Source organism: Tauraco erythrolophus, chromosome 6 (genome assembly GCF_009769465.1).
Source record: "Tauraco erythrolophus isolate bTauEry1 chromosome 6, bTauEry1.pri, whole genome shotgun sequence".
Lineage (NCBI taxonomy): Eukaryota > Metazoa > Chordata > Aves > Musophagiformes > Musophagidae > Tauraco > Tauraco erythrolophus.
In genome coordinates this window covers 22,842,972-22,911,234 of record NC_141470.1, presented here as the reverse complement: position 1 = coordinate 22,911,234, position 68,263 = coordinate 22,842,972, and the positions used below count along the sequence as shown (strand labels likewise).

General features: G+C 39.6%; 2 protein-coding genes across 2 annotated transcripts in view; both read right to left on the bottom strand.

The window, feature by feature from the left end:
* The window catches only part of DEPDC7 (DEP domain containing 7), a 9,190-nt gene extending 607 nt beyond the window's left edge, over nt 1-8,583 (bottom strand). The window contains exons 1-7 of the mRNA XM_086613684.1: nt 8,511-8,583; nt 5,695-6,082; nt 3,584-3,714; nt 2,583-2,772; nt 1,574-1,788; nt 377-519; nt 53-178 (exon numbers count right to left, since the gene is read on the bottom strand). Coding sequence (XP_086469810.1) covers nt 53-178; nt 377-519; nt 1,574-1,788; nt 2,583-2,772; nt 3,584-3,714; nt 5,695-6,082; nt 8,511-8,583 — 1,266 coding nt within the window. The remainder of the gene's footprint in view (nt 1-52; nt 179-376; nt 520-1,573; nt 1,789-2,582; nt 2,773-3,583; nt 3,715-5,694; nt 6,083-8,510) is intronic.
* Nucleotides 8,584-23,398: 14,815 nt separating this feature from the next.
* QSER1 (glutamine and serine rich 1) lies at nt 23,399-66,007 on the bottom strand. Its single transcript, XM_086613566.1, has 13 exons — nt 65,775-66,007; nt 48,941-49,050; nt 47,497-47,661; nt 40,496-44,200; nt 37,301-37,596; nt 35,653-35,769; nt 34,924-35,057; nt 32,408-32,619; nt 30,641-30,778; nt 29,157-29,254; nt 25,444-25,596; nt 24,139-24,234; nt 23,399-23,539 (listed from the first exon to the last, which is right to left on the bottom strand). Exons 1-13 carry the CDS (start codon nt 66,005-66,007, stop codon nt 23,399-23,401), a joined length of 5,598 nt encoding a protein of 1,865 aa, XP_086469692.1.
* Nucleotides 66,008-68,263: the final 2,256 nt, after the last annotated feature.

Sequence of the window (68,263 nt, the reverse complement as noted above, 5' to 3'; positions counted from 1 at the left end):
TTCTGCATAAGCATATAAGATAACAAAACCCAGGTAGTTTTCTAGCACTTACCTTTAACACATCTCTCTGGTGATCCACAAGAAACAATATCAGGAGGTCAGTTTTTCCTCTGGATAAGTTTTTATTGTTGATAATAGCTTTAGAGAATGTTCTTTTCACAACCATCCTGTTGTCACTCTAAAGGATAATGTGAAATAATGATCAGGAGACAATAATTAGTCTCCTCCTTTAAGAAGGGAATTGCCTGTGTTCTCGAGTCCTTGCTTCTCCTGTAGTCACATATTTAAGCTACAAACCTGTTTCTGACCAGTATCTGGGACCTTTAAATTTCAGTAAGTGTAAAGTGACACTTAACAGTTGAGTATGATTATTTACCTCCTCCTGTAGTTTAAGCTCAGAATTATGTGCTGCAACAGCCATGAAGTACAGCAGTCTTCTGAACTCCTCCCTGACTTGGCTGTCTAGAAGTTTCAAATAGAGCTGAAGAGCTTCTAAAGATTGCTCCATCTTCCCATTCACTGGGGAGAGATAAAGGTATCTATTTTATGTAAATAAAAGTTACAACCAAACTCCTAAATTAGTCACTGAAGAGTTGTTCATATCTCTTCACAGAACTGGTCAAACAAAGCAATTCGTTCTCACAAAAATTTCTCACAGGCTGATGAAAGCTGTTTGCATACAATCTGAGAACAGCCCACACCCAGGCTTTTAGCCTGATATTTAAGAAAGCTTACTTTCAATTAATTTCAATTACAGTTCAGTCATCTTGAATAGAATGTGAAACACTGAAAAAGGAAAACGGTTCTGTTTAGAAAATTAATGACCTCTTTTTATGGAAATAAATATCTACCAAGAAATGAGGAATATGTCCTAGATAAATGAGCTAGCTCGATGAATTAATTGCAAACCATTCTGTAGAGTTTCACTAAGTTTTAATTGGCCTTACTATGCAGAATAGCCATTTTAGATGTGTGAATTATTTAAATGAAGTAGGTTGTACTAGTATTGTCCCTTTATCACGTAGGGAGGAGGAATAGGATATAAATGCAAAGTATTCCAACCAACATGGAACAAGAAGAATTATCAAGGCAGAGAAGGACAAAAATAAGGAGAACAGGAATGAGGACATGTTGATTGATGACTAAAACCTCAAAAGCTTTCTAAAATTCTGTCTAAACAAAATTTAAGAAATGCAGATTTCTTAATGCAAAAAAAAAATCTAACTTTAGATGTTACGATCTAAATCTTTAGATCTTATGGCCTAAGTATTTAACATTAGGCCATATCTATATTTAATTTCCCATGGATACTTCATTTCCATGGATACCAACCACTACCAAACTACAGCACTCCAGTTTCACAGCCATTTAACACAGAACTGAACACAGACTACAGAACTGCACATAGTCAGGACCAAAATTTCTCTTTATTTCAAAGCACAGTCTTCATGACTAGAAATTAAAAAAAAAAACAACTTGCAGAAGTCAACCTTTAAGCTTGGCTGCTGTAGTAAATACTCAGTTTGTCAGTACATGTCTCACAAGCTTAAGAACACAGCTTTATTTTACTTACCTAATAGTTCTGCAATTCCTGAATGAATTTCAGATGCATGGTTTAACAGCGGTTCCTTTTTTTGGCCGTAGTATCTACCAATATTTTCAAACAGCAGTAGTTTCCATGCGTCTGCTTTATCTGGTTGATCAGGCAAGTTCCTGCTAATATCTACGACCATATGGTCTGGAAGATACTCCAAGCAATCTATCGCTGCTGAGAGCCATTCATCTGTTCTAAAAGACAAGGTGGATTAACTTTGTAGCATTACTTGCTGATGCCTTTCAGTGTTGGTTACTTTGTTTTTCACAGAAAGTAAGTAGATTGGTTTCTCAGTGCATGAGAGTACTTAAATACGTTAGAAATTGACACAAGGGAGACTTTTCCGGACACACTCAGGCAGATCATAGCCATGTAGCTTTTTGTTATGTATTTAATCAAGATGAAGAATTAGTAACCCACACAGGTAAACAGTCACAAGCAGTTAAACCTAAAGTTACTGATGTCCCCTACTGTTAGACAAGGATATAATTAGTGCTAGATAAACAGAAACCTGAACCTTGATCTGATTCAGATTGGTAAGAGTTTCTCAGACTATGTATTTAACAGTTTCAGACTCAGTGTTCTTGGCTTTTTTAATAGAAAACTAAATAGAAATAGAATAGAAACTAAACTATTCCCTCACACATACATTTTTAAGAAAAAAATTTCACGATGATAGCAAAAAGCTCTATTCTTCCCTCAATGCAGAAAACGATTTCCCCTCTGAACACTATCAAATACCATCCTTGCATTCAAAAACCTCTTCCAGTGTTCAGCACAAATTATCTGAGCTACTTCTGGTTTAAAGCTTAGCAATTGGTATTTACCAATTAATCCAGTCAAGTCTAACAGGGAGAAAAGTGCCTGCTCACACCCTTTCTGCAGTACTGGAGACTACCACATTTCTACCTGAAGATCAACCATGCTTTACACTCCTATGAAAACAGAAAGTTTTTCAAAGTTACAGAGGTGAGCGAGGAATACTTACTGTGAATCACTGAAAGCCTTGAGAATCTCTCTGTCTAGGTAGTTACTTGTGATGACATATCCAGTTCCCTTCCTTGGTTGTGGAAGCTGAGGCCTGATCTCTTGGTGCTCAAGTAAAGACTCAAGGAGTGGAAGGTCTACAAGCTGCAGCAGACGAGCAATTGTTTGTTCTTGCCATACTTCATTAATAACTGGGAAGGGTGGAATAAACAAAGTACATGGAGATTCAGTATGTGCAAAAAGAGAGGCTCCCGTTTCTCACACCAATCCTAATCTAACAGATTAATTTTACCAAAATAAAGATTTACAGTAGCAGAGAATGTGGTCCTTATCAACTTTAACTCTGAAGTGCCTTACATTCTTTGTGCTCTAACTTGCAAACCTCCTTTGGTCTAGATAAGGCATTAAAAAAAAGTGTAGCAGTGACACTACGCTTATCACAGCTTCCACAATTATGATCCGGCTCGAGTTCTGAGAGTTTCTAGGATGCGTTAGCATTTTTAACCAAAGAAAAAAAATCAATTAGATCATAGTTTAGTTTGAGAGAGAAGACATGAATTGCCAGGAACAGTTTCACACAATACTGAAGGAGTCTTGAACAGTGCAGATACGCAGTTGGAAAGCTAGAGAAGAGTTTTAGCTAGCAATAGGCTAACAACTGGCCATTACTAAGTCAAGCATGGAAGTAGTGCAGGTAATTGGACATTATGAAAAACATTCCTAACTCAAGTCAAGCTCTACACAGTTGTGCATTCTTCTTCACAAAATTCAACATTGATTCATTTCAACTAGAGATAATGGGTCCTATCTGATGAAATAAAAAGGTAAAAGTAAGACTGCAACAAATATAATTTGCCTTCGTTATGACATGGTGTTCAAAACAAAATACTATGCGAGTCAGTTTGGCTCCCTCTCCAATCTGACAGGCATAAGCCTTCCCAGTCCTACAGTTGTTATCTTCCTTCTCCCGCACACAAACAACTGAGAGATTATTTGGCTTACCTCGACGGGACAAACTATCCGAGATGTTTACTTGAGGGGTATTTGCAGGCTTTAAACTCAGGTTTTCCCAGAGATCCTCCAAGCTTTCTGATTTGACAGGAGTAGAGTGAAACAACATGCTCTTCTCATGTCTGAGATAAAGAAACATTTTATAGATATATATATTTATATCTGTATATATGGATAATCAAAAATATCATGTAACATACAGATATGGATAACTGTCTGAGGTTTAGAAGTGTTTTCTCTATATACACATATTTACATAATCATCTTCTCTCTCTCCCCCATCTGACACTTTCTCTGCCCAAGTCACAGAGAAGAATATATGATACCTTAAAGAATTATTTGCTTGCAATAGTTGCATGTAAGTGCATAGTTCCTCTCTTGGAACTTGTGGCAGCCAGCATCAGCAAGCTACCTCAATTACCACAGAGAAAAATCTAAGAAGAAGAAACAATTAAGGAAGGGAAATCATTTAAAAAAAAAAAAGTACAAAAAAATTCCCCTCTCAAAAATTTAAGACATTATTTCTGATAGTGAAGAGAGGACAAAAATTAAGAGTTATTCTTGAAAAACCTAGAATGTTGTTGCTCCACAGCAACATCATTCTTCAGGTTACACGGCTTGTCCATGCCACCAGCTAATGGAATGCTCCAGAAGCCCATCACCATTTCTGTGTGTTATCTGGTTCTTCTCCTGACTGCTTTCACATGCTACTAAGCAGACGGCATAACAATTGCAACCACAAAATTACTACTCCTCCAAGCATACTCATTTAGTTTCAATTTCTGTAGCCTCCTTGTTTTAGGGCACTGCAAAATCCTTTTGATGTCCACTATCTTTGCTGTGTATGTGACAAGCTGTGTGTATCGATAGGTCCATTCCTTTCACTAAATGAAGAAATGTAATCCGATGGATCTGTGCTCTGCCCAGAAGAAAAACACCTTCTTTCTACGCTGATAGAACATGAAGAACCTTGTTTCATGACTGTTTGTCTGACATATTTTGAGTCTTGCTTTAACAGCTCTTTTGATGAATATATTTTTTAAATACCATATTTGATTAAAGTGTTTTTAATTTCTCACCATTTCTCCTCTTTCCAAGTAAAGACTTGGGACAGTCTGCTTTAGAACAAGAGCCTAGTCAGGGGGAAGGGGGCAGAGGTGGTGGGCAGGAAGAGGCAGGACCTGGTTCTAGAATTTTCTGATCAGTTCGGCTGATGCACTTAAGTTCATATTTGCTACTCATGAACACATCAACCACAGAAGATTTTTTCTTTTTAGGTCAATACTACTTGCAGTTTTCCAAAGTGTGTAATGCTAAAACTATTGTAATAACTACATGAATGTAATTTCTTGTAAGAATATGTCAGAATATGTTCAGAGGTGAACACTTGACTAAAACTGTTTAAGGGAAGTTATTTGGCAAAGCGTCATCTACACAGCAGTGTGTTCCGTTTTGTGATGGTTTAGTCAGTACCAGGGTTTTCTTTGCCCACTTCTGAAGAGACAGGGAAACAAAACCTCGCCGTCACACTTCCCTCTGGCTCTGTGATGGCATGTAATACCATAACGGCCTGCTTCCTAGCCTAGGAACAAGTCACACACACGAAGAAACAACTGAAAATATTTCAAAATGCCAGATTTGCAGTGTAGTGAAGCTAAGATAACGAAAGAGGAAAGCAATTTTTACCTTTTTTTTTTCTTCCTTAAAACCTGGAAGAATTACTGGCTCACACCAGAGCTAGGTACACAGTGACTAAAGATTGTTCCATTGCATTAGCTTGATGCACCTGAATTCCAGTTGGCTATGCTGGTTTAGAGCCCAATAGATGAGTATCTGTAAAGCACTTAATTTCTACCCTGCAACTCCCCTCCTCCAAGTCGATGTGACAACAGACACAGAGAACAAGTAACTATTCAGGCTGAACAATTTACTCATTTCAAACTGCTGTTTCCTCCCTATTTTCCACCCTCGAACTTCTGTATAGTATCTGCTTCCCCCTTGCCAGGTCCTGTGATTGTACAACAGATTTCCCTTCTCTCTCCCAGAATACATAATGTTTTCCTATCGTGAAAAAGAGTTATCTTCACATTCCATGTACTAACCTTTGTGGTGTACACTGCTGGTAATCTTTATCAAGTTCCATTTGGCTTGAGACATTTGTGAATCTGTAGAGGCTACTGCTACTGTCTTCAAACACGGACCGTTTGTCTTTTCCAAAGACCCTAGTTGAAACAGCCTCAAATACTTTGTAATCCATCAGCGCTTGACATACACGCACTATTTTAGCACGGGAAATATCAACATCCCCAAAATACTTGTTCTGTAGAAGATGGGCAAAGACAACATCCACTGCATCCGAACCAATAAAACAGTCATGATAGCACTTCAGGTTCTGGCGACGCTTTTTGACTTCCACTTGAGTTTGAAGTGCATTGATAATGCTGCTCCAGACATATGTTGCTCCAAATGGTTTCTGTGCCAAGCTAAAGCCTGAGAACAGAGAAAGCATAAAGACTGAATTCATGCTGCAATTAGAAAAGAACCGCCCCCCTTTCTGGCTGCTAGCTCTCATGAATCTTGTAAGGATTTAAAAATCTTTGAGATATCCAGTTTGGCTTCGGTTGCTCATGTATTAACATTTTGTTACTCTCTCAGCAAGTCTGCCTGCTTTGTACCAACGTATCTGTCTCTGGCAGTTGCTCTCATTTACATTACCCTGAAGCTTTGCACACTGGCGCTTCTAACTTCAGCCTGTCACTTTGACACTATCTTTTTCCATGCTCCTTCATCACCTAATGCTTACACTTGCAGAACCTAATTCTAAGCACGCATTCCCACAACCAAAAGCTAGCTGCATGTACTTAAAATTGCCCAGTTCCTCTATTAACATTGACAAAACTGTAGTGCTGGGCAGGGGAAGAGGGAAGCAGGGATGAAGAGACACATCAGAACCTTGTTTCCTACAGAATTGTGCATACACACAAGCTAACTAGTATCATTACTTAGCATATCACTAACGAGATCAAGAATTATCTTGGGACATCATTCACTCAACACTTATCCCACAGAACAGCAATCTACCACCACCACAGTTCCAACTGAGATTTAAGCTCTGTGCACTCAATGTCACTTCCTTGAGCCAACCAGTTTTCCCTCCCCCTGTGAAGCCACTGCACTATTACTCATTTACGAATCTGATTCAGAATAGCACGCTAGCAACTAACAGTTTGACCAGAGGCTAGACTCAGCCTCCACAAGGACTTGAAAATACAGAATATACTTACAAAGTTTGCAGGTGGCACCTAACAGAAAAGAGCTTCAGCCACCAGAGAGGCTAGAATTAGAACATACGTTTCTCAGTAAACCAGATGAATAATTTATTAAGAGAGAAAGCAGAGGAAGAGGAGAGAAATCAAAAGCTGAAGGACAAAATATGGAATGAGGAGTTGGCAGTAATCCTACAGCAAGCCATCTGGGGTTATGACAGACCTCAAACCAAATGAATTAACAGTGCAATGCAGTGTTTTAAAAAAAAAACCAAAACAACATGCAACTCATTCTGGAACAAACTGCCATGAACATTTTCCACAGAGATGCAGGAGGTATTTTCTTCTGTTCTGTTTAGTCTGAAATGACTCTAGCTAGAGAGCTGTATTCCAGTTTTAGGCACCAGAGCTTCCAGCTGATCTCCATCTACCAGGCAGCCCAGAAATCGGCAAGTTGGGCAGGGGTGGGAGGGGGAGTTAGAGGGGCAGTAAAGATTGCAAGGGGTGGGAAGCTGGGAACACAATAGCATTTGAACACACTGACACTGCTACAAAGGACAGCAACAGCTATCTTTAGAGCCATTATCAAATAGACACCTGCTTTCTGAAAAGATTCATGTCAGGAAAAAAAAGCTTTTTAATACAAGGCATTGAACCAGACTAGGTAGAAATCTTCCAAACCTCCAGTTTCCAAAGCTTTCAAAAGTACAAGACAGACAAAGCACACACACCTGCTGATTCTTTAACCTGAGGACACCTTCAGGTAAGCAGAACAAACAACACGGAATACAGAATTCCCTTCCTGCTCTACATTTTGATAGCTGACTAGCCTGTTTGGAAGGGAAAAAAAAAAAACACAAACCCAACGCCACCAAGCATACATCTACGCTGGTTTCTGTTGCTAAAATAAATATCAGCGTAAACTACCTGCAATAATTCTACTATTAACCACTGCTTTATCACCTCTTCCTTCCACGCACACATCCCAAAGTCTTTTTGAGGGAAGCACTACTAAGCGTGGCGTTAAGTTATAAGACTTTACAAAGGTAAGGTGCTCGAGGCGAGGAAAAAAGCAGAAATTGTTCTCAACGATTCTCAGTGCAATGTAAAGGCACCTTTCGCCCTTCACGTTGCATTAACGAGCCACCTGCTTTTTAACCCGCTTTCAGGACAGGAACAGCTGCCCGAGTTCCCCTGGTACTCGCCACCGCCCGCAGCCCCACGGGCACTCGACGGGCACCGCGTTCGCGGCCCCACCACAAGCCCCCGCGACCGGGCCCCGGGACCACCGCGGCGGCGGCGGCCGAGCTCGGCGCGGGGCGGCGGCAGGGCAGGCGCGCCGCCCGGACGGGGCCTCCCGGACGGAAACGCCTCCCTCCACCGGCGGCGGAGTGCGGCCAACTTTTGAACTTCTGCGGAGCGGGGAAAGGCGCCGGTAGGGAGCTCGCGGCGGGCGGGAGCCAGGCGCAGAGCGGGGCGACTCCGACCTCCCGGCAACACGGCGGGGCAGACCCGCCTCGCCTCACCTCACCAGCTGCCCCCACCAAGCTCGGGCTGACGGCACCCAGCCCGAGGAGGCGCCGCAGCCCGCTCCCCCCCGACCCCGCTCCGCCGCCTCCCCGCTCCGCTCCGCTCCACTCCCCACCCCGTACCCGGCGGCCTGGCGGCGGGGCTGCAGACGGCGCTGAGGCGCAAAGCCGCCGCCTTCTCCCGCACCGTGGCCATGACCAGCGACAGCTCCGCCGCACTGCCGCGCCGCCCGCCGCCCGCGGGGAGAGGTAGCCCGCCAGGGGGCGGGGCCGCCGCGCCCACGCCCACCCCCATTGGTCGCGCCGGGGCACGGGGGCGGGGCGCGCGCGGCGGCGGCGGTTGAACGGCTGCCCGCGTGCCGCCGGGCTGCTGCGGGCCCGCCACGAGGCGGGAGCACCTCAGCGCGGCCGAGCGCGGAGAGGGCGGCTCGGGGGTACCTCGGCGCGGCCGAGCGTGGAGAGGGAGGCTCGGGGGTACCTCGGCGCGGCCGAGCGCGGAGAGGGCGTCTCGGGAGTACCGCGGAGAGGGCGGCTCTGAGGCCGCTGAGGTGCAATGCGGCCGTGCCGCCCTTCCTCCATGGGCCTGCAATGGCAGAAAGCGCAAAAAAAGTCCCCGCCCGGAGCTGCGGCCGGGCCCAACCCGACCCGCGGCCGTCCGGCCGCACAAGATTTCGTTTCTGCGACTGCGAAGGCCAGCAAGATCCGTAAACATTGCCTGTCTTCGGGGAAAAAAGGCAGCGAAGAGTTTGTTTGTTTACCGGTGTTACGGTTCCGGTGCCAGAGGGCACTGCTGCCCTCAGCCGGGTCACAGCGCTGCCCGCACCGGAACGGTGACATCCCTGGTGCTTCCGACAGCAATACAAGCGTTACCCTGCGTTCCGAGCAATAGGACAGATGTATAATCCTGTGGTTGAAGCAGAGAATGCAATTTTTTTCCCCGAATTTACTGTGTAATTTTTAAAAAAATCAAACTCTTCAGCTCTATTTCTTGAAGTTAACCTGAGCACAGGCCTCATACATGACTGGATGAACAATTAACCAGCATTCTTGCTTGTTACCAGGATATAACGGCTTGAACAACCACATATGGTTGAAATTTCCCTCTGATATCTTATATGAGCTGTTTATTACAGCAGTAGGCATTTTTTATTGGAATGAAATAATAAACTCACTTCCAAGGTAATAAGTTTTTTCTACAGCTCAGAGATCCAAAATTTTCTGCTAAGTATGGAGTATTTTGATGATTCTTACTCAATGAAGTGTATTAGAACATAAAATTCAATCATATTTTTAGACTGATTTCAATAGAAGACACAAAGCCAAACTGATCTCCATGATATGCAAAATCAAAAGTATATAATACACATTAAAGACCAAATAATACAGATTTTACAAGTCATAAAAAAATTCATTTTGAGTTCTCAGATTATTGAACTGTTGATGATAGTTTTGCAAAACAAAATCCCCTGTGAAACTTCAGCCTGTTTTACAACGTGTTCTGTAGAAGCAGGTGTAAAGTGCAGATGTCTGCTGTCCACTGAAGCTCAAGTTAACCTTCTTTATCTTTATTTGTCACACTTGAAGGTAGGGCACTGTGAGTTTGTTCATCGCATACAGATGAACAAACAATGGGCTTCATTTTAAGCTTTGAAAAATTGGTACAGGGAAGGAGAAACCACAAACTTATGGCAAACAAACATTTCTTCACGTTTCACCGACAGAGCAATAAAGTATTTAATAATAGAGTTCTAAGAGTGGAAGCTCTTGTTAAGTTTTTCATATAAAGAAGTGTTAAATCTCTAGGCTTAAGCCCAGAGAAAAAGGAATCTATTCAAACCGTAGCAAAACGCTAGCCTTTGAAACAAAAGTCCACATTGTTTTCAACAATAGGAAGTGATACATAGATTTCTTTCTTAGGGGAAGAGGGGAAGATGTTGAAAAAAAAATACCTCTGGCTCACAGGTGTCTGTTTTGACAGCTGCCATTAAGAACCTAATAAAAAAAATATATAATGCATGGGTCAATGGGGATTTCCATGATACATTATTGTATTGTTCCCTACTTTTGGAATAGTCTGACGATAGACTTTTTTGATGCATTGTCAAACATATAAACTGCAAATCAGTAAATGCCTGAGTTCCTTTTCTTTTTTTTTTTTAATTATTTTTGCATAGTTGTTGAAATAAAGTGACATAGTCAATAATTCTCCAATGGTTCCCTGTAATCTTGAGATAATTTAGAACCACAAACATTTTCAAATAGGAGGTGCACCAATTGGTTAACGAGAACATTACACCTCACATTGGAGGACAATCTGTCAGAACACTGCTTGCAGCGAACAGAGTGAACCACTGCTAATGCACAGTCTGGAAGGTTGTAAGATTTTTATTCTTGTATTTTATTACTAGGAGACCAGCGGTCTACCCTGGATTTCTGCCTCTGCCTCCATGTTTCCTTCCCCACAGTGACCACAACCGTAACACACCAGTTTCTCCACGGGCAGGTGGCAGCTATCGGCTGGTCAGGCAGATGTTGTCAAACAGTGGCTGGTATCAAAGGATGCTGAAAAATCCTATGCAACTCTTGGTATTTCTTACAGTAACATTATTGTAAAATGCTTTCCTAAAGCACAGATAGACTTTAATGTAATTATTAATACATACATAATTAATTTATTTATACTTTTGTAGAGTCATTTTAAATAATGCAATCTCATGCATTCATTCTTAGCTGGTGTAATTCCTTGGACTGCAGCAGAAAGATCTCAGGATGAAAGAGCAACACGTCATATTTGGCTTCACCATCCACAGTGTTTTTGCCAAATTAACCTCCATAAAGTTGAACACAGGATGCACAAGAGAATGACAGGTACAAAGACAATTAATTAATTCGTCAAAACACTTAGGATGAACTTAGTGGCATTCCTCCACGTACAGGGAATAGTAACCTTGCTCTGAAAGCAGTTCCACTGAAAAACACCGGACTGGACGCAGAGACAGATGCTACTGCAGGTAAACATACCAAAACCTGGTCTGTAGGCTGTCTCTGCAAGGCAGCACCAGTGAAGGAAGTCTGACGATATGGAAAGCTTTGCTGTTGGCTCTCTAATGTTAGGAGAAGTTGCACGGAACAACTGCTTTGTGATCTAGTTATGGTGATGTGATAGTTTGATGGGGGGGGTGTTCTGGTGGCAGGGGAGGGGATTTGCTCCCTGTGCCACCAGATCTGAGTCCCATCCCCCCCCGGGGGAGGTTGAGCCAAATTGGCACCTCTGCGAATTGCCCTATTTAAGTTGGGACAAAGGGGCGGGAAAAGGGCTTTTTGCTCAGGAGCGAGGAGAGAGCAGGAGGGCGCTGCCCTCGCTCCCGGCTCCCGGCCGGGCGGCTGCCCAGGCCCGGGCCGGCACCATGTGCTCAAGATGGCGCCGGGGGAGCTGCATGGGAGACTCGGGAAGCGCCCCACTCCCGGGGTGCCCGCCGGGCCGAGCTCCCCCAGAGAGGATTAAGAGCTAAGAGAAGACAACCACAACGAGCGGGTCAGTCAAGATGGAGCAGGAGGAGGTGTACTGGAGCTGAGGTTTCCCTTGCAAATAGGTGTGAAGATGGCAGGCGGCCCCCCTGCAGCCAGGATGTACTCGGCGGAGCAGAGACCCACTCGTGGCCCGTGGAGAAACCCACGTCGGGGAAGAGATGCCTGAGCCCAGGAGAGGTCGTGGAGCAGGGGATGCACGACGAGGTACTGTTAATAATGGGGCATGGAATGCACGACGAGGTCGTGGAGGCATCTGGAGTCCGTGGGATGACCCACGCCGACGCGAGTGGCAGCAGCTCCCTAAGAGGCCGAGACTGGTAAAGCCCGAACTGGTACAATCCATGGGGAAGGATTGCAATGCTGCGGGCAGGACTCACGTTGGAAAAGTTTGGGACTTTTTTCTTCATGAGTAGGGGATCCACCGAAGCAAGGGAAAAAATGGTGTAAAGACTCCTCCTCCTTTAAGAAAGGAGTGGCAGTTAACAACATGGATGAACTGACCTGTACTCCCCCATTCCCTGTCTCCCTGTGCTGCCGGGGGGAAGGCAGAGCCAGGAACGAAAGGAAATAGGGGGTGGGGAGGTGTTGTTTTAAGATCGGGCCTTGTTTTCTCTTTCTCCTCTCAAGTAACCGGTTTCGTTCCTTGTGTCTCTTATTCAGTAACTGTTAATAAATTGTTTTTGTTTTATGAAGAAAGCCTGAGTCATGTTTTGCCCGGGTCCATGGTTGGTGGGTGCTCCCTCTCGGTTCTTGTCTCGACCCTCAGTCCAAAAACAAAAAAAAACCACGACAGGTGACTAAAATGCACTTCTAACAAACTACGCAACCAAGTCCTAATTTGTACAATTGTGTCAGATTCTTTAAAACTGTTACAAAGAACTTCTATATTGAGGAACGGCAAAAGAAAAATCTATTTTGATTTATTTCTAGATCATCTAGGAATTCTCCTACCAACTACAACAGGATATAGAGAGTGGCCTACGTTTTGAAGAAGGTACAAACTTGTTTTCAATAATTTCTGTGACTCTCATGTAAAAGCTGTAGGGTTTCATTAGAAGCACACAGCAGAAACAGAGTATTTAAATTCAACAGCCACAATTTCAGGCACCTCTGCTGCTCAGGATCTGATTCACTTACTTATGTCAATTGTTGAGGATAAAGATGGTGATAAAGGATAATGTGGGCTTCACCCACATTCAGTTCTTCTCCGATTATGGGAAGAGAGAAATAATGAAAAATGGAAATCACAGAATGGAAACTTGTACCATCACAAAGTGAGAAACTGATGAATACCTTTATGTGAAGTGCTGCCTAGCTCTTTCCATAACGAACTTGGAAGCTGAACAGCCAACCAGTACCTGGTAACTGCCAGGTATTCTGGGCACAAATGAAGGAGGTATAATTGCATACAAGACCTTACAAAGTAAAAAATGACTGTGTGATTAAGTCTTTCAGTATGCCTAGTGAACAGACAAAACATTGGAGGATGTGTTGCCCAAAAAAGATGAAGGCACAGTAACAGAAAATATGCGGCGCTGCTGTTTTATCTACAGCAGATTGGTGCTTGGTTAAGTGACTGGGAAGCGTTATGTATTCTTGAAAGAAACAAGGAAAAAGGCTGTTTCAATTCCAAAATTTTTAGAAAACCTAAAAGGACCCCAAACCTGGAAAATGAAATGTTCTAAACCAAAAAAAGTGTTCAATGTTCCAATTATAATTCACATTTGAAGTGCCAAAAACAGAAAACGAAAAAAAAAGGATTTGTCACTGAAAATTGACTATGAAATAGAGGGATTATTGCAGAAGAATACTATCCAATTCCTTATTTTCTAAAGAATTTAAATCCTACTTTTCTGAAAGATTAACATAGAACTCTGCATTTCAAACACTAATCTTACATCTCATAAACATGTCAGATTATAGAAGGCTCTCTCTTATACCAAACTTTTTTCTTTACATTTCGAATGTCTTCCCGTAACACTGTTAAGCTTTAAAGATTAAGTGTATGTCAACACAGCTTAAATTTATAAGTACATAAAATTTTATTGCCATAATCGCAAGGATCTTTATCGCTGTTTCTGAAAAAAAAGCATAGCAATCAATAATTTCCATAAAAATTCAGAAAAATATTCCAGTTATTTAGAACAGTTACTCTTTTGTTTTTTCCCACTTAATGATCAACAATGCCTGTATTCACTGCAGTGCTGAGGTTGATGAAAGGAGAACATTTTAAACAGTAACCCTAAAAATGTTGCTCCATTCCATTCACAAATGATGAGACAAATGACATTTTGACTTACGGTTCACTGTCACACAAAGATACTCACTTAAGGGAAAAATCAGCAGCTTCAGTTACAGAAATTACTATTTTTTAAGTCACAGTTACCATGACATTATCAAATCCCTTCCATTTCATTGCACGAAGATAAAGTCTAGTACGTGTTTTATTGATACTGAAACTGTCCTATAAAAATCAGAAAACTTTCTCTTCCACCTTTATTAATTTAGGAATTAATCAGATTTAAGAAAATGCAGAGCTATTCATACAATATTGGACTGCAAAGGGCTATTTGATATGCTAGACAGAGATGGAGGAAGCTGAAAGAACTCCCATGGTGAATGTTATTACTCAGCAACGTGTTCTGCTATTTGCACTAAAGAGCGCAAGAAGTTTGCTCGGGGCTGAACTCCACAGGCTGGAAAGGACTGATGCTCTCCCTTATGATGCAGAGCAGGTTGTGAACAAATTCATTTGGCTTAGTCCCACCTTCCCATCTACATTCAAATTAAAAAGCATCATGTTCTGTGGGACACAGCGATGACGTCCTGCAAATTTCAACCCACGATGTCAACCACATCTGCCCCATTGTGGAGAGGCTACTCGAAGGTGCACTCTTGCCTGGGCAAGGGTATGATTTACTCCCAAAGCGCAAACTTCAGTATTTTATACAGATGTGAAATCTGTAAGGATTCCACTCCTGCATTTTTGAAGAGACTGGAACAATAAACAAGCTCCCAGGACAGACGCTTCTGGATGACTGACTGAATCGACAAAGGGTGCATTGTTCACGAGTGCAATCCTTCCATTCCTGGGCTGGAATACCAATGTGACTGCAGGACCAAGTCAAGCAGGGCAATGGCAAACGAAGGGCAGGGAGGACACGTGCTGAGCCTGCGCTGGTGCACACTGACCTCCAGTGGAACACGCTGCACTCTGAGTAAGGATCCACGCACGGGGGCTGGAAAGGGAGCGAGTCGGAGCCAGAATTACTTGAGATAGTTTACTGTAAGGAAGTGTACAGGAGACAAAAACTACTAGTGATGTCACCAGAAACACAAGGACAAGCCTCTGCTTCTCAGTCTCCATAAATATTAAGGATTTTGTCTTATATGGATTTTTCAACTTTTCCTCTTGCAGTTTTCTGAAACATTCAAGAATGATATATATTATAACCAGAGATTGATTACAGCATGCCTAAACGTGTGCAGGATGGCACGGTCCTAGCAACACTGTTTGGATAAAGACCCCTCACAGAATAGTAAAGACTCACTGTCATCTACGCACCAGAAAGCTGTTCAACCAGAATGAGCAAGTACGATCAGACAGAAATAACTGAAATGTTAGCAGTTACCATCTGCCCAGCTAGGAGTTAGCATTCCTCATGAACTCCTGTATATTGTAACACAAAACCAAATACACTAACTTACGTTACTACTGAGCATGGCTTTAGGGAAGCTCACAAAGGACTGGGGCAGCAGCTCTCACCAGTCTATACGGTTGTGGAAAGCCTGTGGAGGTCCAGCTGAATGAGCAGATTTCCAAGCTGAAGCATGGTGAGGTAGAAACTTACGCATCTACCGTGGACAAGTTTCATATCCCTAATCCTAAAGTAAGCAGCCACTAGAGGCACCAGCTTAATGGGAGAGAAGGAGCTGATAGATAAAGTGGGAAAAAGTGAGAACTCTAAATAGATTTGCCAAGCATAACTGAATTCCCGATTTTGACCATTTGTTTCGACTTCTTTAATAAATGGCTACATACCAATTATATTTACACTGAATGCAAGGCTTGTGTTCTAGAGCAGAGGATCAGGCTTACTGTTTATGTATGCTACAGGCAGGAATCTATAATTCACCTTTTATATCATTGTACAAAGTACTGGGGCCATCAAACTCAATTATGTCAAGTGCTGCCAAGCCCACAGTTTAGGATAGGAAAATGGCCCTGGAAGCACCCTGCAGAGAGTCTTGCTACCCCACTAAAACACAAAGAGAACTTGCAGAGTTCACACCAAAAAGAAACTACTGATTCTCACCCAAGCACTTCTGATTACTGTTTTGGGGTTTTTTAATCAGCTGGTTCCAGAAGTGCGACACTTGGATCCTCATAAAACACATGAGCTTTCTCTTCAACTCCTCTAGTGCAAAGTCCATTGACTGTGGTCAAACTACCTCTCCGGCAGTTTAAACAAAGTTGCTGAACCTTGCACCAAAGCAAATAAAAAGCATTCACTTTCTTCTGTTACTAAAGCTGTAGGGACAGTAATTTCTATGTGCTGACCAACAACAAAAATCTGGAAGGTTTCAGAAACCACCAAAGCTGCTTTACTTAGAGAACAAATCAAAGCCCTTATTCTCCCAGAGCTTTGAATGAGTTACCAATTTGACCTAACCACACAATAAAACATTGATGCTTCAGCTTTTATTCAATTATCATACCATTTACCTTCTACAGCGACAGCAAAAATATGTGATACGTAAATAACACGCAGACAAATCACACTAGCAGCCACCACAGTTAGAAAGGACGAGGATGATGCCAAACAACGTGATTTTACTCAAAAGGTCTTGCTATCACAAGCCCTGGCAATCTTAGAAGGCTACAGCATGTACTCCCAATGATATAGTTTTAGATTTCAAGTAACACATGTAGAATAAAGGGAGACTTAATTTAATCATGATTAAACCAAAAACACCTATAAAAACACCTCACAGCATTTTAAACTGAATTTTTAAGGCTAGGCATAGTAGCTTGTGGCAAGAGTGGCCACTACCAATCTATAACCTTTATTGTACGCACAGGATCAGATACATAATCAAAATTCTCCTGTGTGTGTAAACCTCCCAGTGTGTCTAGAAAGATAGATACTCCTGACTTCAAAGCTGTTACACAAACTATATGATTAATAGTTAACAGCTCAGCATGTTCCATTAGGACTCAGTCACAGTATTTTAAAGCCAATGTATTAACTGTGTACTGGATGGAAATTTCACAGTTTAGTTGACTGCTACCATCATCACTCTCACATTTTCACATTACTCCTATTCTCACTAACGTGCACGCACTTGAACGCCTCTCTTCTAACAGCCATGTCAGCGTATGCTTACCATACACACATTCATCTCCGTCGAGGGAGAAGACCTGAGTGGATTGATTAAAACATTAGCAACCTATTTCCAAATAAATTCCCTTAGCTATGTCGAAGTCCCATTTGCGCATTGCATTTTTTGTGTTTATTTGGAATGATCATAATTCAAACACTCTACACAACAGAGAGAAATTCATTTGTGCTATGACACAGTCCAAAAGTAAGAGGTTTTTTTAACCCTTCACATGGACATGTGAAGAAAGGGAACTTTTGATTATATACCTGCATTTGCAAAAATAAAATAAAAATTCTTGTCTCAGATGACTGCAGTACAAATATGTCTTAAAAGGGCTTTTGATCTCCACATACTTGTTGGAACATTGACAACACAGGACAACCCAAGTAGGAATGACCGTTCATTAATATACACGCTCAACAATGGATTATAGTAGGAGGCAATGAAAAAACACTGATGTATGCAGAGATATACTGGCATCCATGCTTTTCAAAACTGAAGAAAACCCTTTTTTATCGCAAAAACAAAAAACAGAATTACAACTAAACTGAATGAATCTTATAAAGTCATCATGTGTGGCGAAACACTAGCAGCCCTCTGGTGGGACCCTCTGCTAGAAATGTCCATCTGCCACCAGATCACGTTGCTGGCTTGTCACTGCTTTTTGGTCAGCATATACTTTGCAGCATGCCTAATTGAAGCCATTTTCTAACTAGGACCACTCCCCAAACCTACACTCTCTGCTCCTATACCACCTCCACTCCAAAAGCTCCCCTAGCCTCACTCTTTCCAAATGCTTCCTCTTTCCGATGGCCTCCCACACGTGACTCACAGATTTCTTCCAACTTCCCACACCTCTTGCTCCTCAGATTCCTCCTATATGAACCGTCATATACACATGAGCCCTCCCATCTTATTTTGAGTCTGTTTTTCCTGAGAAGGGCCTTAACTGCTCCTTCAGTCCTGCTCATGTGCACTGCTGTTATTGCTACTTCCCTCTACCCTTTGTGCATCAGATAGCTAAAAAAAAAAAACAAAAACAAAACAAAAAAACCCAACAAAACCCAACTAAAACTAAACACACACACACAAAAGAAACCACCCAGTGGAACTTTTAAAAGCAGAAACCTAAGACATACCCAGGACAAATGAGATGAACTTTTACAGGGCTGTAACCTTTGTTTACTGTTCTCCCTGACTCACCTTTTATTTTTCTCCTTATAAATAGCTTGTTCTCTATATTTATTGCTGTGTTCTTAGAAGAGATCAAATTAAAATAATTTTAAGACAGCTTTCTGTTCTTTAGTTTCTGGAAATGAAACAGAGATTTGTAAGGTTTTCTATAGAAGAGGCAAACACCTAAAGCAGAAGAAGTTATTTTGATTGCCTAAGATACTTACCAACAGATTGCTGACAGTCAGAGCTGCTGTTCTCCTTTAAAAAGCTGCATACATTCGGCTTCTTGTTTGTTTTGTGTTTTTTTTTTCCTTTTTTAAAAAAAAAAACTTAAATAAATTATAACCTATACGTTGAACATAGTATCAAAAGCTTCAGCCTCCCCACTGCAATAGGACATTCTCTGTGCCTACTCACCTCCCAAAGTGTTTTTTGGAAAAAACAGCAATCGACTCCACGGGCAAACATCTCATTTTACACTCATCTCGGCTTGGGAAGCAGCTCTTATTCACAGGACCATTAAAAAAAAAGGCTAAAACCCTTTACAGCACCATTTCTTCCCATAGGTACATTGAGGTGCTATTCTAGTTTAACAAGAAAGAGAACAAAAGCAAACAGTACAGCTAAAACCCACCTGAATCATAGCAGTAGTCTCTCTCTCACCCCATTTGTCTGGCTACTCACTTAACGTATCAGTTTAAGACCTAGCAGATATATTGTGAAAATTAATTGAGAATATTTGGAACCCATACATGTAAAAAAAAAAACAGATAAAAAACCAGACATGCTCGATTCATGCAATATAACAAAAACAAACAATCTAGAACTGTATTTCTTCATATTGAGATCAGAAAATGTAGTCTAAATTGCCATTTTTTTCCAACAATCTAACTTCTAAAGACTTGATATTTTAATAATAAATGAGTAAGCATTATAAGGTTTTTGTTTAAAAAGTGTTTTCACTTTAATGGGTTTAGTTAATAACATCATGAATGGTACAAAACTGTCCTTTTTCACATTTCCATACATTGTATTACGGACCACCTGAAAATCTGGACTAAGAATGCATAAAGTGTCTCTTATTTAGCCCTAGTTTCATTTTTGCCATACGTAGAGGAGATATGCAGAAAAACATGCAATGACATGTTAATATTAGCTTAAACAATAAGATATGGCAGAACGTGCATTGCGTAATGCACAGATATGTAACAGGATACGGGAAACCAAATGTCAAGTGTTGGCAACGAAATGAGCAATGGTTGAAGACACACTGACATTTTGTGACCATAGTTTTAGCTTTTCTGGTTTTAAATTGTTTTAAATAGTAGTAAATATTTAAATAATATTTAAAATATATTTCCTTTTGGAAATCATTTACTTGGAAGACAGCCTGTAAGATTTGACTTTTTAAAAAGTAGTATTTCATTCTGACAATATATGAATACAATACATGTCACAGAACTTCAAAGACTCTAAAGTCCTCAGCCATTTTCAGAAACAGTTTTTCAATTCAATTTTGCCTCTGATCTTTTGCTAGCAAAACTCTGGAAGTAGCATCTCAAAGAAAACCTGCCTTTAAGAGAAATACTGTATTTCAATACAAACAAACCTAATGTAAACGAGGGTGCCATACTAAAGAAAAAAATAGTGGAAATAAACCCCAAATAATTCATCATGCAATTAGTTTAATTTCTGTTTTGCTAATTCATAGTCTAAGGAGGGTTTTTTTCCTTCCTAGTGCATCTTCTCTTGCAGTCAAATGAGTGCTCAATTTCCACTGTCAGATGTTAAAGGATGAAAACCTCACTGATACTTTAATAAAAAAAAAAAAAAATTGAGGTGTGGGTGCAGAATTAAATATCTAAAATGCAACAAAACAAAGCAAAGTATTTGTGCAAAAAAGTAATTTGTACATTGACTTTTTTCTAAGTTTGCTTCAGTATAAAAAAAAAAACCCTCTTCAATCCCACTAACAAAGCTTTATTTTGATTTATGATCCTTCAACACACTTGAGAGTTCCACGTTTTTACTTATTCTAATTTGGTAAATCAATAACTCAGCCACCATTTTTGCAGCCCAAGACAAAGATGGAAGCTTCACTATGTTAACCTTTAGTCTGGGGTAGTCACTTTTATTCAAGACAGGTTTTTCCTGTCTTCTACAGGCACAGTGATTGTTTAACTGGCCTTGGAAATAAAACAGCCAAAAATAAGCCAGGTCACCTTCCATGGCAGTGCAGAGCATCCTGGCCAGTTTTTTGTTGCTTGTTTGGTTTTTTTTTTTAAACAGTTGTTGCTAAAATTACCTTCTTTTTAAATAGGGACAAGCTACTCCAAAAGCCTCTTACTTCTTTTTTTAGCTTCTAAGGACTTAGATTAAAATAAGTAGCTTCCTAAAGCTACTCCTAGATTCAAAAATCTAAAGTGTACAGTAGCAGTATAGAAATCATTTAGAAAGCAGAGACCTCTCTCAATTAGTTGCTTCGCAGTCGTACTAGGAAGGTATGCGAAAGAAAAAGTCCGACGAGTCCTTTACCATCAAGGAGCCAACTTTATTGTTCCTTCAGTCTGCATCCTCATAAATTTTAAAACTGCCGATTAGGAATTCCCAAACCGTGCTGTGCACATGGCTGTAATGTGATAACAGAACTCTGCCTGGGCAAGGAAACACCTCTCATGAATCTACACACGCTGCCAACAACTCCCACCAAAAATGGAGTACACTAAGCAAATCTGGGAACCCGCTATCGATTAAAGAGTATACCAGGCACGTTTCTACTACATCTCCAGTGTGCATATTTACATTAAAATAATTTTAGCTGATCGCTACCAATGTTGATAACTTTGCTGTTCGGTTTCACCATCTACACTCTACCTCCTACCAGATTCAACACAGTACGACTGAAACAACAGTAACTCTTCAACCCCGTGTCTGCCCTTCTTTTCACTGTGAAAATGAATTAGCTTCAAGATTGCTCCAACAATCCGCACCTTCTTCCTAAACCAAAACCCACTCTCCTTGATTATAGTAGACATAGCAGTAGCATGACATATCTAATAGCATGATAATGACCTCCCCTTTTAAAGCAAAACCACTACCAAGAGGCTTTCAAAAAGGCAAGGGCACATATCCATTTCTGTTCGCTGCAGACTGCATACAAATTGTGAAGGAGAATTATTGCTTTTAAAAGATGAAAAGCTTTGGAAATATGGTAAACATCCTACAAGGTTCTAAAACTAATCAGCTAAAATTCTGTACATACTTTAATATTCAAACCTCTATTTGATTACTCAAGATCAAATAATTTCATTTTCACATCTATTCATCAAACTCTTTATCGTTCTAAGGTCTAATGAATATTTAGCTAAATAAGATCAAAACAGACAACAGGAAAAAAAGATCACATGGCAATGAACATTATTTCATTTGGCCAATGAATAGTGAACCCTGCTTTCTTGGCTGAAATTAAGGCACTAAGTGGCAGTGAAAGGATGAAGGAATGATTATTTTTTTCTACATTATCTGAAAAAAGAGCAACATGACTATTTTGTAGGACACCAGTAGAGTACATATCCATTCCGAATGACTCAGTAAGGCATTCCATTGGCAAATTTAAGGAAAATGTTCTCCTGATTAGAGCCCATTACATTCATTGTCTGAGTGTGACTAGTGGCACTACTAACTGTCAACAAACTGGAGGGGAAAAAAAAAAGCTACAAAGATGTCTGAAGACTTGAAAGGCACCAAAAAGATAACAGCTCTGCAACTGCCAGTTCTACAAACAGTTATGTAAGCTGTGTTTAACACTGCATATAGTCTATTCAATCATTAATCTTTGTTGACGAAGATAAAGTGTAGTAGCTCTTCATTTAAACTCTCAGTTAATCAAGTGCTAGTTTAGTAAGAAATTTATTTTCACATATCAGAAAATAATTGCAGTGTCTAACACAACTACACTTAAAGCAAAACTAGTCTAGTATGCATTATTCTGGTTAACACTGAAGCAAACCTGTATAAACAAAAGGGTTATCTCGAGATATATAGTTTACAATATGAAATCAACATATAAATGAATAGGATTTACTGAAAACAATGGAAAGTGTATTACAAAGATACATGAAACAATTTTAACCACAATATTTTCTCTGTGAAAAATACAACTATTAGTGAGATAAAATGTACAATTGAATTTTTTTTTTTCCAAAAGAAAAAAAAAACACCGTATAAAGGAAAATATTTTTTTCTTCAAAACAGGGAAAATAGTTAAGGTCATTGTCTTTCATTACAATATAATTTGACACAAAAAGCAGTCATAGGATTGCACCAACTCCATGTTCAGTCTCCTGAACATGACAATAGTAAAAGGAGTCCATAAAGCATAATGACATTTCTGGATTTTATGATGGCAATATAGGTTTGCAGAAACTGATGTCACTCCAGCTCTGTTCACAAAATGTACAAAACTCTAAATTTGGTGGCCAGACATGTAAAAATTAGTTCACCCCAACGCTGACTTTTCTGTTGCTTAGTCAGGGATGGAAAAAACTGTAGTATTTTAAGTGTTGTTATCTTTTTAGCAATAAAGGAAAAAGTATATGTAGTGCATGCTTTATCACCTGTCAAAAACATTTCTGAAAATAAAACTAAGTTATCCAATAGTTTACAAAATAGAAAATAATTCTTCAGGTTAAAAATGTGGTTAGGTTTACGTTTAGTTCCATCTCCAAAGGACTGACTTCCTTGGCAGCATCACTTTTCCTTGGCAAGAGCCAAGGCACGAAGTTCCATATAGAGAAATAAAAATGGCTACGAACAAGAACGCAGTCTGGCATTGTAGAAGAAACCAGAGCCTCTCTCTGAGCTTTCTGTTCCATCAGGTTAGTGCCGTAGAAAAATGTGAGATTTGGGATACATTTTTGTTAGGAGCATTTCTGCTGGACATGATTCAAAAGTTCACCAAACTTTTCAAAAAGATCCTCCACCCATTTTACATTTTTCATGCACAGCTGCACAATCTCTTCCTGTCCTAGATCTGCACTCTTCTTCTGAACAGAAGAAATCTATTTAAAAAAAGAGGGAAGCAGGGAGAGGAGAGAGAGATGCATACAAATGTTAGGCTGCCAGAATTTCAGAATTTTCGTTTTTATAGTATTCTGGAGTTAAATACAACTCTTCTTTGGAAGAAAACCTTTAAGTTTTAAAAAACAAGTAAAAGTTCCTCCCAAAAATGCATTTCTTAACAACTGAGTCAGAGCTAAACTCTCGTATTGCTGCTACCTGGAATATTCCTACCAGGGATTTGCAGAAAAAATAAAGTGGGCATTCTAAGACAAAAAGTAGCTCCTAGATCTGAGGAGCTACACTGATAACACGTTTAGTTTATTTTGGATAACAGTGAAGAATGCTTACCTATCCTGAGGGAAACTGATTTCACACGAACCTTGTAAGCCTCATATCTGAATGTTCTGGGCAGCAGTGCCCATTAGGGACAACACATGTGCTCAGCATACCATTTTGTTTGCCATAAGGAATTAATTAAAATATGAGGCTACAATCCATACTCGTTTACCAAGAAGAGGAGAACAGTCCCTCTAGTTGGACTCACTTCCCTCAATAAATTCAACGAAAGTAAAAGTATTTCAAAGAGAACAATACTTACCTCTTCTTTACAAGTTAGATATATGTGATATTTGTAATGATGGAGTGAGTGATACAAAGAATACAACTGTATTTTTTCTGGATCTACCGTAAACTCCTGCAAAAACAGCAATTATTTTAGGTAAATTAATGGTATTTTCCAAGACAGAGATATGATAGACATGTTCTTCTGTAAACAAATTTGTTTTCAACAATTCAGAAATGGAGTATTTCATTCACATAATTGCTTTGACATATTTTGGTACACTGTAATTTATATTACATCACAATTATCTCCTATCCCCACATCCCTTACCAAGTTATTTTATCAAAACTAGGTTAAGAACACTTTCAATACTCCTGAACGCACTGCAAGTCCAAAACAGGCCAGACATCCCCTACTCAAGAACTACCTCAAGAATTACCAAAGTTTAACTATTTTTCTACCAAATTTGTAGAAATTTGTATCATTGCAAAAAAAAGCATACAGCTTGTGCTTCAGAAGAGCCCATCTATACTTACCTAACACTTATGTTACTTTGGCAAGAAATACAAGTGTGGGCTGTATTTACAGGTCGCTTGTCCAGCCACTATTTACTGCTGGGAGGTGAGCAAGTACCTAGCAAAATCTAGTTACAGTGTTCTCTAGGAAAACTACAGAAATGAACAATGTGTACATCTCGAGCTTTACCATATTACTTTTAAAACTTTTTTTTTTTTTTTTTTTTTACATTTCAGATACACAGCTTCACTGTCATTGGAAATGAGGAAAGGATCAATAAAGAACTAAATTTTTAAAAAGTGTTATCTAGTCTCAATTTTTACAGTATTAACACTGATTTTTCATTTGTGATCTAGAAGCCATTGTATTGTTTACTTTAGAGATTTTGCAGCAAGGTTAAGAAGCTGTTACCATTACGAGCTACACAGTGGTTTTACAACAACTGCAGTGCTTCAGGAGCAGTCCAGGAGGCTGACTGCTACGCAGAAACAGGGTCATACACAGGGTAAATATACAGGATTAAAGCATTTGAGTCTAAACATAGAACTTAAATAGGGGAATAATTATGATATGATCTATTATATTTGGTCTCCCTACTGGAATATAACTGTGTTTCACAGATAAGTTAAAACAATGATTTAATATACTGCTTTAAATGCTGTTTTTTAACATTCCCTTGTTACAGAAAAAGCACCTCACTCAGCAAAGATTTTATATTTTGATAAATCTACCAAAGAACCTAATACATGAAGCAGTATGTTATGTAAATGTGGCTACCGTATTAGAAGTCAGACAGCAGCATCAATGAACTCTCTGAACACTCACCTGTGCTAATTTAGTGGTTGATTTGGAAGCCCTCAGCGTTTTCTTGTTGTAAGCTTTCCCATTCATTTTGATCTTGGACACAGATGTTCCTCCACTTTTTGTCTTAGAATCCCGAGTGATCACTGTCAGTTCAGGAAAGATTTCCAAAGCATTCTTTCAACAGACCATATAAAGAAAAAGGGTTACGAAAAATTCAAGAACGGCCAGCCACCCAGACTGCTGATAAATTTTTCTTTGAAAAGTTAGAGTGCAGCTTACTATAAAACAATTTATTCTTCCACAAAGACCTGACAAAAGATCATTATCAGATCAACCAACAACATACAGTTTGAAAAGTATGACCACGTGTTCCTGGCTACTGTAATTTTTCAAGACCAGAAATACTTTTCAAGACTGAAATACTTTTATTGTATTTCAGATTATCATCTGTGATTCTTTCATTAGAAAGAGAAAAAAAAGACTCCACTAGGTAATTTTTACCTTTTAAAATGCTTTCCATTCCATTTCTACCCAAGAATCTCTAAGGCTAAGTTACTTGGAGATGCCTAAGTATGCCTAGTCAGGCATGCAAGCTTCCCAATTGGAGCAGGGATTGGATGCCTAAATACCTTCACAGGTTTTGTCCCAGCTTTGGTAAAATACAAATTAATTGCATCTTATCATATCTGTAAGGTAGAAAAGCTTAAGCACAGAGAAGTACATGGCTGGTTCAAAAAAGCACAAGTTTTTACAATACATTAACTCACAGGAGTGAACTGCATTTCTACCAGTTTCAGTTCAACATTATTTGCACGAGTAAATTTGAGTACAACTTTGTTGTACAAATACAGCATTATGTTAGCAGCTGCTTTGAATAGTTCTGTTATACTATATGATCTGGTCCTTAAAAAAAAATGTTTCGAGTTAAATGAACACATATATCTTTGTATTATAATCCAGTATGAGGGAAAAATTAGGCATACAGAAAAACATATCAATACTGCAGTTTAAGGAGCTAATTTGGACTACTGGGTTAATATATGAAGTTGACTAAATCCTTGTACTTTCTTTTAACAAGCACTACTGAAATTGAACAACCTCCCCTGCCTGTATTTCTTAGCACTTTATATACATCAGCCATTTTTCCCTTTATAAAAAAAGCCTCTCAGTAAAAAGCTATAAAAACTACTGCACATAGAGTTGCATAGTGGTAGCAGTAACCTCGACTAGCTAACCTGTTCATATACATTATTCATTGCAATGCTTTCAAACTGGAACAACTTCAACAGGTTTAAATTATTTAGCTTTTCTATCCACTGTAATAGCCTTCCTGAAGGTTGACTGTGAGTGTCAAGGGGCTTTGGCCACTTCTGCCTTCCTCTGGAGAATTCCTATTAACCAGAACAGTTTACATGGCTGGATCACTGACCTAAAACAGACAAATTCGAATTGGAATGAAGAAGAAAACACTAGTGATTTCTGCATCTTTGAGAGCACAAGACATAAAATGGTGATAATTGTTTCCAAATTAAATCTACACAATTCAGCTGTTTTCATTTACCAAGCTTCAACTAAAGCAACAGTAATATTTTCTAATTTTCTTTATAAAAAACTGCAACCCAAAAGACACAATAAATTCCTAGAACTATAAAGAATGTTACAGGCAAAACTGCCAAACAGACTGCTAACTTCAGTGTCTGGTTTGGTTCGTAATACAGTGCTAAAATATCCCATATTAACTGTAGCCAGTGGAAAAAAAAAAAAAAAATTACGTTAAATTCATTCATGCTTATCAATGCAGAAAAGTAGAGATATTCAAAGCGAACGATACTCATCAATGATAACGGTATTTTTCACTTATCGCTTGCTTCAGTGCCTCATTCAGCTCTAATATCTGAACCAGTCATTTGATCAAAGCTCAAACAGAAGCAGACTTTTCTGTATTAATCATCAGATTAACCTGAAATCAAGAGTATCAAACACATTTTCCTGACCAACACAAACACTTACTATGACAAAGAGGCATTTAATTTTTATCCAAAACATTGACCCAATGATGGCACAAGTTGGTACCTTCACACCAGAAGGCAAACATAAAAGGCTTTTTATCTCACAGTTTACATTACAAGCAGATCCCTTCCTTACATCCATAACTCCATTAACTTCTTACAGATCACACTGTGACATACAGGCTTAAGCTAAACTTTAGGGCTACGATACATAATCTGCTTCTAAACGAACACACAGCAAAGCTATCATATTAGTTATGAACTCCAACTGAATAAGCAGTTGTAATTACATGTTAGTATTACAGAAGATTACAGCAGGGTTTTTTTTCCCTTATACCAGGAAAAAAGCAAAACAAGCTACCTCTCACTTTGTGTGTACTGTGAATGTAACCAGAATTCTACAAATTTATATCCTACCTTAACGTGGGCTATCTTCTCTGCACAGACAGGTCTAAAAGAAGCAGCTATAGAAATAACTATTAACACAAAACTCTTAGCATGAAAGAAAAACAAAAATGGAGAGTAAATACATGCCACCTCTTTGAGGCTCTGTCTATGGTTTGAAAGTACACAGCTCTCCCCATGCCTTCCTACTGCTGGGAAAACAGCATAACTAACAATAAAAAAGTTCAAGAATCGTGTGAAATAAAGCTGTTTCACTGGCTGATGATGTTCTCATCCCTGAAACAAGGTCACTTAATGTCCCACAAGACTTACCAGGAATGGGCTGTGGGAAAAAAGACCTTTTAAAGATGTCATGATGAAAAAGCAGAACTGTCAAGTCTGCTATTATCTCCCTCCTCACCTAGCTCTAAAAAATAAGCACACAGCAGTACAGAGAGACAACTAATTCTCCAAGTGTCTCTGTGCTGTGGACATAAGGGGACAAGAGAAAGGTAGGTCAAAGAGCAAGTTTGGTCTGATGGCATTCACAGGCAGGTCTACCTTACTGTTGGTCTCAGAACTGTTACAGGAAGAAATAATCAGTCCGATTAGAGACATTGACAACTAATTCTCAGACAGGAGTGAAAACTACCTTGATTCACTTTACTCCACTTTTGAAATCTGCATTGTTGCTTGGAGGTTGGGTGGAAATGGTAGGAACCACAGTGATTACTCTCCTGTTTACCTTCTCTCTACTGAGATGGTATGGCTGCTCTCTTCCCTGTCCATATCCAGACCTGTTTTTTATTACCATGTCAAAGAAGCTGTAATACGGGCTTGTTATCCACACTTTTCCCAATCTTCCATGCTGAAGATACATGAAAGAGTGCACAAATGAGTTGTTCTTGAGTCTCTCTGTCCTAGTTTTAAACTACTGTGATCACGTTCTCTTTAAGGAAGTGCAGGCATCTGCTCCACAGTATAGCTATTTCATGTAAAAGTTTTTAAAGATGTTTAGGCAATACAATCACTTAACCAAAGGGTCTAGAAGGACAACAAACATCATCTTTCGGCAAGCTTGAAAGAAAATGATGCTTGAGAACGAATCAGAAAGCATGAGGAGTAAAACTAGAACTTTACCTTTGCAGTATAACTCCTCCATCACAAAATGTTCTCCAAATGCCACATACAAGCATTGAGAATTTATAGCATCTCTTTCAAATTCATATTAACTTCTGTTACAAATTTGCCTTCTGGTTTTTAAGTTGTGTCTGCATGGTACGCATTAAATGACTTACTTATAACATTACATTAAAAATCCTAGAATTTAAAAGAGAATACCTTGAAAGTATGATCCAAGCGTAACTTGGAAAGCAGCCTTTTCCTATTGTCATTCAGCATACCATCAATTTTTCTCATGTGAGGCAAAAGTAGCTCATCTAAAAGACACATAAAAAACCCATAGCAGTTGATTATTAAGAGATACACAGTAATGAGATTCCTCTTCAATCTATATTTCTAACCATTAACATAAAATGTTAATGGTTAGAAATTAACCATTAACATTTTAGTAAATTAACATTATTAGTAAAAAATAATACAATTTACACGTAAACTATTTTCAAACGAGAGAGAAAAATCTTTTTTGGATCAGCCTGTTAAACTGATCTAGATATTACAGTTTAATTGCTAAATGCAGTCCTGCTCCTCTGACTTTTCTTTGTTGAAAGGAAAAAAATTAAGACAGAGCAATACAGAGCATAGATCTTTGAGACAATTTCAAACCATTTCCTAGATAATCCTCTTCTGTGCAATACAACTGGCAGTTTTGTGAAGACAAGTGTATGTTTTTGACATTCACAGTTCCACATTATAAGAGATGATCCTGCTGGCATTTATAACAAAAGAAATTGAGGGAAGTGCTTACTGATCAAAGTTATCTGATAAACCACTGTAAATTGCACAATGTACATTTGAACATAGGCATGTGTCCATGAATGAAAATTTGCAGCTCAGTACCGAGTCTTTTATTCATACAGTCTTTGCTTTTAGTGGGACTACTGACATAATGCGTAGGTATGAAACCTTGAGGTAAGTGTGCATTGATGCACAATCAGAGTAAGCCAGGAGAGGAGAGTATAGAAAATATTTTTTAAATACAAGCAAACAGAATATAGTACAAAACAACAGCCTGTAACTAAATAACATGTGAAATGATTGCTCTTTTGGGACCTTTATCTTTATACATGAGTGTTTTGCTAAATTTTGAGAAATAGAACCATTATGACTTGCATCCTGGAGTCCATTACGGTATATAAGTCCAGACATTTTCTCCTCAAAAAAAAAAGTGGAATACAATTGTCTTTGATCAGAATTTTAAGGTTTCAGAGTTTGAAAAGCTGAATTTTTAACAGTAGCAAGAATCAGAACTACTTATAGTTACAAGAATATTTCTTCCTAAGAAGATAAACCTACTCTTGAAACACTGTAATTTGAAATAAACGTTTGCTAAGATTTTAAAAGATAGTAACAGCAGGAACAAAGAGCTCAGTTCTGATATTCAAAGCAACAGCCTAATGTAACAAAGCACACAAAACAGTACTAAATTACTTTGATTATTCAAAGAGATAGTGCAAATATACATATACACATGCACACACACGTAAGTATTTGCGAAGTGTTCTTCAGATGTGGGTATGTAGCCAAAAGTGGTGGGGTTTTTTTTTTAAATTTAAAAAAAAAAAATTAAATTTAAAAAAAAATTGCCTTACTGATTAGTAACCTTAAAATCTAATAAAAACATACAAATGTTAACCATACGGTACCATTGCTCTTTTCCAAGGCTTGCATTGTGTCTGGATCCAAGGCAATGCTAACAAGCAACTCCATGTAGCTCTTAAAAGTCTCTTTCATGGCTCGTGTATTCAAAAAGCGAGCAACAAGGGGAGCTGGAGGTACAAGTTCTGAAAATTAATCAGAATACAGTGATTTTTTTCATTCAATATCCTGCAAATATTTGTGTTTTTCACAACTAAAGGCACCCTCTCTCTTAAAACACAAGTGACCTCTACTGGTATCCCAAGAGATTAGAACTCTGTACAATTAGAAATAATACACAAACTACTTACATGCCAAAACCAGGTACAAACACCAAATCTGGTACAAATGGTACAATTTTTTGTAGAAACACGTACAATTAGTTGTAGCTATCAGCATTTAGATTATCGTATTTTAGGGATTTTAAGCATTTTTCTATTATTGTAGATGAAAGTCTAGAGAAAAGGGATAATGAATAACTTCAGTCAACCAAAGTGTCCTAAGTGCAGGTTTCATGTCAATGCAAGTACCTCCTAAAACTACAAACCTCAAAGTCATCCAACAGAAAAACATTCAAAAGTACTAACGTCACTTAGGAGCTGGCATACCATCAAAGTTAATCCCACCATATTGTCCAACTCACAAAAAACAGGTGAAACAAATTTTACCAGCAAAGCATTGTAGGCATATTTGTACTTATTCTGAGGAAGCTTTTATTTTTTCATAGACAGCAATTTTAAACGTGCACATGGAGTAGTCATCAGTACTAGGAAGCACTCTGGAGCTTTTTATAGGCTCCAGGTATGATATCACTATTTTGCAGTAATTTAGCTAGCGAGGCTGTTAAACTTTTAAAGATATCCACGTTTCTATGGGTGACTATCATTCACCACATTACTTCAAATTTTAAATACGTACAGCTGTACAAATTAATGGTTATTTGGGTATGTTTGCTTGAAAAATGTTATTTTAAAGGTGCTGCCTTCTGCAGAGGCACTGTTCCAATCCACCACTCCTAGCTCCTCTATAGTTAAAGTCATTGAGGCCAACACGCTTTGGAAATACAGCAACACAAACCATGGGTACTATACAGTTTAACTTCAAACATTCAGGAAATAAAAAAAAAACGTAAAAAACCCTGTACCTCTGCTACCATAGGTAATCTCTATAAATATAGTACACCTCAAAAATTCCTTTCTGTTCTTTCTTCTCAATGCATCTCAACGTTCCAAGACACTGTGAATGTCTTGAGAGCAAATCTGCTCAGCAGGCTGCATTTGAACAGCTGGCATTTAGAAAAGCAGCGAAGCAGCCAAAAAGTCAACTGCTTTTTCTCCTTGGGTTTTGAAAAACCAACAACATCTGAATTCTGCCCACATCTGCATGCAGACAGGCATTGCAGGAATGCTATTTTAGATATGACATGGAGTCGCAATGGAAAATTAAAGAAGAATCCAATTCTTGAGATCTATTCAAATTTCAAATCAGCTCTTTCTCCTACAGTTGTTACCTGTCTTGGAAAGCAAGTAGTAAAAATACGTTTATCTAACTGATAAACTACCGTTGCGGTAGTTTCAGTTGCACACATCTGCTCATACACAAACAAGAAGTAAAAAGTTTTAAGAAATCAATTTTGTGTGGCACTGTCAGATTTAAATTTTTTATTCCCTGAGGCTACTAAAGAAAAATTTGTAAGATCAAGTAATATATTTTTATAATACTATTTTCAGTTAAGTTCAAACAGGCCTAGATGCTAAAAATAGTATCTTGCTCACCATCCTCATCACTCTGGGCCTCAGGTGAAGAATCAGACTGGGAAGATGAAAACTCTTCTTTCCACTTTTTCCTTTTCTTTGGTGGAGGTTCAGCCTTTACCTTTGGCTGTTTAGCTTTGGGTTTCACAGAAGAGACTTTTGTTGCTGTTGGTTTTGGTGTTGGTGGATCAGGGGTTTTGTTGTTGCTACTACTAGGTTTGCAATGAATAGTCCTGCAATATTACAAAGATGATCTTTACGAAAATAATTACCACACAAGTTTTGGCATTAATAAATATAGTCTTATTTAACCAGAATATATTCCCCACAAATTACATATACTTATTTCATTGTTGCATGTAACTAGGAATTAGGTCATATACAGTAAACTACTATACTTTTGATACATGCTTAACAATTATTCTCAACTCCTTATGATTAAATAGTATTCCAATTTTATAACTAGACTGACAGGCACAGAAAGTTTCAATTGCCCAATGTTTGTCAAATTTATGAGCTATGGAAGATTGAAGCTATTATTAAAATTGATTAGTTAATGAAATAAAAAATCAGACTTGACGAAACACTAGTAATCCATGAGATTCACTGACAGTGAATTTGGATACTGTATCCATACAAAGATGGGAGAGAATATCATCCACGTAAAAATGCAGAGGAAAAGGAGGATCTTGACTGGAATAAGAAACTAGACAATGCCTCTCCTTTCTCTTCCCACCACACAAAACAGGAAAACAAACAGGAAACTTAGTATGATAAATACAAAGTGATGTACTTTAGGACTAATAATGCACTACAGTTTTGAGAATGTGGTGCGGAACACAATTCTGGGAAGTGCCAGCCAAGATTTTTTGGTCCAAATGGGAAAGTTCAAATCGGAAAGCAGTGAAATTTATAGTAGAAATATTGTTGGTATCTTCTGGAACACTGAGAATAATTCTAGTTATCTGTCAGAGATGAAGATTTCAAACCAGAATAGATGCAGACAATAGATACTAGGATGATTAGAGGAATGGAAAGCCTGCCTTAGACGAGGAAGTTGAAAGAGCTTGATTAATCCAGCTTAGTGAAACGAAGACAGAGGTGGAATCTGACTGCTCTCCAGAAATACATCATGCAGTAAAAATACCAGGGAAAGACAGAAGTAAAAGCCAAAAATAGTATCAAGAAAAGAACATATGGATACAAGCTAATCACGATCATATTTTGGCTAAAAGACAGGATTATTTCAGGGCACTGGAAGAACAGGTTCTGGCACAGTCTTCTGTGGCCCAAGGAAAAAAAAAAAAAACATCAAAATCCTAGCTAGTATTAAGTATATCATGATTTTTTGACAAATTTGATTTTCTGATGGCATTGCTTTCTTTGAGAGCAAACCAGACTTAAAATCCTAGTCATTTCTTGAAGGAAGAGCACTGTAATTTTTTTCATTACTGTCTACTAACATCTGATAAAGAAAATTTATCTGCATTAAATTAATTTATAATTATTGAAAATCCATAAAGATAAAATCTCCAGATATCGCCTGAAGTTGTGAGAAGATAAAATAAGCTAAGGATTGAAGCATAACGGAGTTTGTATGATACAGAATCTGCAATCTTTTCCAAACGCGCAGTCAGAGGTGAACATAAAACACACCAGCAAAACCCTCAGCAAGTGACTGACAGTGAAAACCTTATCAGAAGGAAGGTGATAGAGGAAATCTCCGAGATAGCCAACGTACCTGTGTGAGAGACACTTATGGTCATGACATTCTGCAGAATCAGTAGTATATTTACCAGAATAATCAAAACCATACTAAGTTTGCCCTGCATTCTTTACATGGCTCTCCAGAGTGACAGATTTGTTTGGGTTTTATTTGTCCCTGCTGGTGGTTTAAGCAACACTACTGGAATTACTGATTTTAAGGCACGGATAGAGGCTACATGGGATGACTCAAGTTATAAGGCTTTTTGGGACAGGATAGGGGAGGTGCAATAAGAACAGTAAAATACTGTCAGTGTGCACGGATATACAAAAGAAGGAAAAATATCTTTGCGACAACCAACTTCAACAATGAACTTCTGTTTTTGAATTAACTTTCCAGGACTGAGAAAAAAGCATACTTCTAGTATACTGAGACAAGATGGTCATTAAAACAATCCAGAAAAACATACCTAACTTGCAAGGTCCTGAGGATAGGAGAAAACAACAGAAAAAAATTTAAAATCATTACACCTGTAGGCTTCTATCCTTATATTGAGTAACAGGGCAAAAGACAACAGAAAGAAATAGCATGTGGAGCCCTGACACCTCTAAAATGAAGGATTATTGCAATCCACAGATTCAACGTAGGGAAGTCTTGATATGGCAGTAATTTGTATCTCATTTCTTAAAGCAAAACACAGTGTTTGTTCTCCGTTTCCAACTTAAAGCCAAATTAACATAATCTTGAGTTATAAGTCTTGTTTATTAAAATAGGTGTGTTCTTAATATGAAAACGATTATGAAAAAATTAAAAACAAATTGAAATAAAATACCTTGCTGACTGTACAGGCCTGCTTCGTGGCTTTTTTGAACATACTCTGACGTATTCCTTTTTGTTTGCATTTTCAATGAACTTCACATACACTCGTTTGTATTTTGTTTTTGCATCCCCGAAATACCCAAGATACTAAAAAAAAAAAAAATTAATACATAAGTATTTGTTAAGTAAAATTATTCAGTTTAACAATTAAAAATGTAAACACTAAAGAAAAAAGTCAGTTTAAAAACAACCTGTTTACATACAAAGATAAATTATAAATACTGTAGGATGACTAAGAGAAATTCTCCAATTGAGTTCCACATAATATTTAAAGTAAGAAAATAAAGCAAGAGGTATGTTGGGCTTCATTTTCTCCCTTTATTTAATCCTCCCCATGTGTTATTCCAAAAGGATTATCTGCCTGGCAAACTGCTGCCTGCTGAAACTGTATCCTTTCCATTGCTGAAAGCAGTCGGTTCACAAGCCTGCTTCCACTGACTTTATCCTGGTTGTGAAAACTTGTTCCTTCACACAGCCTGAATGACACCAAAGAACTCATGCTGGAAAGCCAAGAATCTGTCCATGAATATATTTAGAGAAGAAGGCAATCAAGAAACCTCCCACCCACAGCAAGGATGCTTGCTAAGAATGTACATCAGAATCACATTTTTTGTTTGTTTCCTAGACTTTCATTAAGGAAATCAGTTCCCATGAGGCTTCACAAGGAATTTCTAAGACTCACACTGTTCGTAGCAGCAAACTCTCTCTGTCCATCTCGCACTTCAGGAACAAACTTTTGCAATAAGGCCTTCTGTACTTTCCAAATAGCTGGAGGCTCTTTTCCTGTTTGCAAAGCAGCCTGAAAGAACACAAAACTATTTGCTAAAAACGGTGCTTATTTTTCTCCCAGAAGCGTGTTTGTATGTTATATTTTTTGAGCAAGTTACCCAGGTATGAAAGTGAAGTAAGTCATTCAAAATTCCAAACCCTTAGTCATCACATGCCATTTGCATCAAAACAGTATGACATGAACTGTAATAACTATAACACTATCTACAAATTTTACTTTCACAGTGACAACCAGCTTTGCCTATGTTGTGATGTCTTAACTCACGTACCATGCAACTGAGACACAGAACTTTATTTTTTAAAACAATATAACATTGTTCCAGTTTTCTATTTTTTTGCTCTGTGAAATATATTTTAAAACAAAAATGCAAGAATCACAACAAGTAGCAAAAAGCTTGCAGGTCCCTAGGGATTCTGTTGCAGAAGCCCAGGTACATTACAGCATGATGTTTACACTAATGTGAAAAGAGACAGTTCAGTACAAATTAGTAAAATCTGTTACACTTTCAGTTCAACTTCAACATAAAAAAAAGCGCTTTAGCCCATCTTCTTCAGGTAGAGAAATAAATGATGTTAAAAATAAATTTGCAATTACTAGCTCTAATGAAAATTCTCTAGAAATCCTACATGCAAACTACTAACTCAAAAACTCTCTATTTGGAAAACATAATCAAGTATTAGTTCCTTTTTCATGACTGCTTAAGCAACTAAAGAAATAAACACCACAAAGCCTAAAATGCGAAGTATCTCATCACATATCTTAATCAGTTTTATAAGTGACAAGGGAATATTTTAAATCTGGTAACACTTGTCATAAGGCTGATCATGAGACAAGGCTCCATGACAAAATCACATGAGTTCATTTAAAACTTAAGCTCAAGAGGATGAACACATCAACAAGTAATCAAAAGTATTAGAAATTAATAGTAAGAATATTGCTGGCTATGATAGCAACAAAAGGAAAGGTAAACAAGCAGAAGAATTTAAAATGAAGAAGCAACAAAACCAAACCAAACCAAGAAATCAAAGACAACCAGGAACATATCCATGAACTCATGTGAAGAGTTGTATCTGTTGCTTAAGGAAGTAATTTATTGTTGGAATAGCAAGCAGAACCTCTTCCAAAAAAAGAAGAAAAGACAATTCCAAGATCTTTCCCAGAAGTGCAAAAGTAATTTCCTCAACACTTTACACCTGAAAGCCTACTACTATCTTAAAAAAAAAAAAGGTCATCAACAGTCTGTGAAAAATTTTATGCTTTTTAATACTAAAAAAAGGTAATTCCAAGTTTTAACAGAGGTTACCAGCACATATTTATTATTTAAGTTGCATAAAATGGGTCACGCACATACAAACCGTATTCATAGCCTGCACTAGAAAGACACCTCTAAGGCATCTTGGCAGCATCCAGAGAATATCAGAATAGAAACAGAAAACTAATCTGCAGCCTTTCCCCTTTTGGTAGTTTGTTGAGGCTAAATTCACATGCAGGACTTTTCGTGATTTTAATTTTCTGCCCCCACAGCAAGTATCTGGATTACCTTTAGTGTCTCTATGTCTTCAATCTTCACTACAAATTCATCACGTTCTCTGTACATGCCCTCTCCTCCACTGTCCGTATTCTCCTCATCAGTGCATCCTTCTATTGCAACAGTTGCCTGTATTTTTGCCAATTGGTCTGAAGTCACAGCATCCTGTTGAGCTACTTTTAAGGGGTCAGCTGGATTCATTTTCTCCTGCACATTGACTACAGGAGCAGTGGTCTGTGGAGGTTCCTGCTTTATTACAGCAGTAGTCGCAGCGGCTGCAGCAGTAACACCTGCCACTTTTTCAGCTTCTGAAGAAAAAAATCCAAATTTTAGTTAAACAAATTATCAAGGATTAGCAACGTAATGTGGGAACTAGATTTAATTTTCTTCTTTTCTGTTAAAATACATATTAAAACCAACTATTCCAGGAAAACATTTGTTCTAAATGTTAAAATACAAGCATTATCTTGTCCACAACTAAACCTTAAACAAAATCAAAATACTGTAGCTAGCACACCTCTCTTTATTAAATTGCTGCATCTATTAGAATCTAGAAATAACAAAGATGAACACTTTTGAAAACAATTTGATAGCTACAGACATGATCAACAGGAAATACTGTTGTGCTTTGTGTGAATAAGCAAATACAATAGTTAAGGTTACAACACTGAATCTTTTTTCCAATCTGCTGCTAAGTAATATCTTTTAAAACTGGATTAAGGAAAGGGAAATATGAAATGAGGAAATTAAGGAAACATGAAATATGAAAATATTTGCTGTATGACTTTTGGAAATTTATCATTTAAATCTTGTGATAATGCAACTGGAAGTTCCAGATGAAAACTTTGGCAATATCCTAATAATTCATAATATTAGCAGAGGTGAGCAATAAGAACTGATGATACAATACAAAGAAGGGAAAGAACATTATTCTTCTTCTCTATGCTCCAGAGTCAAAGGCAACTCCCACTTTTCAAAATTATTATTCTTTCCCACCTGAAAAAAATTAGAATCCCTTTCAGATACTACTTTATACATATTAGTTTTAACACTGACTTGCTGATATAAAGAAATCAAGTTATATTTAGCTATAGCATAATTACTAATATCACTTAGGAAATTGGCTTCGAATTGAGAAGATAACCATTTTACAGTTCTGTTACAATCACTGTTCATTGTTGACTTTTTCACTTGAAAAAACAGAAAAAAGATAATCTGACACATATTTTAACAGAAGTGATTCGAAACAAATTATTTAAATATCACACTAATGTGTCAATACAAAAGCTATATACCAGACACGTGAAGATTCATTAAATCAATTCAGTAAAATTGCTAAGCCATGAAATACATTACTCTGGATATATCATATCACATTACTGCACATATGTCGCATTTCTTTGTTCAGTGAAAGCTACGACAGCTTTAATTAGACACAACGTTATTAGTTCCCCAAGTATACTTACAGACTCTTTAGAACAGCAGATAAACATACATACGCTACTTAATACTACCAACAAAAGACTATGTTTTTTGTCTTTCCATACTTAGGTGCAAAAATAGACAGAAGGAATTACTAGAAAATCGGCAAAACTCCAGCAAGTAAGAAAAAAGTCATTACTAAGCATCTTGTATAATGTACAGTCAAGTACACAACAAAACAGGAAGGTGAATTCAAGAAACTGGTGGCATAAATATCACATCCTTATGAATAATAAATATAAAGAACTTACAATAATATTGTAAAAGAAATCACTACAAATAAAACACTAATAGAAATGCCCACTCAACAAAAAAGTCTGAAATATTTCCTTAGGAAGTTGTACATGGAACGCGGCTTATTAAAATTAACAAGCTTCAGCAAGAGGCTCACACCACGGCACTGTCCACATTTTGGCTTTCTGGGAAAAAAAAAGGTCACCTCTATCTTGTTTAAAATATATATTCAACTGAAAGACACATGAGGAACTTCATCTTCTGTAACAGCTTTTCCAAAATGCATGAACTTAACATAATACAGTAGAAATATCCACACAAGCAAACAGAACAGAAGTTAAGATGAAGTATTGTTTAGAATATCGTTTATTCTTCAGTTTTTTTCCGGTATTTTAGGTCTGATTATTACAATCTAAGTTCAACGGTGCTACGTATTTTTCAGTAAATCATGTCACCCCTAGAGAAATAAAATCTTCCTCCCTCTTTTTAACATAAAAAGAGAAAAAATTACTTCATTCTATTTTGTTAAGAATCAGCTTATGGATCGTGGGTCCTGAGAAGAGTTGAAGAAATGTTTTGTTATCTCCCTGTGATTATTTTGGAAGGTAATGGTATTTCTCTTGAGTTATTATAGTTATGTGATTGGCTGGATAGTTTTTAACTGCTTACCAGAGAAAACAAACTTGACTGAAAAGGTCTATCTGTATGCTGTACGTTGAAAACACTTCAGGACAAAGCAGCACCAGTTAAAATCTACAAACACCGACACACGGCATAGAAGTAATACAAGTGAAACTGTAAAGCATGTGGAAAACCAACCACTCCTGTGACCAGCGGTTGCTGCCTGCCCCTCACTGCTCAAAACAACCCTTCCCAGATTTTGTTCTTTTGCTCGCAATGTACAAACACGGAGCTACGACTCTCCTGATTAACATGGCTGAAACCAAAGTCAGATGGCTCCCGCCTTCGACAGGACTAGCCAAACCGGCGCTCAGTTTGCAAGCGCAAAAATTGTTCTCATAAACATACTCAGTGCAACTCTTATCATCACAGAAAGTGCATGTTTAACCTCTGCTGATGGCAATCATCAGTAAGTTCTCTTGCTAGAATTTTCTAAAATCAGATTTAAAACCTCTGACATGATGGTTTGTCGAGGTTTCCAGATGAAAATCATATTTAGCATTCTAAGCCAGAGAAGAAGAGAACAAACACATTATTCCAATTCTGGCCTAAAATAACTTTTCAGCATTAGAAAAGTCTTACTTAAGTAGCAAGACAAAGTTTATCTACATATTTCTAATTGTGGAAAGCACCTGTTTAGTTGATAGTCAACACACGTTTCTGAACAGAGCTCTTAAACATGGCTGTGATCAAAACCAAACCAAATCAAAACATTTACCTGAACCGAAGATATCTAAAATTATTCTTTATTTTTTCCCCATCAGGTACAGAAATCTCCTTCAACATATGCAGTTGTAGTAACTGTTTTACCTGATTTATTCTTTCTGTCAGATGTATCATCCAAGGCTGACAATGCAGTAGAGATGCTCTTCTGAAGATCGTGGTTACCCCCCACAGAATCATCTTCATCAGAAGAAAATGAAGGCAACGCTTCCAAATTTTTCTTAAGTTCTTCATCAGTTTTTTTGGTTGGACTTTCCCCACTAACCTCAGCAGCTACGGGTGCTGCTGCTGCTGGTGGAGGCTTTGCAGAGGACTGCAGGCAAGGGGTGCGAACTATTTGGGTAACGGGTCGCCTAGTCCTATTTGGCATTCGTACAGCTGGAGCTGAAAACTGTTGCCTAGGCCCAGACTTTAGAAAGTCTAAAAAAGATGCAATAAATCCTGTTTTGACTTCAGGCTGTTTTTCTTCAACTTCTTTAATTTTTTGTCTCATTCTTTCCTGATGCTGGTAAGTATCATAACTTTCAGAAACAGGAGAAGAGTACGTCAAACATGAGTCACTTCCTCTTGAATTTTGACGTTTACACTGTCCACTTCTTTTTACCTGTTTCTGAATTGCACTGTCATCTTCTGCAGCATTTTTGTTTTGGCTTTTTCCTTTGCTTTTTTCCTTCTGAAGGTTCCCTTGAGTTAAATCTTGGCATTCTTCTTCAGTTCTACTAATGGTTACATCTCCACTTTGGGTCACAGATAGTGGCTGAAATGGACCCTTTGACTGGTTACCTGCTACTGTACCGTCATCACCACCCATATTAAAATCATTCTCTGAAGTAGCGCTTTCTTCACTTAGACTCTTACCGCTTGAAACAAATTCTTTGTCTCTTGTATTCCGTGTACCATCAGCAGAAGCTTCATTATCTTCTTCAGATTCATGATTGATGCTAGATTGTTTCTTAACTGCAAGAGCCCCTTGTTCCTGCTCTTCTTGACCAGGGCCAAGGGTGGGAGAGGTCATTCTTGTTTGTACATTTTGATCAGAAGTTTCAATGTGGTGTTGATCAAGGTTCACAGTTTTTGTCTGTATTGTTGACACTGGTGTAAGATTTATAGTAATTTGGCCTCCATTCAGAGAAATGTTACTTATGCTTGCTGGCTTTCCAACTACAGTAGGTGAGGCACTGAAACCAGAAGACACATGTCTTACATCCATTGATCGGAACTGTGTTTTAGACTCCTCGCTATTTTCAACAGACTGGATTTCCTCTTCATTAGAAGTTGATTTGGCAAAGTCAGATGGTGTCACTCCACAGGCTGCTGCTGTCGCTGCTAAGATGTCATCTACGTTGGATAATATATTCCTCTCATCACTGAGAAGTATAGATTCTGGGAAACATATTGAACTGAGAGAAACAAACTGATTTTTCGAATCATGTTGATTTGTCTGAGTAAAATGATCTTTTGTTGTCAAATGTTGCTGTAGTGGTTTTGGGGGCTCAGAAATGTCCATTTTCATTACTTCTGAATTCTGAGTATGAAGCTGTTGCTGAGAATGACCCCCATTACTCTGAATAATATGCCCATCCATCTGAAGGAATGGATGTGTCACCTGTTGAGGACTGTGTATTCTTTGCACTTGTGGTGATGCCTTTGCTTGTCCTAAACCTGACTGTAGTATTGACTGCTGAAGAATCTGCAGGTCACAGGCTGACTCCAGAAGTACCTGTGCACTGGGCAAACACAGCTGATGACCATGTCTTAAAGCATGAGGTTGAAGTTGCGATGGTGTACTAATGACTTGACCTTGCTGTTCTTGAGCTTTACTTTCATGTACCTTATGCATAAGAGAATGTTGCTGGTTTAGTTCTTTAGCACTCACAGTTACTTGCGTTGTTTGCATTAAATTAGCTGTCTTTTTTATATCATGGCTTAGGCTAGTGATATGGCCAATATGTTGGGAAAGCTGTTCCACAGAATTGACCATTCTTTCATCTTTTTTCGTTCCTTGAAGACTAAGTCCAACAACTTGATCTTCAAGACGAGAGTTACTTCTGATTACGCTTTGAGAGTATCTGTCATCTGCTTTCGAGACCCTATAGGATGCATCCTGAGCATTGATTTCCTCATCAGTTAGCCTTTGAGTGGAAGATTCAAGAGAAGCTTGCTGTTGCAATGTCTGCATATCCTGCATTGATAATTCCTCCTCTCGTTTTGATGAGGCATATAAATTAGAGTCAGAATTCCTTTTAACATATGACTTCGTTTCAGAGGAAGGCCTGCTGTTCTGCAGTGTCTGTGAATGAGCTGGGGATGCAAAAGGAGGAGACTGGACAGATGGCAAAAACTTTTGAGACTGCGGAGAGGAGGATTCTTGTGACTGAGAGTTCTGAGAAGAATGTAAAGAAATATAGCTCTGATTAGGACTTGAGGCTGGAAGAGTTTGTATCCGAGGAGAGGCATTAAAGGAAAGAGAAGGTGATGTTAATGTTAAAGACTGCCCTGAAGAATAGCTTTCTGAAGGACTAACGGCTGATAAAACTTGTGATTGAGATGAAAAACTAACTTGGGATTGGCTAACTGGAGATAAACCCTGAGAGTGACTAGAAGAGTAGCTCTGAGATTGGCTGACTGAAGAAAGTTCCCTCGTTTGCCCAGAGTAGTTCTCATTTGGAACTGAAGTCAATACCTGTTCCTCTGAGGAGTAACTTAGAGTTTGACTATCAGAAGTAAGAGTTTGTGATTGCCCAGAAAAAGTCAACGTTTTATACAGTGAGGGCAGCTTCTCAACCTTGCTGGATGAGAAATCCTGTGAGTGGCTGACAGGTGGCGCATTCTGAGCCTGCGATGAAACATAGTTTTGGGACTGGCTGACAGACAAGAGGCTTGGGAGCTGTGCTGTAGAATAGATCTGTGCTTGGCCTGCAATGACAGAACTCTGGTTTTGTGCAGTTTTGGCATAGCTTTGTGTCTGCACAGTGGGAGCTACACTTTGAGGTTTGGGGGTCTTCGTTGACCTTGGAGGCTGCTTCGTGGAACAGTTTTTCACTTTTGCTGTGGAAGCAGATGGAAAACCAGGTGATGGGATTGCAGATGTGTACGACTGAGCAAGTTCCACTGTGACTTGTGAAGTTTTCTGCTGTGGTCCTCCATTGCTCACCTGAGTAACATCTCCAACTGGACTGCAGGATAATGCTGAGTGCCTAGATGTATCCTGAAAATTAACTCCACTTGTACTCGTTAAATAGCTGTGTAAGGAATGCTGTGAAACAGTCAGTTGAGCCTGAACAGACTGAGTACTTGAAGGCCGCTGATGGTGTTTAATAACACTACATTCTCGCTGAAGTGCTCTGTCAATAGAAGCAGTGGAACCAGTAAAGACAGATGTGCTATACGCCTGAGAAACCTGCTGAGCTCCTCCAAGGGTCGAAGGCAACAAACTAAACTGAGGTTGCAAAAGATGGGGTGCAGATTCTTGAGCAGAACGATATGTTGATGACTGAGGTGGTATACTGGTACTTAGAACGGAACTGCCTAGGCGCTCAAATGTCAAAGCAGTTGGCACAGTGCCTTGCGATGTTTTAATCTGTAATAAAGGATCGTGGGTAGTTAAGAGACCATTTGATGTAGCACTGAAAGTAGTATCTTGAAGAGTAAGAGAAGGGGTAGTAGCAAAGTTTCTACTGCTGAAAGTGTTGGGATGCTGATATGCTGATAAAGCAGATGTTGGTGGAAATGTTCCAGAGGCTGGCAAAGCTCCAGTAACAAATAGTTCTGTGGCTGTTGAGGAATGCATACCTGGGAAAAAAACAAAACAAGAAGGGGAAAAAGTGCATAAGGGAGCTTCACAAGTTACAACACTCTGCATTTCTATAACTCACTTAATTGTAAGATCTTACAGCACTTACAAATATGATCCTTTTCAACAAAACATATAAAGGGAGGCACTTAGTGTGGGTAATTTTCAAACTGGAAGTACAGAGCTTTTAAGAATTCCAAATTCTATATCTACAGTGAATTGCTGAGGGAAAAAACTCATATCCTTAAGACACAAATTGTGGATAAAAAAGTTGTATAAGATTAATTCTGCTTTGAAATTGAAGGCTCTTTATTAGTTTTTATTTCAGTTTAAAAAGAAGTTCATAGTAGAGGTCAACTGATCAAAAGCCCTGGACATCTCTAATATACAGTAAATAGGCAAAATTGCACCTTACCAATTGTAATACATTCACAGTTAAAGGAGCAATTCCATCTCCTGCATTTACCCTCACCAACTTTTTATAACTTACTATATGTGAAACGTTTTAAAGCATACAGCGAAATAGCTAATGGCCTATACACTTTGCAATATGTGTTTCTTAAAGGAGGGCTTTGACTTTCAATACAAAGAATAAATATGTTTCGTATGCTTTCTAAAGTGAGAGTCCAAAATATCCACAGACAGCAACTATCTGCACAGTGCAATAGCAACTATCCAACTTATTTGCATTTGGACATTGGTATGACATCCTGGCTTAAACAAGATTTCTCAACAGAATATACTACTCCAACTGAAACAGGAGTGTGAAATTCCCTTGCAAGCTTTGGGGCTTACAGCAGTGATCCATATCATTCAGTGCTTTTCACCCTGTAACTTGCAGGTACTGGTGAAGTTGGTGTACTATTTCCAAAGTCTATGAAGGAAAATGAAGTGAAGAAGGCAAGTTTGTTCTCAGAGGGGCTTAAACTTCTTGTAAAGGAATCTGTAAAGCAATAAATTTCCACTGGGAAACATAAAAGAATATGCAAATCAGAAAAAATCACTGGTACAACTTGACATTTTCCTGTTCTTCTTAGATACTTTTAGCTTTTAATCATTTAAGATCAAATAATAAAAAACACCCTCTCAGTAAATAAAGCCCGAATTGAGACAAATACTTCAGAAAAAAAAAATCATTTTGAAATATATTAAGTCCTCTTAAACTGATCGCAACTTAATCATACTATTGCTTTGGAAGTTTCTGATGAAGCTGCAAAAGAAACTCTTTGTTTCTCCCTTTCAGTTCAAGACAAACTGATACGAAGAGACGTGATACTGAAGGAATGCCAAGGTATTTTTCATTAGTTAACAATAAGGCCTTTCTGAGTAAGAAAGAATAACCAGTGTTTTAATGCTTTTTTTTCCTATTCTAAAAAACTGCAACATCATGTATAACTGGGTTCTCTTGCACTGATCCCTACCACTAACACAAAGGTAGGGGCGTTCAGAAGCATTAAAGAAGAAGAATTTATACCTATTTTAAATGCAGACGTTAATTTCTCATCTAACCTGTATTTTTCCCTTCTCCTCCATAAATTAAAGCCCTTCCTACTACGCAGGTAATGTCTTAAACCAGACCAGAGCCAGTCACAGAAGCACTATGATGGCAAAACTGCTGGGTTTTACGTTTTACTTTTTCAGAGGAGCAGATAAAAGGTGTGGCAAAGGTAGTAAGTTGTGTGCACAGACATCCACCACTACCCTAACAAATCAGAACACTGACAAGACATCTCGCATATCAAAGAAAGACTTGGTGGGACAATATGATAAACACACTGTTCCTCTTTTCCCCAAAAAATCAGCAGTTGCAGGGTTTGGAGAAAAACCCAAAGTAAAAAAGCCTTCTAAAGAAAGGTCACCTTGAAGAGCAAAGAGCACTTGTTTTCCCTCATCAAAAACGTCTGTAGAAGACAAAGCTCGCAAAAGACACTTGGGAGGACTGGGGGATATAGAAAAGCAGCAAAAGTATTAAAGGACAACAGAAAACTTAGAGAACTGGTAATATTGAAAATGGGCTTACTGATGAGTTCTTAGTAACGAGTACTGAGAAGTCTCTCAATCACTGGTATGAACATCAAACCCGACCCACAGCATGTCTCCCCATTCTTCATAATTCACTGCTAGGCAGGCTGCAATGGAGAAAATGCTAGGACGAAGAAAAAGAAGATTTCTTCCCAGCTGACAATCTGATGTGAAGATGGATCATGACAACGCTAAACACCACTGATTTGTATTAAGATTTTTTAACAAACTAACAGTGCGCATCTTCATCTGTGCTCCCAGATATCTGCTTTTGTCCATGGTGAATAAAAAGCCACATTCTCTCTTCTCAACTTTTTGAGTAGCTCTTCATAGAATGCAGCTCCACATTACACTTAACAGACCTAGTGCAAACTGTCAACAAAAGCATTGTTCAGCTCTTCCCTCTTCTTACCTTATGCCTCCTCCCTGAATCAGAACCCGTGATCATACAGCTGCACTGAGGCACAAATCAGTTTGCTGATACAGTGGAAAACCATCCCACCAAAGGGGGAAAAAAAATCACCCACACATTTTCTGTCAGATCGGTGAACAGATCTGCTTCACTGTGCAGCTGCATAATCGCTACATAAGATGAACCGTAACTCGAAGCTGCCCACTGACGCCGTACCAACACTTGTCTTGGTGTGGCTGTCTACGGCAAGCTCAAAATATGCAAAGTTTCCTTCTCTGCACAAAAGGCTCGACAGATGGAAGAGGTTTACAGAAGGCAGTCAGTCTGCCAAAAAAGACAGCATGTTTGTTTACTTGTAAATTAGATTATTTCTATACGACATGCACTTCAGACCTTCTTTTTGAGAACACCTTGCTTATTACTTCTGTGTACAAAGGGGGCTGAAGTTATCCATAGACTTTTAGTAGTAATATCACAGAAGAACAACTATGACAGAGAACAGAGTTTGAGAATGAAAGATCTGCTAGGGTGTACAGGCAGTCTACCTGAATATGCTTATGGTGTTAGTGAGACTAATTCCAAACAAAGTTGGAGAATAAATTTAACTCGTTAGACAAAATAACATCCTATACATCTAAATTCCTTCTAAACAATTAGAACTTCTGCTCATATAATTATTCTTCTAATATAATTCTTCTGCTAGAATAATTTCATTGATTTTTTTGAGATTTTTAAATACCGAGATGGAAAAGAGATAGGAGACATGTAGCCTTTTCAGTTAGTCAGTACATTTTTGTTTCAAATTCTCCCAAACATTCAATATAAACATGAAAAAATGTTATTTCAAGAGGAATTTTTCACCTGTCTGCCAGGAAGGAGCCCTGAATTGTGGTAAAAGGGTAGATCCCGAAGAGACTGCCTGAGCGGTACGAGACTCAATAGCAGAGAGAAAATTCATAACTGAAGAAGTTTCCTTAGTGTTACTTCCAGCACTGTGCATACTGGTATCAAATATTCCTGAAAGACCTAGATGAGGGTGGAGGGAAATGAAACAAAACAGTTCAGATGAACTTACAAGAAGCAGCTCAATCAAATAACAAGGATATACATTCATAATTCACTAAAAATAACCTATGAAGTATTATTAAAGTACATTGATTTTTCAGTGTTTTACAGTGTTGCAACTGTAAACTGGAACTTGAGTATACATTTTAAAATCTGTTATTAAATGTACGTTAAATATGATGCTTAAAAACAATATTTAGATACACCAATAAAACTCTCCCTTCATCTGAAGATTCACTGGTTTTGGGGTTTTTTTTCCCCTCACATGAACTGTTTAAACATTCAGAATTCCTTCTGAAATGCATTCAATTCCTCTGTATCAACATTTTCCTCCTTTGGGCAGCCTGTAGCAGCTTGGACTTCTCTGTAGGACTGGCACAAGAAAAGGGGGTTTGGTTGCATTCCCTGTTCAAGAAACACCTTGGTGTGTTCCCTGTTGCTCACACCTTTCAATGGCAAAGGGTTCGATGGGAAACACTGGAGAGATCCAGAGTTTTGAGTACCTGAGATTATGCCATGACTGCAGGGTCTGCACTCTGAAACATTCCCTGCAGTTCTGACCCTCCATCGTCCTGATTGAGGACGTGGCCAAGAGACTACAGATTCCAGCCAGCACAGGAGCTCAAATATCTTTCCTTAGAAACTGAGTTGCAAAGCAAGCTTGAAAAGGTCATGCTCTGTCTTCTCCTGACATGGAGAGAGGATATCATCAGGATCACAGACAGATCCTGATGCAGATATAACACAGCCTAACCTGCTACTATATTTAAAGAAAATTTTAACTTTACCCCGTCACTATGTCTTAGTTTGCACGTGTAAGTACCAGCAACACCATGTTTCAACTTGCATTGGTTTTGCTATTTGCTTTAGTCTAAAAGAATTGATATGATTTCTGCAGATGGCTTTGAGGTATACTTAACATTTGGCCCTTATGCATAGGCCAAATCCTGAAAAGCTGTATTTTAAAGAATAAATGCAGTTTATTTAAGAATCAAGAAGTTACTGAGCATAATCCCTCTCTTATATTTCCCTTTCTACTTATGACATTTTGATAAAAGCTAACAACTGATTGTTAACTTTCTATGACAAACCCAGCTTTTCTAACACCGCTTGCCATGACCTGCATGACAAACTCCCTCTGATTATAAAATTCATCAACTTGAATCTAAATTATGTAACAGTGTTGCTTTTTTTTTTCCTTTAGCTATTTAAGTTGTAATCTAATGACAGGGACAGTTACCAGTAGGATGGTGTGTAGTAGAGTATCCAGGAAGCTGATGAGAAGCTGTGTATGTCTGTCTGTGAAGATCTGTTTCTGAATGGGATGAATGTCCTCCTCCATAGCTTAAGCTAAGGAAGAAATTAAACATTATTAACAAAAATATACATCTAAAGAAGCAAAGTACACCTGTGAAATCCAATCCACGAGCCAAAAAGTTGCAGAAATAAAAGAGAACACAAGTCCAAAATCTGACGGATATGGTTCTGCTAGGACATCACAAAAAATGTTAAGCAAATAAAAAAAGTTCTACAGAATCTAACGAGCCAAAGGCAAGGTGGAGGGAAGCAGGGAACCTTACCAAAAAAAAAAAATCAAAGTTGATGATAGAAATGTCTACAAAGGAATAGGTCAGAAAGACAGAGGTCTTCCTAGTTCAACTGTAAAAAACACTGGATAGACACTTTTTGTAATCATTTACTGATGTAAAGTCTGCGAAGCAGATGACTACAAATATATGCCGACTTTAACATTTCAAATTCTGATTCCATTAAAACTTACAGGACCTCATTTAATACAAAGGCTGGAATGACTAGGAAGCTGTGGGAGCAACAGTTTTTTAAAGATTTTGTTAATTTCAATATGATTCTAAAAATGTTGACAGTGAGAGCACTAGCAAGTGACAAATATCACTCTTCAAACCTCTTAGCATTAAATATAAGTTAATGATCCACAGTTTTCATTTAATATTTTGAAATGAGTCATCAATATTAACATGATGTTTTAATCAGGCCTAACAGAAGCAAACTGAAAATATACAGTGTCTGGGTCCATGCAAAACCAATAACACAGAAAATAAAGAAATGCGATCTAAACATCAAGCAACATCAGGATCTGCGAAAAGTGCTAATGATTTCCAACTTAAAAGGCAGAAAAAGGAGGGGGAAGCAAAACAAAATCCCAAGCTTTCAAGCTTCCACAGATTCAGCTCTGTACAGCACCTGTCAAATGAAAAAACTGAAAGCCAGCATGACCGAGTAACCATTTATCTTCTTCTCTTCTGATCTTTTGGACGTTAAGTTTATAGGTAGCTGCTATTTACTGCAATGCACATATGAGATTGCTTGAAGTTCAAAATTCAATTGTAAACAGATGCCAAAAAAACCCAAACACCAAACCCCACAGCCCTCCCTGCTGACTGCTGTAAGGGAGAATTCCCTTATCCCATCTTCCCCTGGGATGAGGGGGCAGTCACTCTGCATAAGGGAAAAATTGAACGCTTGATGCCAGGAATCATGACATCATGGGAAACTTTTATGGAAGTCACCATACAATATAAAAATCAGCCACACTATGGGATTTGCTTAGTTTTCATCAAGACGACAAAAGGAGATAGTGGAGATCTGATGAGCCTGTAAGAACATTGTGACCTCCACATATTAGGAACTAGCAAGAGACTGTCTGTAAGTTACACATCTTAGACTTCTAGATTGACTTCTGTGCCTGAGATGCACTAACAGGACATATTTTCTGTTTCAGCCGCTCATAACACAGCAATGCTCCTATAGTCAGCGTGCCAGACTAGGGCACAAGCCTAAAGAATGAACCAAAATCCTTTGAAAAACTAACCTCAGCTACCGCTTTGCTCGGTTGCACTCACTGTCTAGCACTTTAACACCTCTCCCAGCAATAATTATCATTTAGAGAATTGCCAAACCTCAATTCAGAGTCAGCACATCGATGTGTTTATGTTGCAGAGGATAGATCTCTGTGCGGTTCAACACTATGTATCAGCAACTGATTTCTATTATATGCTGACTGAAGTCTAAGGATTTGCATCATGACTATGGGCAACTGGCAGCCATGATTGCGTGACACCGTAGGTTTTTTTTGATCTACAGCATTAAAAAAATTTACTATTTCCAGACAAAAAGAATTACAATAGTGCTCTGCACATAAAACACTATGCATGTAATGAAGCCAATTTAAATGCAAACATATTTACAAGACAAATTTTAAAGTTAAGGTGGTTTGGTTCTTTTGAACAAACTTGTGTAACTAGGAAAAACATATAACTTAGGACACACGACGTCTTCAGATTTTTGATAATAAAAATGCACCACTTGAGAAAATAAGTTTCTAAGCTGAACCATGGTAGTGCGTGCATTGTTAGCAAGAATTATCTTCACTGACACTAATGCTGATCTTGTGAAAACTTTCCCTGTGCAATAGGTTCTACTTAGTTTTACTTTCAAGTTTTCTTAAAGCATTTACCTACATAAAAGTACGTGATGCTGATTTTGTTTTCATATACATTCAAAAGACAAGCTATGAAGTCGTACTACAGGTATTGCTCATACAGCAGAACGCCTTCCTTCTGCCATTTCAGGTATCTTCAGACTGAAAAGTACATTTGGCATGGCAGTGTTGTTCTAGGAGAGGAGGCCCACACTGTGCAGCAAACATCCTTCCAGATGAGGTGAGACCCGCAAAAAACACTACAGATCACATCAAGTAATATTGCATCATTCCTCCTCTTACACAGTCATAGTAGACGATCACAGGCAAAAAGTGGATGAACTTTAAATTAAGCATCTCAAAATTTGGAAAACTGAAAAATTAGGGTTTTTTGGGGGGGTGTTGTGGTTTGGTTTTTTTTTTTTCATTTGAAATTTCTACTTATTCTGGTTGTTTGGTGAAGATTGTGATTAATTTGTCCCTCTTCGCTTCCTTGCAATAAACACCTGTTTTTATAAAGGAAACTCACAGTATGTGCAAAGTCTACAAGACAGCCTAAAAGACAAGCTCGTAGATGAGAGGCAGAACACTTTAAATGATAAAAGCATCTCGTAAAAGAAACTTAGACAAAGACTTTGTAACACGGAACTAACACTGGGATATAAAATAACGTCTGGATTTAGTATCTCAAAAACCTTAATTACCAGAATCTCAAAATTCCAGTAACTACGAACACCATAAGAATACTCGAAGTACATGATGACTTTTTTTTTCCAAATACAAGCTCCCAGGTCATACTTAATGCAACCGCAACCTCAAAAATGAATCTGTCTTTCAATAAAAACATTGTATTTATCAGAACAGTTGTTTATCGTATAATTACTAGTTGCTGGAATGTAGATTCTTATCTCAAAAATCCTGTATATATGCCTTCAGTTTACATAAACTTATCCTAAACACAAGCACAGTAATCTGAAGGAAGATTAGTGCCTTAGGGTTTCTTTTTATAAAATTTAGCTTTTAAACAGATGAACTTACACGGCATCTAATCGCATATCAAAAATAGATTAAGCGTGGCAAATAACATTACGGCTATCTAGCCTTTTGTACTCTGGTTTCCAAGTTCGTTAAAATTCCATGAGTTCTCACTTGTAATGAAATGTCAGATTCACATTACTTGGTACATTGTTATTTGTTATCATTAGTTGCTGTATAGTGTTCAAAACCACTTCCTCCTTGTCACTAATACAACACAGTGATTTCTCATTTCTACTGGCATGGTTAACTGCACAACGGAGTGATTACTGTCAGAAAGTAATACAAATTAGACATACAAATTTGGAAAACAGTTTCCCCTGAAGTATTTCTCATTGAAAAGGTCCATTCAATTTCAATATAATATTTAAGTGTCCGTTTAGATAAAGAGCCCTCATTATTTGCCATTGCTGTAATGATGCAATCAAAAAATCCTTATGAGAAAGAAAGTGAAATGACTCAAATATTAATCTGTTTTTTTCAGCTCCTCCAGTTGGACTAATAGAAGGTTATTACCTCTCCAGTAAAATTTCTGGAAGAAAACGTACAGTCTTTGCACTTAATTGTTACTAAAATATCTCAACCTTGATTTATAATTCGTTTTTGTTAGCCCATATTAAGTCGTTCCTGAATCGACTCTTCACATATTTGTTTATATTGCTATTCTTATGATAATTTATTTCCACAGTATTCTTCGATCCATACAGATTCATATGAATTTAGGTCTCCAAGCGCAAAAGGTTATTGGGTTACATTGCACTCGCCACCCTCCTCACCTGCCAACACAATTATCTGGTTTGCGCTTTGCGCAAGTGACAAATGGATTTCTCAATTCCAAACTCAGATGGAAGGATCACTTTTACATGGAAAAAAATTTTGTCGCAATAAGCACTTGACATACAAGTAAGCCTTTATTTTTAATTATCTCATTTGTTTCAAATAACCTTGCTCTCCTAGGCTTCCATACAGAACGAAATACAGAAACACACAAACAAAACCACCTTAAACAAGTATTGTAGTTTACTTAATACGAAAAGTATTGTTACATGGAAAGAGGGTGTTTTCATCTTTCTATTTTATTTTCTAGATCAATTTTTATCAGACCTTAGTAATTTTTACGTTTTGGGGTTTTTTAAGTTCAGTAACAGCAAGTATTCAAGCTCTAGGGAAACGTGTCATGCCTATGTGAAAAACAGACCTGGACTTTTAAGCAGCAAAGGATACTCCTGGGTGCAATGCCTTGTTCTTTTGTTCTTAGGCACTTGTAATCTCTGCCTCCGACATAAAAGAAAATTGCTAAAAAAACCCACATTAAATCACACAGCATTTTCAAAGTATTCAAACGGCGCAGGCTGCGTTCAAAGTGAAACCAGGCACCTGCAAGACAATTTGCGCAGGAAACTCCTGACTGCAGGAGAACTGGAAAGGCCCCACGTTCCCGTCGTTGCCTGAGCGGAGAAGCCTCAGCGTCCCAACCTCAGGCTCTTGCGCAGGCGAACCAGTCTGAGACCCAAACCAACCAAACCTAACAAAACAGAAGGCAACAACCCAGCACGCGCCATGCAAGTGATGAGATTTGAAGTAAACAAGGGAAACGATTGGATTTCATCTTTTTTGGGCAGCTCGTTCAACCTTACTGAAAACAAGAGGAGCTTCCTGACTCCTGCAGGGAGATGACCAGGCATACGGTCCCCTTCTAATTAAATCACCAAAAAGGACATTAAAAAAACCCTAATAGCCCCGTACTGACAAGGAAATACCTTAAAACTCACACTTTGCATTTTATCTGACTTGAGACAGATGCGAAATAGGGGAAATTTCCCCCTCCACCCCAAAGCTCAGATACTTGGCAAAGGAGCCTCTCTTCGACCAGCTCCTTCCTTAGCTAGGCGGCAGTGAGCTCCAGTCAGAGGCCGAAAGCAAAGTCACTTAAGATCCAAACACCACAAAAATGACAAACATTTCTGAATATTAAAAATACTATTCTAAATACAAGATATATAAACTGATATAACTGATATACCTGGCAACCTGGTGTAGTGGAGGTTTTCCCTGCCCATGTCAGGGGGGTTGGAACTAGATGATCTTTGAGGTCCCTTCCAACCCTAACCATTCTATGATTCTATGATATGCAGCTTACATCGCTTTTTGACCACTATATTTCATTTTAAATGTGTAAAATACAGTTCCAGTTTGCATTATCTGCCGGTAGGTTATTATTTAGAATTGTTTTAATATTAGATGCAATATTTAATATTTTGCTTAAATATTTAGCTTTGTTAATTTGCCTTTATTCACAGTATCTCATGGAGACAGAATGGAAGAGTACTGCTTGGAAACATTACTTCAATTTAATACAGATAAAATGGAGGGTAAATGGCCTTTTAGTCGGCACACGCTTCAGCTGCCCGTTCTAACAGCAATGGAGATCACCACCATTTGCTACAGTCTGACTAGAATTAATTTAGCATCTAGGGTTCATCCATCTGCAGCTCAGAATAAAATTAAAATTTAAAAGCAATGTTACAAGTAGATATATTTAATCAGAAAATGGGTTTGACCGTGTATTTTGAAAAAGCAATGACTCCAAGAAAGTAAAATAATAAAGAACAGAGGGATTTGCCTAGAAACAAGGTTGCTACTTAAATGAATTTAATACTGTTAATAGTATCAAGTCACTCTTGTCCAACAAAAAGGTCAATGCGCTTCTGAAAATTTAAAAGCAAACCCATACAGACAACAGAAAACGTTTCAGAAATTAATTCTAATAGAAAACAAACTCCTGCTCAGCCCAGAGGCTCATTTCAGTGCAAAATATTTATTTAGAAAGGTATACAATATGTGATTTTTCACCTCTTATTTCCCAGCTGCAGACATACTTGGCGGGGGGGAGGGGAATAAAAATAAAAAGACACTGTAAGAACAAAGTTGGTTCAAAGTTTGCAAATGTTGGCAGGTTCAGGAAAAAACAGAAACCAGCCTACGCCCTGCATCTAATTCCTCATATCCTCTCCTAAGATGATACAAGACAAGGCAATCCTTAACATTTGAAGATTCAACTGACATTTGCACAAAGAAAAAGAATATTTAACAGTCTGGAACAGTTATGGTATCCACAAAACAAAAGAAAAAATAATCTGCTAGTTGAAAAAATAAACTCCACCACTTAGAAATTAAAATGATGTTTTTCATCTCCAAAGTTAATGCATCTTAAAAGGTACATAGAGCATGCCTTTAGGAACAGCATACATCTTTGGCATTTGCCTGGCTTGTTTTTGAATTATCATGTAAAAAATAAATAGATGTCTACATTTTAAAGGATTATTAACTATGTAATAATGATATTCTTCAAGGTAGGTGGTGACTTTCAGAAACATGGAAAATACGAACGAGACTCCAGTGCTATGGTATTTCAGTAAAACACAGAAGAGTAGTATTTTGTCGACAACCTCACCTGTCTGTTGGTTACATCACATTCTTCCCTTCGAATGTAATTACAGACTACCTATTCAATGTAGAATATATCAAATCGTAACATACCAGAGGCAATCGCTCTTCACTTTTTCATTAAAGATGAAGTTACCATGTTACTTTCCAACTTAAACTCATAGCCAGAGCCACCAAAAGCATGGTGGAGACTACCACGATGTGGACCGCAGACTGCCTCTGCCTCAAGGTACTTGCAAGAGGAAATGCTCATTACTTCCATGCTTTCTAGGAGCTGAGATAGGAGCTTCTAAGAAATAGATTTTGAGGTAGAAAACCACATGCAGGAAACTGCCTGAATGAGCAAAATTTCATGCTGTTCCTGTGACTCTTTAACTGGACACATCATATCTTAAGAGAAGGAAAAGATTTCAGGACAAAAACATCCATCTCCATTTTGTTCCTGTGTTAATGCGTCTGAACTCCTTATACTTGATCCTTTTAAAAATAAAAAAACTAAAACCACTTCAGGAAAGCTAAAATAGTCCTACGGGTACTTCAATATCTGAGTGCAAGTGCTGGCTTGTCTGATTAAGTAACCTGTGGAGTTCTTAATAAAAGACAATTATAATTCCATTTTCATAAAAATCGGTTAAACCATGAATGTGAAAACTAATATTCAGATAGAAATGAGCTATTTATAAACTTTAATTCAATTACCACAAAAGGACTGGACAAACTACCTCATGTTCTTATTTTTTAAGGTATACAATGAAAATTATCTTTTTGCTGAGGTTATCTACAGTTGAAATGCAGTACATTTAACAAAAAGTGGGGGGTTTTTGTGGGTTGGTTTTTTTTTTTGCAAATATCACTACCACTTCTCTTGGTTTTGACTAAAATTCTCAGTAGCCTAATCAAAGTAACTTTCTAAAAGAAATTCTGTGGCTTACAAAACTCAAATACACCACAAAAGGCAAAAAAAGGGTGAAGGTATTTTAAATTTAGAATTAAAATTCTAAATATGAACCACTTCAAATTCTTTTAATGAGAAACTCCAAAGCTCTCAGCCTGCTAGCAGGAACCCAGAAGCTGGAGGAGCATCCAGGGCTTTCAGGCTCCCCACCATGTGCCCAGGAGCAGGGCTGCAGGACTGGGGGCGACTGCCTGGCCACAGCAGCCCCCTACCACTGCAGTCTCTCCAGTCATTACCCCGTAGGATAAGCAGGGCTGGGAGCACCAAGGCCAATTTCTGTTGGAAACCTCTCTGTGTCCTATAAGGAATTTTCGAGAAATTCATTAAAATTGATTACATAAAACATCCCACAGGAAAAAAACATCAACCACGTTTAGATCTGAATATTGCCAATAAAACTCTCTTACCTTTTCTCTATGAAAGAACTTTCTCTTTACCCAGCAAGGAAACGGTAGCTGTGATTTTTTTAGTTAGTAATACTTCTCTCCCTGCAGAGCTTTACTCACAATTTCAAAGATTTTTTGTAACAGACAGTAATGAAAATCTAGCACTTATGTGCAAATATGTGACCCTATTCTGTTGTCCATAGAATACCTGGAGATATTCAAAACCCATCTCAAGATCATCACAGCGTTAATGGTTTAGCACAGAGCATAATCCTCTATTAGAGCTGGCCAAGATACGCCCAAAAAGATTTCATTACTTTTAATAATAAAATTTTATTTCAAAATATAAAAATCAGCAGAGCGTTATCTCAAGATATGACTTAGCCACATCAGTGCGTTATTAAAAATACAATTCATTTCAGCTATTGAAATGATTCTCAACCCTTATCCTCCCACAGTTATTACAGTGCCGTATGTTGTGGCAAGCTTGAGTATTACCTTTGGGATACTATAGGACTGCTTGATATCCCATTTCTCAATAAGCCCTTTATTTTCCAATTATATGGAAAAGACGATGCTGAAGTTGAGATACTCATCACAAAAGAGGTACGAGGTGCAAATACATATGTCCTATTGACTAACAGAGCCAGCTTAGGCAACACCTCTTTTCATCATCAATCCTCCGAGAGCTTCACAGTTCCATAACCCATGAAATATCTTCTCTTTTAATAAAGGGGAACTACAGCACAAACACTAACCCACTCAGACTTACCAAACACGTCAGCCCTCATAACCAAGTTTCAAACAGTACTGAAATAAGAGTCAGTTTCTCAAGGTTTCATGGAATTAAAATTTCTAAAAGCTTAGTATGCAACACACTGAAACACTGTGAAGATCAATGGCTCCATGGCTCACAGCCACAGAACTTGCACAGAATCAAGGCATCTACTCACTGCCTACAACTGAGACCACAAACCTTACTATCTTCGGTCACCCATACAGCCTACAGTTCAAAGCCATTAAATATTCTCTAAGCCTTCCAGCATGTCTACAGGTCCGGTAGCGTGTTTTCCCTGTCTCACAACACGCTACAAGGGCTAAGCAGCTCACACGAGCTCCTTCAGATTCAATAAAGAGGCATCCCTATGACTAACATCAATTCTATCCCAATTTAGGAGGTGTGCCCAGGAAAGATGTCACATATGAACAACACACAGATCATTGTAAAATAAGCAAGAGCCCTTTACATTAAAGGAAACATCATAGGGTGTGTTACTACCTACTTTTTAAGGAAAATTAGCATAGTCCTTGAATTTAGCTCTTAAATCTCTTCATCAATGCTCTCTTCATGTTAAAACAGATTTAACTCTACATTTCTAACCTTGCAAAGAGGTTAGAAACGTGGCTACCATGTTGTCACCAGTTACTATTTAGCTGAAAATACCATACGAACCCAGTTGCTTGTGAATGCTTCAACTACAAAACGTGCACTGTCCAAACTGTAGAAAAATATTTACAGCTACACGGCATTTGAGATGGGAAAACTTCATTAATTCCTTAAACATGCCCCATATTTCCCTCCTGATGTTCAGGCAGATGTCTAAACAAAAACAAGCATTAATAGAGATCAAAACAGTACACACAGACAAACTAAAAAATTCCTTTAATTGGTGAAAAACCTGTATTGCCTTTTAAAGAGAATAACAAAAGGGAGGATTTTGGAGGGGAAAAGAAGAAAATCCCAGCTCTCTTCAATGGCACTGAGCATCAGTAACCTCCAGGTCACCAGTTCCAGCAACAATTTGTTACGTTAACAAACAGCTGATGTCGAGAGTCTCAAGCAGTATTTAGTTTTCCAGGATCACTCTTTGTATAGCAAATAAGCAAACACTCACAATCAAGAAAAACCTATTAGAAATTCTATCCTTGGCAGAATCGGTAGAGAATAATGCAAAGGAGAGGAACATAGGAATTGAAGGATTTTTCACTGTCTAGCACTGGAATTTTTGACACAAAGAAGAGAGAGAGTAAACAGGATGTGGTATGAAACACTAAGTCGCTGTATTTCTGAAAGGGATTTCCTGGTCAGAAAAAAAGTGCAACATGAAACGTGCAGCACACGCTGGTACATCCAGTATTGCCACGAAACACCAGCCCAATTGCACACACACCACGCGGGCGCAGTGGCCGTTTGTCTGGCATGTTCTGGATGCCCAAAAGCTTTCAGAACAAGTTGCCAGGCATCTGGAAACGCTAGTCAAAGTGCTAGAGCCCTCAAACTCTTCTCACACAACACTGTCAGGTGAAAAAGAGGGTTATCTTCAATGAAATCTAGACGTATGACAGCCCCAAGCACAATTCATATAGGGTTATTAAGGAATAAGTGTTCCTTAGTATCCTCCTATGTAAATACTCTAAGATAAGGATGCCTAAGGGTGCCTTCTTCCTGCTGAGTGTAATTGGTTACACTTACACAAGTCCTAAGCAAGCAACAAAGGTAGGCATGCAGAAGGAAGATGAAAAACAAGAAAAGTAATGTGGGCAAATAAAAGCTTGTCTAAACATATGTAGGTTCTTGCTGAATTGTTTTGGAATAAGAAAGTCCCAAGTATGCAGTGATTTAGGAATAAAAGCTCCTTGCTCCTACTTATTGTAACTCATGGTCAGAGAGGTTCTGAGACCGATCTAACTGTTAAAGTCCATTCATCTCCAACAGTCTGTTCAGAGTAATAAAACAGGGAAGTAACGTAAGAAGAGGTGATAGAGAATAACAGAAGTAAAACCAAAAAGGATGAAATCTGCCCAGTGAGATAAGTAAATCTAGTCCTTAAAAACTAAGAGCCCCATCCTCTCTGAGCACGTTATTTCTTCTTGCTTAAAAATTCTAAGAGTTTTCCTTTCTCTGTCACTTGCATGGTACAACAAGAAACGTCATGCTGGAAAGGCTGAACGTGCACACCGCCCTAAGTTATTTTTGTCATACTTAAGGCAGCTAAGGAAGGTTGGAAGTGAGACTATTCATGTGCTGCCTTTTAACTGGCTTTTGTTTGGTTTGGTGGGTTTTGTCTTTTAATGTATAGACTAGGCACTCATCATACAAAATAACTTTTTGATATGCAAAGTCGTGAATGCTTTGACTAAATATAAGAAATGAAAAAATTCAAGGAAAATACACCCACACTATAAGGAGCTCTAGTATTGTTTAGAACTAATATAATCCAGTCATAGGTGCTTTTTTTCCTGAGGGGAACAAAGATTTTTCCAAAAACAACCTCCTTCCTATGACAGCATCATGCCAGAATCAACAGCATCTCCAAGAAAAAAGAAAAAGGTGGGCAAAAGTACAGAAGAAGCAAAGGGAAAAGATTGTTCTCTGGCAGCATAAAGTAAATGCCTGCAATTAACAGGATGAAAGGTAGGATACACATATGGGACTGAAAGACTTTTTTGCATAGGTAGAAGAACACAAAACCCCTTTCTTTCAAAACAACATATTCAGTAACCTGTGTTGAAGTTGTTGGCTCCATGGGAAAGGGCTCCCAACTGAAATATCATTCTAGGTGATCTCAAGAGAGGTCAAGTGCTCAACTAACACAGACACTAAGTGCTCCTGGCAGGGAAGCCGGTAGTACAGTTTGGGTGGGACGCTCATTGAATAAAGTGACATTGCAAGGCTGAGCCCACCTAAAAGTTATTTGGGACCGCAGGGCAGACTCCCACTGAGACCACGCAGCTCACTGCTTACAGCTCTGCTCCCCACTCGTCCCCTGGTGCCACCTCCAGATTCCAATCTGACAGCATGGATACACCAGCGCAGCTCTTCAACTCGAGAGAAAGGTATTCACCTTCCTGGTCAGGTTAGTTTTCCCAGGGATGAACAAATCAGATCAGCTCCCTGTGCAGTTGCACAAACACCAGGGCCAACGCGAGGGACAAGGAAGGGAGCCCCTTTCAGCAGCAGTGAGCCTGAGCAGGGAGTTCAGCCATCCCATGTAACGGCACCCTCAGTCTAAGTTTCAACTCGTTCCTTCTGCACACTGCTTTATGTCACCATCCCTCACTGCATCAGCGTGACATAAAATGCTTAAAAGGCTTCTGTAAAGTTGTCGTTAAATCTTAGACAGGTAGGCAGCACACAATTCCAAACAAGCCTATGTGGCTCATTTTGAAACTTTAGCCAGGATTTTACAAGATGACCATACATCTGCATCTGTGAAAAGCTGAGGGGTCTACAGCAAGAATGTGTTCAGCCAATCTTTGACCTTGTCACAGCTGTTACTCAGTGTGTACTGAATGCAGGTTAAAACAAGAAAGTCAAAAAAAAAGAAAAAAAAAGACTGACAAAAGCTACCAAGTCCCCGCAAGGTATTTGTGCTACATCACAGACTACTTGTGTTTTATTTTGTGTGTATAAATGTTTTAGATATAAACTATGACAGAAAGGTTGGTAAGATTTGAAAGTGACCTACCTTTTTATATGTTTATAAAGTTTATTTAATCCTTCTGTGCCTTTTCTTTTAATAGCAAATGTTCTAAATATATTCACAGTTTATGAGCTTTACCTTTCAACATTTTAAATACTACGCCACAGGGAACTTTTTGTAGGAAATATGTTTAACAACAAACATTGTTTTTACCTCTCAGAGCAATTTCATTTGATGAAAGAAAACGTTCTGTGCTTCTCTAAAACACTATCTGCATTTTTAGGGTTTCTATAGCTATGCAAAAATCCATTAGAATTTAAAATTGAGCCTTAACTAAATCGTAATTATTATACAGTTGTTACAATAAGTATTACTTTGATAGCTATGCAAAAACGTAAGTTAAAAAATAATCATAACTGTTTATCATGAAAGTTTCAGTTTCCCACTTATGTAACTTTGCATATGAACTATCACTGTAACTCGCTACCTTAGATTAGCGGCTATAAACATAGGCCGCACTAACCAAATGTCACTGTTACCTATTGTAAAGAACCAGCTTGAATTAAACGATATAAAAAACCATACATTTGGGTAGAGCACAGATGGACAAAGAATATCAGGCAAGAGGAAACATCAGAGACCATGGCAGTTGTCATAAAATTTAAACAGCAAAAAAACAACTGTGACTGACATTCAACCACATATAGGAGGATTTGGGTCTTAGAGCTGTCATAAAAAACAAACAAGAACAGTGAGCTCCCTCCACTAGTAAAAACCCTTCTCTGAACGGAACCCTAGAAGTATCTGCAAATCAGACATACATCCAACCAAAAACCTCTTCTGTTATTGGCTATCTCCATCTCTCTTTCCAAGCAAACACGATGGTCTCTCAAACTATTGGACATTCACCTGTTTTCTAAGACCATGTTTTTCTCAAGCACGTAACAAGCATGACATACGTATTTGCTATTCAATACGGGACAAGCTTTAGACGTTTCAGCACAGAAGTAAGGTTTTCTAACAGCTCCAGGAAAAGGCCAAAAGTGACAGTGTGCCCGTACAAGCATCAGAAATTCCTTCAAGATGCTGACAGCCTCCTAAGAGGTAAAGGGGAAAAGGAGAACGTGAAGGACAGGAGGACTCCTTTTGGTTCCCTGCTACAGGTCTGCCGTGGCTGCACTGCCCAAGTACATTCTTCAGTGGAGGCGATCTCTGCTCAGCTAATGCAGTGATTCAAACGATTTCCATCAACTCCCGTCTCTGTTTCACTATCTTCTCCTATTCCATGGGAAGTTATGTCACAGCAGGCCTGGTAGCAACGTCCTTATAATACTTCACCACACATTTCCTTTCAGTTGATAGGAATAGTGCCATTGCACAGACAAAACAGTGCCTGCAAGAAATAAGGAGCAAGATAAAAACCAGATGGCTGAAGTTAAGCGCAGGAAGACAGGAGCAACGCTTGTAGGGAGGAGAAATCATTTTGATGAGCTGAGACTGTGAACATGGCTCTCCACGCGAAAAGAACATAGCCTGCCACAACACAGCCTGCAACAGCACAAATCTGAAATGAAATTTGAATGAAATATTGTTATCTATATCACCTAAAGGCTGAATTCTCTTCAAGCAAGTACCAGATGAACATGATACACATTTTTTTAATTTAACATTAGGCTAATGCAGTTTCGGCTGTTTCGATGACTACCTGTCAACTACAATCAAAACACCATTTGGAAAAATGTGAAGCGATCTGTAACACAAGTTGAGAACATTGACAGCATATTGCCTTACAGTACATCCATACCATCACGATCTGCTTCCAGGCTGGTACAACCCTTGGCAGCGATAAGCATGGCTCTTATATCCCAATTCCCCAGCAACTGGCTCCATTCATATCAAGAGAAACGTTATCAGTGATAAAGGAACCACAAACACCTATGCAAGCCCAGACTGTATTTAACATTGTGTCTAACATGGTTCAAATCTTTAAATCTTGCTGAAGACAGGGTATTTTAATTCTTACTAAAATTATATGAAGTCTAAGAACCCAGTACAGGAGGACTTCAAGCACAGAATAGGATTCCTAGTATTTTCCGAGCACTTGCAAGGTTAAAATAAAAAAAGTTAAAATGTTTCAGTCAACACATTTAAAATGTATCATTCATCACCATCTACCCAGCCTCCAGATGAAACTTCTAAGAACAGAAAGGGAGGTCTTGACATTGCTTCCTGAAGTACAGCAAAAATACTGTCATATGAAGAATGGATTCAGTAATACTATTTTTTTTTTTTAATTAACAATTTGATGGTAAAGGTAGTAGGCATTGATCCAATGAGCTTCTGCACAGTACTTGTCTGGAGACTGTTCTCCATGCCATTTCAACTCAGGAATTCCCAAAATACACAATATTGCCTTAATATAGCAGATATTAAAAAGATTAAAGTTGTGTTTTGAAACTAGGGGATTTTACTGAATACAGAATATAGTCATCAAGCAGTTTTTTCTTCTAAGATCCCAGAGGGACCTCCTTTTGCTTCTGCACTACATATTCCTACATTACCTGGAAAATCCAAACTTTCCTCATGGAATAGATGGCATGATGCTCAGTAGATAAGAATTGGCGAAAGTAATACAGAAAGAACACATCACTGACTTCCACTGAAATCAACATAGCAACAATTAGGAAGAAAGATTAGAAAGAATGGTTAGAGACACGATCTTTCCATGGAGGCAACTCTGCAGAGACCCAGCTAAACATAGCCTCATGGGGCAAGGGTTTGGCCAAAAAAACTAACTATCTTGCAATTCTCTATGAAACAAGGACTCTAGATCCTTACACCCCAGGGGGTCCTATTATCTTCTCACTTAACATTGACTTAATTGCTTCTAAAATGCAATGTCCACAATTCAGGAAGGGTGACAATAAATTGGACAGGATCCAGGATAAAACTGAGAGAATAACTGAAGAAAAAAATAAAACCAAACCAAACTTCAGAAGATTAGTTATAATTTCTTAATTTAAAAGAACATAAAGCAATAAATTAATAAGAATTTATAAGAATTCATACTTGGCAAAATATGACTTAAACTGGGATTTTCAGCAACGATGAGGCCATAGCAAGATTCAGTGGCTAGAAAGTAAGGTAGCCCTATTCAAATCATAAATAAATAAAATACACATAAACCACTTGTATACTTTACCAAGAATTATGCTGAATTTTGCTTCATTGGAAATTTTTAACTGCACCTTCTAAAACATAAGCTCTAGTTTCAAACACAGATTTTAAAAAAAGTCCCACGGCCTGTGCTATGAAGAAGTCGGACAAGATGATTGCAACAGTCTTTCTGATTTGATAATCTATTAATCTTATCAAACAGATCAGAATACACGCCTGACCACTTTCCAGAACCGAATGCAAAGCCATCTACAGGCGCACCGATTTTGACAGTGTATTTTTAGCCTGAGACTATCTTTTTACCTTTAAACGTCGTAGAGATTGGAAGTGCAGATATATACCAAGCTAGAGACGTAAAAGGCAGGCGATAACAAAAACCCAACCACCTAGAAAATACTCATTTTAGTTGGCTGAGTTATACAACCAAAAAGCGATCGCAAGCCAGTAAGATATCCCCGATTTTTTTCGCGCTTCCCGGAACTTTACAGAACTCTCCGTGGGACTGCATCGCTCCAGACAAGTTTTAGCTGAGAGGAGGCTCCGCACGCCGGAGAGCCGCGCTTTAGAGGAAAGAGGCTGAACAGCCTCAGCAGAGCGAAAAACAACGCAGAAATAAAAGGGGAAGGGGGATGCTGGCGCGGCGCTGGCCGCCCGCCGCCGCGGGGTGAGCTCGCCCGGTGCCCCGGCGTGCCGCGGCCCGGCCGGGCGGCAGCATTGTCCCGGCGGGCAGCGCCGGTGCCCGCCGCCCCGCGCACGCGGAGCGCCCCCCCCCCCACCCCCGCCGCGCCGCCGCCGCCCCCGAGCCCCGCTTCGCCCCCGGAGCCTGGCAGGGACGCGTGAACTCTTGAACCCGCGCCGCAGCCCTACGCGAGCCTCCGGGGCGGAGAGCGGCGGCGGCGGCGCGCCCGGGTGCCCGCTCCGGCCGTCCCCCGCCCGCCCAGCTCCGCGGCCGCAGCCCCAGACGAGGAGGCCCGGCGGGACGCGGCCCGTCCGCCCGCTCCCCGCCTCACCCGCCGCCGGGCCCCCTTCGCCCCCGGCCGCGCCGCGGGGACGGCCCCCGCCGCCCGGCCTTGCTCCGCCGGAGGGGACCCCTCACCCGCCTCCCCCCCGGGGCGCCTTCGGCCGCCCGCGGGCCAGGCCCTGTCCCAGACCCCGGCCTTTCCTGCCACAGCCCCCCGGCGGACCCTCCTCACCTGGGCTTGAGGCTGCCGGAGCCCCGCTCGTAGGCCCAGGAGGCGGCGGGCTGCGCGGCGGCCGGGGCCAGGGGCTCGGCGAAGCTGGGGGTCGTCGGGTAGTTCCTGTCCATCATCGGGGCAGGGCGCGGGGCCGGGGCGGCGGGGGCTCCGCTGGGGCCCTGCGCGCAAGGCGGCGGCAGCGGCGGCGGGGACCGAGCGGGGCGGGTGGGAGCAGCCCCCCCCTGCCTCATGCAGCGGGGCGGGCAGCGCCGCGGCCCCCTCCCCGACGCGGGCCAGGCCGCCGCGGCCCGGCCCCGCTGCCCTGCCTCCGCTCCGCTCCCCTCCCCTCCCGCTCAGCTGCGGGCGGTGGCGGCGGCGGGCGGGCGGCTGAGGGGAGCTACGCGCAGCGGCGGGGGCTGCGCGGCGGCCAGGCGGGGACCCATATCGGGCTGCTCCTTCCCAGGATGCACCTCCCCCGCCAGCGCGCACTGGGGCTCACGGGCTCCGGGGGGCAGGGAGGCCGCGGCGGAGGGGGCCGCCGCCGCCAGAGCCGCCGCCAGCAGCGCCGGCGGCGGGGGGAAAGAAAGAGGAGGTCTGTGATTTGGGAACGGGCGGCCGCGGCCTGACGGGGAAGCGCGGCGGCAGCAGCAGCTAGAGGGGAGCGTGGCGGGGGGCGGTAGCCGCCACCGGGGCGGGGGCTGAAGGCGGGGACGGTCGGTGAGGCGGGGAGAGGCCGGTTTCTCGGCGGGGCCGCGTCAAGTGAAGCGCTGGCGCTTTGTTGGAGGGGCCGGGGCGGGGCCATCTTGTTCCCGCTGAGGGGAAGCGGCGTCAGCGGCGGGCAGCGCCGCGGGCCGCGGCCTCCGGGGCAGGCTGCCACCGACAAGATGGAGGCCGACGGCTCGCCCTGCCCCGGCTGCCGCCTCGAGGCGGCGAGTTCGCCTCACGGGGAACGCATTGTAAAGCAATTTCTAGGGCGGCTCTCCCGCCCTGCCCCGCCGCGTCCGGTGACGCCTCTCCCGCCCGCCCGGACGCCTTCTCTCCGCGGCGGGAAGCGCCAACCCGCCGCCTTCCTCACAGAAAAATTGGGGAGGAGGATTACAAAATTAAAAAAAAACAAACAAACAAACAAAAAAACAACACGGTGATGGGCGCGGGAGTTCGGTGAGGCGGGAGGAACTCATTGCCGTTTTTCCCTCGGGACAGCCCGGAGCCTTTGCTTTGGTGCTTCGAGCTGCTGCGCTTTTGGTCGGTCATCGTTCTCGGGGTGCTTTACGGAGGTCAAATGATGTAGAAGTACAGCCCTTTAGCTATTTTTTTTTTTTTTTTTTTGCTAAAAGCCTCTGATATATATAGATGTATTAGAGCTTTCCAAAAGACTTAGGCATTCCCCATCAGTAAGCCATTGCAGGCCTGAAGAGGCCAAAAGTCAAACAGCAAGAGGCTGAAGAGGAACGGACAGAAAAAAATAATTTAAATTTTTAGACCAATCTAAGCCACCTGGTGCACAGACAGTAAATTCCTATATCTTGTTAAAACAAAGTGTAAGGGAAACGGGCACCATCTGTGCAGAACAGGGTAGGAGCAAAGGGGACATCTGTGTGCGGCTGGGGGATGGTGGGTGGACGAACTGCGGCGTCTTGCTTTTCCTGCAGGCTGAAGGTACACAGGCTGAGGTGAGCGGGAGGAATGTGCCTCAGAGGTAAAGAGGAGGAATATGCACTTGAAAAGAGGGTGACTGCACCTGAAGGCATTGCTCAGAAGAGGAAGGTGTATGCTAATGAGTAAGTCAGTCTTTTGAAGATTCAGTTTGTAGTACTCCGGGCAATATCGAACCACAGAGTGAAATTAATTTTGTAGTGAAATGCAGAGTTTAGAAACTTGGCTACAGCCAATCAGATTAAATGCTAAAAAAAAATAATAAAAAATCGTTGCATTTGAATGGAACAGTGGAGTGGCCAATATTAAATGAGAAAGCAGGAAGGTAAGAGACTTTAAGAGGAAAAGCTGAGGTTTCTGCTTTGCTCATGCCTAGTTTCAAGAAGTAGCAAGGTCAGCTACAGGAAGAAATGCAGCTTTGGACCAGGAGGGAAAGGTAAGTGTGAAAGTCATCAACACCGACGAGACTGAGCGAAGTCACCCAGAGGCCAGGGCAGAGGGAGGAGAAGAAGAAAAGAAGCGTACCAAAGCCAGAAACCAGCAGAGTGAGTTTTCCCCTGCGTTTGCATAAGTTAGCACCTGTATTGCTTGCAGCTGGAGGAGAGTATGTGGGGGGTGGGGGACCTTCTTTCCCTGGGAAACACAAGGGTTACTGTTTTACATATGAACGAGGACTGATGACAGAAAATGACTCGGTTTATGCTAATGATGAAGCACTTACGCTGCTGATACTATTGAAAGTAGCGTTTCTAGTGGGGAAGGGCCTACAGGTTTTGATTTCCCTACAGGATCTCTGCTAATCTCCATTATAATATTACATTTACAGTGCATTGTTTCCCTCAAGTGGGCCT

Coding starts and splice junctions, on each gene's coding strand:
- QSER1 (XM_086613566.1), bottom strand. CDS start 66,007: ATGAGGCAGGGGGGGGCTGCTCCCACCCGCCCCGCTCGGTCCCCGCCG. Junction 35,058..35,652: donor AGTTTGCTGCTACGAACAGT/GTGAGTCTTAGA, acceptor TTTTTTTTTTAG/TATCTTGGGTATTTCGGGGA. Junction 25,597..29,156: donor GCTTGGATCATACTTTCAAG/GTATTCTCTTTT, acceptor GTCTGTTGAAAG/AATGCTTTGGAAATCTTTCC.